Here is a 68,970-nt window from a genome sequence, read left to right as displayed (position 1 = left end):
TGTGACTTTTAATTCTTGACATAAAGGTGGTAACATGCTTTATGGGTTAAATTCAAAGGCCCAGGGGTCTTTGGCTACATGCCAGGGTCTCTGAACCCCCTGCCAGGGATTTAAAGCCCCCTGGCTGGGGCTGGAATCATTTAGGATGGTCAGGGGGAGGTCCGGGGTTCTGACAGTGCCCAAAGGAATGAGAAAGAGAAGTGAAGTTTTATAAAGAATCATTATTTATTTGCTGAACATCGGCAAACACGAGGATTTACAGAACACATTTCATTACAACAATCCTCATAACAACAACAACAACAACAATCTACTGCACATATTTCCATGGGATCCTATGGAGTAACAATCTTCAAAACATATTTACAAAGAACTACTAACCTAAGAACATATTTACAAAAATATCCTAACTTTTCAAACATATATACACTGCCGTAATATCTACAGCCATCATCTGCATCAGTCCTGGAAAGAAGAAAGAAGCAAAGCTGGAGTCAGCTGCCAGCACTGGGCCCTGCTGGGCCCCAGGAGCTGGGACAGGGCTGGCAGGGCTGGTGTGGCCCCAGGCAAGTGCAGGGCAGGCCAGGGCTGGTGCTTGTGGCAGCACAATCCAGGCCCCCTGCGGGCAGCGTGTCCCTGAGCGGGGCCATCCAGCCCAGCCCCAGCCTGGCGCCAGGGCAGCCACTGTGTCTGTGGGCAGGGCATGGGGAGCATCTGCCTGTCTTACTTGTGGGGCTCCATCTTCATCCGAGGACCATGGGCTCCTCCTCATCCTTCTCATCCACTTCCATCGCCTCGATGTCATCCTCCTCATCAACTTCCATCTCCTCAACCTGGTCTTCCACGTCCACCTCCATCATCTCTTCCTCATTCAGCACCATGTCCACTTCCATCGCCACCACAGTGTCTCTGTTAGTCTGCAAGAGACAGCACAATGTCACAGTGGGGTTGCTGTCCCACACCATCCATTCCCACATGGCTGCAGCCTGCTCAAACAGGCTGCCTCCTCCCTGGAATGGCACAGTACCTCCACTGGCGCAGCAGTGCTCATCCTGCTGGGGTTGGTGCTCCAGAGCAGGCAGCAGGAAAAGCCCAGGCAGCAGCAGCAACAGCTGAGTGCTGACGGGCAGAGCGCAGAGCGAGCGCCAACTGAGCGCTGGCAGCAGGCAGAGTGTCTGCTGTGGTGGTTTCCAGGTGCTGGACGTTCCACCTGGAACGCTGTGGGAGCTGTGATGTCACAGAAGTTTCAGGGCCGCTCCACACTGGGAGATGGGCATGGTGGAATGATGAAATCCTTGAATGGTTTGGCCTGGAAGGGACCCTAAGGATCATCTGGTTCCAAGCTGAGCAGCCTCGCAGCACAGCAGGTTGCTGCGGCCCCTGTCCAAGCTGGCCTTGGATGTTCCCTGGCATGGGGTATGCACAGGCTCTCTGCGCTGGTCCCTGTGTCAGGGACAAGCACCCTGACAGGAAAGAACTTCTTGCCATCATGGAATGGATTCCAGCTCTTGCAGTTTCATCCCATTCCCCCTTGTTCTGTCACTTCAGTTGCTGACAAAGAGTCCTCTCCCACTTCCCTGTGGGTCAGGCTGTTCCTGCAGTGTCACACATGTGGCTGAAGCTGCAGGCAGGAGAGAGAGAAGCCAAGCTGGCAGAGAGAGGAAATGGGGAAAGTGACATGAGAGATGAGAGGAGAAGGAAAAAGTAGAGACATGCAAGGCATTGGGTTGGGTGATTTGTGGCATTCATGCCTTTTATTAGAGGCCAGGTTCTCTGGTGCACTCAATGACTGTGTGATTGCGGCGTGTCCACAGTGAGCCCGTGTGAGCGAGCTGCACTCCCAGAGGCCGGAGCACACTTGCTTCAAGTGCTGATGAATGAGGCCAGAGATGGGTCTTTGTGTGGAACTCCAAACGCTGTGCATTGCCATGAAGAGGGTCCAGGGCCAGAGAGAAAATGAGGCTGGGGTCTGAGGGTTTCATTCGGGGGGGAGAAGGGGTGAAGCCAGGACCAGCAGGGGAGAAGAGAGAGGAGAACATTCTCTGGAGAGTAGATATAAGGAAAAAATGGCAGTTGAAGTGGGTGATAGCAACAAAACCTGCAGATTGCAAGAGGCTGCAAGTGGCCATGGGTGAGAGCCTTGCATTCAGAGGGGTTTCTCTGTTTCACCTTGGTCCCCTTTGCCCTAAGGTATCACAGTTGCAATGAGAGGCCCCTGGGCCTCCACAAGTGCCCCCTTTTTGTTTTCAAGAATGAAGGCTTCTGCCATGGACTTTTGCAAGCGTTGAGCAAAACTGGATAGAATAACCAAGACAATGAATACAAGAAACAAAGCCCACAAAACAGTCTTGACTAAATCACAGAATCACAGAATCATGAGTTTGGAAGAGACCCCTAAGATCATCAAGTCCAACCTATGCCCTAACATCTCAACTAGACTATAGCACCAAGTGGCATGTCCAGTCTTTTTTTAAACACATCCAGTGATGGTGATTCCACCACCTCCCTGGGAAGACAGTTCCAGTGCTTTATTATTCTTTCAGTGAAAATTTTTTTCCTAATATCTAACCTATACCTTCCCTGACGTAGCTTGAGACTGTGTCCCCTTGTTCTGTCAGTTGCTGCCCGGTGGAAGAGACCGACCCCCACCTGTCTACAACCTCCCTTCAGGAAGTTGTAGAGAGCAATAAGGTCACCTCTAAGCCTCCTCTTCTCCAGGCTAAACAACCCCAGCTCCCTCAAATGTTCCTCGTAGGGCTTGTTTTCCAAGCCCCTCACCAGCCTCGTTGCTCTCCTCTGGACACGCTCAAGTATCTCAATATCCTTCCTAAATTGAGGGGCCCAGAACTGGACACAGTACTCAAGATGTGGCCTCACCAGTGCCGAGTACAGGGGGAGAATGACCTCCCTGCTCCTGCTGCTCACACAAGTCCTAATGCAGGCCAGGATGCCGTTGGCCTTCTTGGCCACCAAGGCACATTGCTGGCTCATATCCAATCGGCTGTCAACCAGCACCCCCAGGTCCCTTTCTGCCTGAACACTATCGAGCCACACTGTCCCCAGCCTGTAACGCTGTAGGGGATTTTTGTGGCCAAAATGCAGAACACGGCACTTAGACTTATTAGACTTCATATTGTTGGACGTAAAGATGAAAGCCAGCCTTTCATGCCCCAGTCTTTCAACAGTCCAGTGAGCCAGTCGTTGTTGCCTTTTGTCTGGATCTTATTGATTTGATCTGTGAGCAGCTGGCCGCTCTGGTATACTGAGTCCTTATGTGAGAAGAGGTTGACATGCGTGGCCATGGGCAAGAAATTGTGGCTTGGCTGTGGAACCACCCATGCGAAGGCATGCGGCATAGTGAGGAGCATCCAGCTTCCTGCTGCAGTGGCAACAAAGGACAGCATCCTTTGACTTCAGCTAATTTCGTAGTGGGAGGAGGCTTGGGTGGCCTGAAAGTATAGAGATAGGGAGATTGCAATGTGAACCTTAAATTCTGGTCCCACTAAACTTTCTCTTCTGTAAGGCAAGGGTTTGAAGTCTTCTTATTAGAAGAATCAAATATCAAGGCTAGAATACAGTTTTTCCAATTGTTAAGCGGTATATCGCAGTTAGTGGTGTCTGAGCTCTCTTGGTGTTGGTGTGTGTGGTCCACACTGCTTAGGAGATCTTCTTCTGTCCTTCTTCTTCTTTTCCAGGCTGCTGCTGTCTCTCTTAGGATCTTTTGTTCTGTTTTTCTGATGGTGGCTGTGGTGTTTGCCTGGCCATTGGCAGAAGGGTTTTATGTTTTTTGCTGGGATCCGTCTTGGGCCTGCTGCTGTAGAGACACAAGCATATCCTCCCTCCCAAGTAATGAATGGGGAAGGGTCCATAATTTGTTTGGATTCAGGGTCTTTGATCAGCACAGGTGGCTTTTCTTTTTATTGGGCTGCCAATTAAATATAAAATGCCTGATGACTGGGGGAGTTGTTCAAAAAGTTGAGCACATCAAGGGCCTTGGCCTCCAATGGGAGATACTATGTGGACTCCCTGTCTCTGTTGATCAAGGATCCTTTGGATGGAAGAGTGGGCCCTCTGGACTATGGACTGTCCTGTGGCAGAGTGTGGTATGGCTGTGACATGTTTTGTAGCCCACTGGTCAGAAAATGGTTGGAATCAGTGGGAGGTATTAGCAGGACCATGATCAGTTTTAATTTCCTGTGGAACAGGGAAGGTGGAAAAGGCTAAAAAGGAACGTTTTATAGCATCTTTTGATTTTTCACCAGCATGGGCAGGGGCAGAAAGCGCAGCGTTGTCGGTGTGGATTGAGACGGGGATGTATTTTAGTCTCCCAAAAGGGGCTTGGTGTGTGATGTGTGATTGCCCGATCTGGAGAGTCTTTAGTCCTCTTGGATTGAGTACAGCTCTGACAGAAGCAAAGGCATGTTGCTGACAATTTGGGCAGGTGTTTGCCATGGATCTTGCCTGATCTTGGGTAATTTTAAAGATGCTGAGCGGTGCAGGAATGTTTTGATGGTAGAAGTGGTGGCGGATCCTAGCCTGGTCAGAAACATTCCGTGGGGAGGTTTGGAGAAGCATTGCTGAGGCATCTGCTCTAGCATTGCCTACTATAAATGCAGGAAGGGTGGTATAAGACCTTGTGTGCATGATATAGCGTGGGTGTTGTCTGTGGGACAAAAGAGAAATGAAAGGGGAAAGCAAATGCTCTAGTTGGGGTTAGAAATGTCTTTGAAAATGGAATTTTCGGCCCGCTGCACTAGGTCATAGACATCTGCCGAATCAGTGATCAAATGAAGAGGTTCTTTGAAAGTGGAGAAGGTCCTAAGGACTGCAGTCAATTCAGCAATTTGGGCAGGGTGAGGATGCCCTGGCTTGGCTTTTGTCTCTTGAGCAATGCGGGCCCAGGGCAGTGCAGAGCAGGGTGGGAAGCAGAGCCCGGAGCCTTTGGAGGCTGCAAGCCTTAAACATCAGCCCCTGCAGCAGCCCAGATGCAGGTGCCACAGTTGCCAAGGCTGTCAAGGCCTTGAGAGCGGGCAGGTGGATTTTGCATCCCTGTGGGCTGATGGCGGCTCTGGAGCCAGGAGTGGCTGTGGCTGCAGCAGGAAGGGTGGCTGAAAGTTTCCTGCCTTGCTTTGGTGGCATGGCTGCAGGGGCCAGTGCAGTGAGAGCCCCCTCTGTGCTGGTGAGAGCTCAGCTCTTGGGGACGCGGCTGTGCCCCAGCCCAGGAGCAGCAGCAGTGGCCAGCGGCAGCAGTGGTGTCAGTGGGACCCCCTGTGCACAGGGAGCCCCAGCCGCGGGGTGGCCGTGGCAGCAGCCCCAGGGAGCTCCAGCCCCGGGATCCCGGAACAAGTGGAAATCCCAACTGTGCAAACGCTGCCTGTGCCTCTTGGGTTTTCTTTGGTTGAGGGGATTTCGAGGTACGTTAGAAGTCTCTTTTTCTCTAACTTAGCTGTCGAAGGAAGAGTTGAGAAGTATGTGCTTCACTCTCTTAAGGTTGATTTTTATATTTTGTCTAAAACATTTTTTTGCTGGCCTGCTGAGGTTTGTTCAGCAGGTCAGCTTAAGGTACTCTTTTTGCCTCTTGGGTTGGTGTTATCTTTTATATTAAAACCTGACTATACTATGTTTACAAGAATGTTTTAATACCTATTACTTAAGTTAGATAGTGACTTTCTACTTGAAACCAATATGTGAATGGTAATATCGTCTTTCATATGGATGCTAGCGAGAAGAAAGAGGAAGGACTGGGTACACCCAAATTTTTCTATCTATGTAGATAATACCAAACTCTTTCGTACAAGGTTCAAAACCTCTGTCTACAGTGCTCTAAATGTTTTCCGTTCACTTTGTGATTACTATTACTAGACTATCTAAATTGTTGTGACTTTTAATTCTTGACATAAAGGTGGTAACATGCTTTATGGGTTAAATTCAAAGGCCCAGGGGTCTTTGGCTACATGCCAGGGTCTCTGAACCCCCTGCCAGGGATTTAAAGCCCCCTGGCTGGGGCTGGAATCATTTAGGATGGTCAGGGGGAGGTCCGGGGTTCTGACAGTGCCCAAAGGAATGAGAAAGAGAAGTGAAGTTTTATAAAGAATCATTATTTATTTGCTGAACATTGGCAAACACGAGGATTTACAGAACACATTTCATTACAACAATCCTCATAACAACAACAACAACAACAACAATCTACTGCACATATTTCCATGGGATCCTATGGAGTAACAATCTTCAAAACATATTTACAAAGAACTACTAACCTAAGAACATATTTACAAAAATATCCTAACTTTTCAAACATATATACACTGCCGTAATATCTACAGCCATCATCTGCATCAGTCCTGGAAAGAAGAAAGAAACAAAGCTGGAGTCAGCTGCCAGCACTGGGCCCTGCTGGGCCCCAGGAGCTGGGACAGGGCTGGCAGGGCTGGTGTGGCCCCAGGCAAGTGCAGGGCAGGCCAGGGCTGGTGCTTGTGGCAGCACAATCCAGGCCCCCTGCGGGCAGCGTGTCCCTGAGCGGGGCCATCCAGCCCAGCCCCAGCCTGGCGCCAGGGCAGCCACTGTGTCTGTGGGCAGGGCATGGGGAGCATCTGCCTGTCTTACTTGTGGGGCTCCATCTTCATCCGAGGACCATGGGCTCCTCCTCATCCTTCTCATCCACTTCCATCGCCTCGATGTCATCCTCCTCATCAACTTCCATCTCCTCAACCTGGTCTTCCACGTCCACCTCCATCATCTCTTCCTCATTCAGCACCATGTCCACTTCCATCGCCACCACAGTGTCTCTGTTAGTCTGCAAGAGACAGCACAATGTCACAGTGGGGTTGCTGTCCCACACCATCCATTCCCACATGGCTGCAGCCTGCTCAAACAGGCTGCCTCCTCCCTGGAATGGCACAGTACCTCCACTGGCGCAGCAGTGCTCATCCTGCTGGGGTTGGTGCTCCAGAGCAGGCAGCAGGAAAAGCCCAGGCAGCAGCAGCAACAGCTGAGTGCTGACGGGCAGAGCGCAGAGCGAGCGCCAACTGAGCGCTGGCAGCAGGCAGAGTGTCTGCTGTGGTGGTTTCCAGGTGCTGGACGTTCCACCTGGAACGCTGTGGGAGCTGTGATGTCACAGAAGTTTCAGGGCCGCTCCACACTGGGAGATGGGCATGGTGGAATGATGAAATCCTTGAATGGTTTGGCCTGGAAGGGACCCTAAGGATCATCTGGTTCCAAGCTGAGCAGCCTCGCAGCACAGCAGGTTGCTGCGGCCCCTGTCCAAGCTGGCCTTGGATGTTCCCTGGCATGGGGTATGCACAGGCTCTCTGCGCTGGTCCCTGTGTCAGGGACAAGCACCCTGACAGGAAAGAACTTCTTGCCATCATGGAATGGATTCCAGCTCTTGCAGTTTCATCCCATTCCCCCTTGTTCTGTCACTTCAGTTGCTGACAAAGAGTCCTCTCCCACTTCCCGGTGGGTCAGGCTGTTCCTGCAGTGTCACACATGTGGCTGAAGCTGCAGGCAGGAGAGAGAGAAGCCAAGCTGGCAGAGAGAGGAAATGGGGAAAGTGACATGAGAGATGAGAGGAGAAGGAAAAAGTAGAGACATGCAAGGCATTGGGTTGGGTGATTTGTGGCATTCATGCCTTTTATTAGAGGCCAGGTTCTCTGGTGCACTCAATGACTGTGTGATTGCGGCGTGTCCACAGTGAGCCCGTGTGAGCGAGCTGCACTCCCAGAGGCCGGAGCACACTTGCTTCAAGTGCTGACGAATGAGGCCAGAGATGGGTCTTTGTGTGGAACTCCAAACGCTGTGCATTGCCATGAAGAGGGTCCAGGGCCAGAGAGAAAATGAGGCTGGGGTCTGAGGGTTTCATTCGGGGGGGAGAAGGGGTGAAGCCAGGACCAGCAGGGGAGAAGAGAGAGGAGAACATTCTCTGGAGAGTAGATATAAGGAAAAAATGGCAGTTGAAGTGGGTGATAGCAACAAAACCTGCAGATTGCAAGAGGCTGCAAGTGGCCATGGGTGAGAGCCTTGCATTCAGAGGGGTTTCTCTGTTTCACCTTGGTCCCCTTTGCCCTAAGGTATCACAGTTGCAATGAGAGGCCCCTGGGCCTCCACAAGTGCCCCCTTTTTGTTTTCAAGAATGAAGGCTTCTGCCATGGACTTTTGCAAGCGTTGAGCAAAACTGGATAGAATAACCAAGACAATGAATACAAGAAACAAAGCCCACAAAACAGTCTTGACTAAATCACAGAATCACAGAATCATGAGTTTGGAAGAGACCCCTAAGATCATCAAGTCCAACCTATGCCCTAACATCTCAACTAGACTATAGCACCAAGTGGCATGTCCAGTCTTTTTTTAAACACATCCAGTGATGGTGATTCCACCACCTCCCTGGGAAGACAGTTCCAGTGCTTTATTATTCTTTCAGTGAAAATTTTTTTCCTAATATCTAACCTATACCTTCCCTGACGTAGCTTGAGACTGTGTCCCCTTGTTCTGTCAGTTGCTGCCCGGTGGAAGAGACCGACCCCCACCTGTCTACAACCTCCCTTCAGGAAGTTGTAGAGAGCAATAAGGTCACCTCTAAGCCTCCTCTTCTCCAGGCTAAACAACCCCAGCTCCCTCAAATGTTCCTCGTAGGGCTTGTTTTCCAAGCCCCTCACCAGCCTCGTTGCTCTCCTCTGGACACGCTCAAGTATCTCAATATCCTTCCTAAATTGAGGGGCCCAGAACTGGACACAGTACTCAAGATGTGGCCTCACCAGTGCCGAGTACAGGGGGAGAATGACCTCCCTGCTCCTGCTGCTCACACAAGTCCTAATGCAGGCCAGGATGCCGTTGGCCTTCTTGGCCACCAAGGCACATTGCTGGCTCATATCCAATCGGCTGTCAACCAGCACCCCCAGGTCCCTTTCTGCCTGAACACTATCCAGCCACACCGTCCCCAGCCTGTAACGCTGTAGGGGATTTTTGTGGCCAAAATGCAGAACACGGCACTTAGACTTATTAGACTTCATATTGTTGGACGTAAAGATGAAAGCCAGCCTTTCATGCCCCAGTCTTTCAACAGTCCAGTGAGCCAGTCGTTGTTGCCTTTTGTCTGGATCTTATTGATTTGATCTGTGAGCAGCTGGCCGCTCTGGTATACTGAGTCCCTATGTGAGAAGAGGTTGACATGCGTGGCCATGGGCAAGAAATTGTGGCTTGGCTGTGGAACCACCCATGCGAAGGCATGCGGCATAGTTAGGAGCATCCAGGTTCCTGCTGCAGTGGCAACAAAGGACAGCATCCTTTGACTTTAGCTAATTTAGTAGTAGGTGGAGGCTTGGGTGGCCTGAAAGTAAAGAGATAGGGAGATTGCAATGTGAAACTTAAATTCTGGTCCCACTAAACTTTCTCTTCTGTAAGGCAAGGGTTTGAAGTCAGCTTATTAGAAGAATCAAATATCAAGGCTAGAATACAGGTTTTCCAATTGTTAAGCGGGATATCGCAGTTAGTGGTGTCTGAGCTCTCTTGGTGTTGGTGTGTGTGGTCCACACTGCTTAGGAGATCTTCTTCTGTCCTTCTTCTTCTTTTGCAGGCTGCTGCTGTCTCTCTTAGGCTCTTTTGTTCTGTTTTTCTGATGGTGGCTGTGGTGTTTGCCTGGCCATTGGCAGAAGAGTTTTATGTTTTTTGCTGGGATGCGTCTTGGGCCTGCTGCTGTAGAGACACAAGCATATCCTCCCTCCCAAGTAATGAATGGGAAAGGGCCCATAATTTGTTTGGATTCAGGGTCTTTGATCAACACAGGTGGCTTTTCTTTTTATTGGGCTGCCAATTAAATATAAAATGCCTGATGACTGGGGGAGTTGTTCAAAAAGTTGAGCACATCAAGGGCCTTGGCCAGGCTCTCAATGGGAGATACTATGTGGACTCCCTGTCTCTGTTGATCAAGGATCCTTTGGATGGAAGAGTGGGCCCTCTGGACTATGGACTGTCCTGTGGCAGAGTGTGGTATGGCTGTGACATGTTTTGTAGCCCACTGGTCAGAAAATGGTTGGAATCAGTGGGAGGTATTAGCAGGACCATGATCAGTTTTAATTTCCTGTGGAACAGGGAAGGTGGAAAAGGCTAAAAAGGAACGTTTTATAGCATCTTTTGATTTTTCACCAGCATGGGCAGGGGCAGAAAGCGCAGCGTTGTCGGTGTGGATTGAGACGGGGATGTATTTTAGTCTCCCAAAAGGGGCTTGGTGTGTGATGTGTGATTGCCCGATCTGGAGAGTCTTTAGTCCTCTTGGATTGAGTACAGCTCTGACAGAAGCAAAGGCATGTTGCTGACAATTTGGGCAGGTGTTTGCCATGGATCTTGCCTGATCTTGGGTAATTTTAAAGATGCTGAGCGGTGCAGGAATGTTTTGATGGTGGAAGTGGTGGCGGATGCTAGCCTGGTCAGAAAGATTCCGTAGGGAGGTTTGGAGAAGCATTGCTGAGGCATCTGCTCTAGCATTGCCTACTATAAATGCAGGAAGGGTGGTATGAGACCTTGTGTGCATGATATAGTGTGGGTGTTGTCTGTGGGACAAAAGAGAAATGAAAGGGGAAAGCAAATGCTCTAGTTGGGGTTAGAAATGTCTTTGAAAATGGAATTTTCGGCCCACTGCACTAGGTCATAGACATCTGCCGAATCAGTGATCAAATGAAGAGGTTCTTTGAAAGTGGAGAAGGTCCTAAGGACTGCAGTCAATTCAGCAATTTGGGCAGGGTGAGGATGCCCTGTCTTGGCTTTTGTCTCTTGAGCAATGCGGAGCCAGGGCAGTGCAGAGCAGGGTGGGAAGCAGAGCCCGGAGCCTTTGGAGGCTGCAAGGCTTAAACATCAGCCCCTGCAGCAGCCCAGATGCAGGTGCCACAGTTGCCAAGGCTGTCAAGGCCTTGAGAGCGGGCAGGTGGATTTTGCATCCCTGTGGGCTGATGGCGGCTCTGGAGCCAGGAGTGGCTGTGGCTGCAGCAGGAAGGGTGGCTGAAAGTTTCCTGCCTTGCTTTGGTGGCATGGCTGCAGGGGCCAGTGCAGTGAGAGCCCCGTCTGTGCTGGTGAGAGCTCAGCTCTTGGGGACGCGGCTGTGCCCCAGCCCAGGAGCAGCAGCAGTGGCCAGCGGCAGCAGTGGTGTCAGTGGGACCCCCTGTGCACAGGGAGCCCCAGCCGCGGGGTGGCCGTGGCAGCAGCCCCAGGGAGCTCCAGCCCCGGGATCCCGGAGCAAGTGGAAATCCCAACTGTGCAAACGCTGCCTGTGCCTCTTGGGTTTTCTTTGGTTGAGGGGATTTCGAGGTATGTTAGAAGTCTCTTTTTCTAACTTAGCTGTCGAAGGAAGAGTTGAGAAGTAAGTGCTTCACGCTCTTAAGGTTGATTTTTATGTTTTCTCTAAAACATTTTTTGTCTGGCCTGCTGAGGTTTGTTCAGCAGGTCAGCTTAAGGCACTCTTTTTGCCTCTCGGGTTGGTGTTATCTTTTATATTAAAAAGTGCCTATACTATGTTTACAAGAATGTTTTAATACCTATTACTTAAGTTAGATAGTGACTTTCTACTTGAAACCAATTTGTAGATGCCAACATCATCTTTCATATGGATGCTAGGGAGAAGAAAGAGGAAGGACAGGGTACGCCCAAATTTTTCTATCTATGTAGATAATACCAAACTCTTTCGTACAAGGTTCAAAACCTCTGTGTACAGTGCTCTAAATGTTTTCCGTTCACTTTGTGATTACTATTACTAGACTATCTAAATTGTTGTGACTTTTAATTCTTGACATAAAGGTGGTAACATGCTTTATGGGTTAAATTCAAAGGCACAGGGGTCTTTGGCTACATGCCAGGGTCTCCGAACCCCCTGCCAGGGATTTAAAGCCCCCTGGCTGGGGCTGGGATCATTTAGGATGGTCAGGGGGAGGTCCGGGGTTCTGACAGTGCCCAAAGGAATGAGAAGGAGAAGTGAAGTTTTATAAAGAATCATTATTTATTTGCTGAACATTGGCAAACACGAGGATTTACAGAACACATTTCATTACAACAATCCTTATAACAACAACAACAAGAATCTACTGCACATATTTCCATGGGATCCTATGGACTAACAATCTTCAAAACATATTTACAAAGAACTACTAACCTAAGAACATATTTACAATAAAAATTCTAACTTTTCAAACATATCTACACCGCCGTAATATCTACAGCCATCATCTGCAGCATCAGTCCTGGAAGGAAGAAAGAAGCAAAGCTGGAGTCAGCTGCCAGCACTGGGCCCAGCTGGGCCCCAGGAGCTGGGACAGGGCTGGCAGGGCTGGTGTGGCCCCAGGCAAGTGCAGGGCAGGCCAGGGCTGGTGCTTGTGGCAGCACAATCCAGGCCCCCTGCGGGCAGCGTGTCCCTGAGCGGGGCCATCCAGCCCAGCCCCAGCCTGGCGTCAGGGCAGCCACTGTGTCTGTGGGCAGGGCATGGGGAGCATCTGCCTGTCTTACTTGTGGGACTCCATCTTCATCCAAGGACCATGGGCTCCTCCTCATCCTTCTCATCCACTTCCATCTCCTCGATGTCATCCTCCTCATCAACTTCCATCTCCTCAACCTGGTCTTCCACATCCACCTGCATCCTTTCTTCCTCAGCCTGCACCATGTCCACTTGCATCTCCTCCACAGTGTCTCTGTTAGTCTGCAAGAGACAGCACAATGTCACAGTGGGGTTCCTGTCCCACACCATCCATTCCTACATGGCTGCATCCTGCTCAAGCAGGCTGCCCCCTCCCTGGAATGGCACAGTACCTCCAGTGGTGCAGCAGTGCTCATCCTGCTGGGATTGGTGCTCCAGAGCAGGCAGCAGGAAAAGGCCAGGCAGCAGCAGCAACAGCTGAGTGCTGACGGGCAGAGCGCAGAGCGAGCGCCAACTGAGCACTGGCAGCAGGCAGAGTGTCTGCTGTGGTGGTTTCCAGGTGCTGGACGTTCCACCTGGAACACTGTGGGAGCTGTGATGTCACAGAAGTTTCAGGGCCGCTCCACACTGGGAGGTGGGCATGGTGGAATGATGAAATCCTTGAATGATTTGGCTTGGAAGGGACCCTAAAGATCGTCTGGTTCCAAGCTGAGCAGCCTCCCAGCACAGCAGGTTGCTGCGGCCCCTGTCCAAGCTGGCCTTGGATGTTGGTGGGCATGGGGTATGCACAGCCTCTCTGCACTGGTCCCTGTGTCAGGGACAAGCACCCTGACAGGAAAGAACTTCTTGCCATCATGGAATGGATTCCAGCTCTTGCAGTTTCATCCCATTCCCCCTTGTTCTGTCACTTCAGTTGCTGACAAAGAGTCCTCTCCCACTTCCCGGTGGGTCAGGCTGTTCCTGCAGTGTCACACATGTGGCTGAAGCTGCAGCCAGGAGAGAGAGAAGCCAAGCTGGCAGAGAGAGGAAATGGGGAAAGTGACATGAGAGATGAGAGAAGAAGGAAAAAGTAGAGACATGCAAGGCATTGGGTTGGGTGATTTGTGGCATTCATGCCTTTTATTAGAGGCCAGGTTCTCTGGTGCACTCAATGACTGTGTGATTGCGGCGTGTCCACAGTGAGCCCGAGTGAGCGTGCTGCACTCCCAGAGGCCGGAGCACACTTGCTTCAAGTGCTGATGAATGAGGCCAGAGATGGGTCTTTGTGTGGAACTCCAAACGCTGTGCATTGCCATGAAGAGGGTCCAGGGCCAGAGAGAAAATGAGGCTGGGTTTTATATTGGAGGGCGAAGGGGCGAAGGAGGGGAGAAGAGAGAGGAGAACATTCTCTGGGGAGTAGATATAAGGAAAAAATGGCATTTGAACTGGGTGATAGCAACAAAACCTGCAGATTGCAAGAGGCTGCAAGTGGCCATGGGTGAGAGCCTTGCATTCAGAGGGGTTTCTCTGTTTCACCTTGGTCCCCTTTGCCCTAAGGTATTACAGTTCAATGGCGGGCCCCTGGGTCTCCACAACTGCCCCCTTTTTGTTTTCAGGAATGAAGGCTTCTGCCATGGACTTCTGCATGCGTTGAGCAAAACTGGATAGAATAACCAAGACAATGAATACCAGAAACAAAGCCCACAAAACAGTCTTAACTAAAGGTGAAAGCCAGCCTTTCCTGCCCCAGTCTTTCAACAGTCCAGTGAGCCAGTCGTTGTAGTCTTTCGTCTGGATCTTGTTGATTTGATCTGTGAGCAGCTGGCCGCTCTGGTATACTGAGTCCTTATGTGAGAAGAGGTTGACATGTGTGGCCATGGGCAAGAAATTGTGGCTTGGCTGTGGAACCAGCCAGCTGAAGGCATGTGGCATAGTGAGGAGCATCCAGCTTCCTGCTGCAGTGGCAACAAAAGACAGCATCCTTTGACTTTAGCTAATTTAGTAGTGGGTGGAGGCTTGAGTGGCCTGAAAGTAAAGAGATAGGGAGATTGCAATGTGAAACTTAAATTCTGGTCCCACTAAACTTTCTCTTCTGTAAGGCAAGGGTTTGAAGTCAGCTTATTAGAAGAATCAAATATCAAGGCTGGAATAGAGTTTTTCCAATTGTTAAGCGATATATCCCGGATAGTGGTGTCTGAGCTCTCTTGGTGTTGGTCTGTGTGGTCCACACTGTTTAGGAGATCTTCTTCTGTCCTTCTTCTTCTTCTTTTCCAGGCTGCTGCTGTCTCTCTTAGGCTTTCATTCTGTTCTTCTGAAGGTGGCCCTGGTGTTTGCCTGGCCATTGGCAGAAGGGTTTGATGTTTTTTGCTGGGATCCATCTTGGGCGTGCTGCTGTAGAGACACAAGCATATCCTCTCCCCCAAATAATGAATGGGAAAGGGCCCATAATTTGTTTGGATTCAGGGTCTTTGATCAAGACAGGTGGCTTTTCTTTTCACTGGCCTGCAGTCACATGAAATGCCTGATGCCTGATGACTGGGGGAGTTGGCTCCATAAATGAGGTGTTGAAAAAGTTGAGCACATCAAGGGCCTTGGCCAGGCTCTCAATGGGAGATGATATGTGGACTCCCTGTCTCTGTTGATCAAGGATCGTTTGGATGGAAGAGTGGGCCCTCTGGACGATGGACTGTCCTGTGGCAGAGTGTGGTATGGCTGTGACATGTTTTGTAGCCCACTGGTCAGAAAAGGGTTGGAATCAGTGGGAGGTATAAGCAGGACCATGATCACTTTTAATTTCCTGTGGAACAGGGAAGGTGGAAAAGGCTAAAAAGGAACATTTTATAGCATCTTTTGATTTCTCACCAGCATGGGCAAAGGCGAAAGCCGCAGCGTTGTCGGTGTGGATTGAGACGGGGATGTATTTTAGTCTCCCAAAAGGGGCTTGGTGTGTGATGTGTGATTGCCCGATCTGGAGAGTCTTTAGTCCTCTTGGATTGAGTGCAGCTCTGACAGAAGCAAAGGCACGTTGCTGACAATTTGGGCAGGTGTTTGCCATGGATCTTGCCTGATCTTGGGTAATTTTAAAGATGCTGAGCGGTGCAGGAATGTTTTGATGGTGGAAGTGGTGGCGGATCCTAGCCTGTTCAAAAACATTCTGTGGGGAGGTTTGGACAACCCTTGCTGGGGCATCTGCTCTAACATTGCCTACTATGAACCCAGGAAGGGTGGTATGAGGCCTTGTGTGCATGATATAGCGTGGGTGTTGTCTGTGGGACAAAAGAGAAATGAATGCTGAAAGCAAATGCTCTAGTTGGGGTTAGAAATGTCTTTGAAAATGGAATTTTCAGCCCGCTGCACTAGGCCATAGACATCTGCCGAATCAGTGATCAAAGGAATAGGTTCTCTGAAAGTGGAGAAGGTCCTAAGGACTGCAGTCAATTCAGCAATTTGGGCAGGGTGAGGATCCCGTGGCTTGGCTTTTGTCTCTTGAGCAATGCGGAGGCAGGGCAGTGCAGAGCAGGGTGGGAAGCAGAGCCCGGAGCCTTTGGAGGCTGCAAGGCTTAAACATCAGCCCCTGCAGCAGCCCAGATGCAGGTGCCACAGTTGCCAAGGCTGTCAAGGCCTTGAGAGCGGGCAGGTGGATTTTGCATCCCTGTGGGCTGATGGCGGCTCTGGAGTCAGGAGTGGCTGTGGCTGCAGCAGGAAGGGTGGCTGAAAGTTTGCTGCCTTGCTTTGGTGGCATGGCTGCAGGGGCCAGTGCAGTGAGAGCCCCCTCTGTGCTGGTGAGAGCTCAGCTCTTGGGGACGTGGCTGTGCCCCAGCCCAGGAGCAGCAGCAGTGGCCAGCGGCAGCAGTGGTGTCAGTGGGACCCCCTGTGCACAGGGAGCCCCAGCCGCGGGGTGGCCGTGGCAGCAGCCCCAGGGAGCTCCAGCCCCGGGATCCCGGAGCAAGTGGAAATCCCAACTGTGCAAACGCTGCCTGTGCCTCTTGGGTTTTCTTTGGTTGAGGGGATTTCGAGGTATGTTAGAAGTCTCTTTTTCTAACTTAGCTGTCGAAGGAAGAGTTGAGAAGTAAGTGCTTCACGCTCTTAAGGTTGATTTTTATGTTTTCTCTAAAACATTTTTTGTCTGGCCTGCTGAGGTTTGTTCAGCAGGTCAGCTTAAGGCACTCTTTTTGCCTCTCGGGTTGGTGTTATCTTTTATATTAAAAAGTGCCTATACTATGTTTACAAGAATGTTTTAATACCTATTACTTAAGTTAGATAGTGACTTTCTACTTGAAACCAATTTGTAGATGCCAACATCATCTTTCATATGGATGCTAGGGAGAAGAAAGAGGAAGGACAGGGTACGCCCAAATTTTTCTATCTATGTAGATAATACCAAACTCTTTCGTACAAGGTTCAAAACCTCTGTGTACAGTGCTCTAAATGTTTTCCGTTCACTTTGTGATTACTATTACTAGACTATCTAAATTGTTGTGACTTTTAATTCTTGACATAAAGGTGGTAACATGCTTTATGGGTTAAATTCAAAGGCACAGGGGTCTTTGGCTACATGCCAGGGTCTCCGAACCCCCTGCCAGGGATTTAAAGCCCCCTGGCTGGGGCTGGGATCATTTAGGATGGTCAGGGGGAGGTCCGGGGTTCTGACAGTGCCCAAAGGAATGAGAAGGAGAAGTGAAGTTTTATAAAGAATCATTATTTATTTGCTGAACATTGGCAAACACGAGGATTTACAGAACACATTTCATTACAACAATCCTTATAACAACAACAACAAGAATCTACTGCACATATTTCCATGGGATCCTATGGACTAACAATCTTCAAAACATATTTACAAAGAACTACTAACCTAAGAACATATTTACAATAAAAATTCTAACTTTTCAAACATATCTACACCGCCGTAATATCTACAGCCATCATCTACAGCATCAGTCCTGGAAGGAAGAAAGAAGCAAAGCTGGAGTCAGCTGCCAGCACTGGGCCCAGCTGGGCCCCAGGAGCTGGGACAGGGCTGGCAGGGCTGGTGTGGCCCCAGGCAAGTGCAGGGCAGGCCAGGGCTGGTGCTTGTGGCAGCACAATCCAGGCCCCCTGCGGGCAGCGTGTCCCTGAGCGGGGCCATCCAGCCCAGCCCCAGCCTGGCGTCAGGGCAGCCACTGTGTCTGTGGGCAGGGCATGGGGAGCATCTGCCTGTCTTACTTGTGGGACTCCATCTTCATCCAAGGACCATGGGCTCCTCCTCATCCTTCTCATCCACTTCCATCTCCTCGATGTCATCCTCCTCATCAACTTCCATCTCCTCAACCTGGTCTTCCACATCCACCTGCATCCTTTCTTCCTCAGCCTGCACCATGTCCACTTGCATCTCCTCCACAGTGTCTCTGTTAGTCTGCAAGAGACAGCACAATGTCACAGTGGGGTTCCTGTCCCACACCATCCATTCCTACATGGCTGCATCCTGCTCAAGCAGGCTGCCCCCTCCCTGGAATGGCACAGTACCTCCAGTGGTGCAGCAGTGCTCATCCTGCTGGGATTGGTGCTCCAGAGCAGGCAGCAGGAAAAGGCCAGGCAGCAGCAGCAACAGCTGAGTGCTGACGGGCAGAGCGCAGAGCGAGCGCCAACTGAGCACTGGCAGCAGGCAGAGTGTCTGCTGTGGTGGTTTCCAGGTGCTGGACGTTCCACCTGGAACACTGTGGGAGCTGTGATGTCACAGAAGTTTCAGGGCCGCTCCACACTGGGAGGTGGGCATGGTGGAATGATGAAATCCTTGAATGATTTGGCTTGGAAGGGACCCTAAAGATCGTCTGGTTCCAAGCTGAGCAGCCTCCCAGCACAGCAGGTTGCTGCGGCCCCTGTCCAAGCTGGCCTTGGATGTTGGTGGGCATGGGGTATGCACAGCCTCTCTGCACTGGTCCCTGTGTCAGGGACAAGCACCCTGACAGGAAAGAACTTCTTGCCATCATGGAATGGATTCCAGCTCTTGCAGTTTCATCCCATTCCCCCTTGTTCTGTCACTTCAGTTGCTGACAAAGAGTCCTCTCCCACTTCCCGGTGGGTCAGGCTGTTCCTGCAGTGTCACACATGTGGCTGAAGCTGCAGCCAGGAGAGAGAGAAGCCAAGCTGGCAGAGAGAGGAAATGGGGAAAGTGACATGAGAGATGAGAGAAGAAGGAAAAAGTAGAGACATGCAAGGCATTGGGTTGGGTGATTTGTGGCATTCATGCCTTTTATTAGAGGCCAGGTTCTCTGGTGCACTCAATGACTGTGTGATTGCGGCGTGTCCACAGTGAGCCCGAGTGAGCGTGCTGCACTCCCAGAGGCCGGAGCACACTTGCTTCAAGTGCTGATGAATGAGGCCAGAGATGGGTCTTTGTGTGGAACTCCAAACGCTGTGCATTGCCATGAAGAGGGTCCAGGGCCAGAGAGAAAATGAGGCTGGGTTTTATATTGGAGGGCGAAGGGGCGAAGGAGGGGAGAAGAGAGAGGAGAACATTCTCTGGGGAGTAGATATAAGGAAAAAATGGCATTTGAACTGGGTGATAGCAACAAAACCTGCAGATTGCAAGAGGCTGCAAGTGGCCATGGGTGAGAGCCTTGCATTCAGAGGGGTTTCTCTGTTTCACCTTGGTCCCCTTTGCCCTAAGGTATTACAGTTCAATGGCGGGCCCCTGGGTCTCCACAACTGCCCCCTTTTTGTTTTCAGGAATGAAGGCTTCTGCCATGGACTTCTGCATGCGTTGAGCAAAACTGGATAGAATAACCAAGACAATGAATACCAGAAACAAAGCCCACAAAACAGTCTTAACTAAAGGTGAAAGCCAGCCTTTCCTGCCCCAGTCTTTCAACAGTCCAGTGAGCCAGTCGTTGTAGTCTTTCGTCTGGATCTTGTTGATTTGATCTGTGAGCAGCTGGCCGCTCTGGTATACTGAGTCCTTATGTGAGAAGAGGTTGACATGTGTGGCCATGGGCAAGAAATTGTGGCTTGGCTGTGGAACCAGCCAGCTGAAGGCATGTGGCATAGTGAGGAGCATCCAGCTTCCTGCTGCAGTGGCAACAAAAGACAGCATCCTTTGACTTTAGCTAATTTAGTAGTGGGTGGAGGCTTGGGTGGCCTGAAAGTAAAGAGATAGGGAGATTGCAATGTGAAACTTAAATTCTGGTCCCACTAAACTTTCTCTTCTGTAAGGCAAGGGTTTGAAGTCAGCTTATTAGAAGAATCAAATATCAAGGCTGGAATAGAGTTTTTCCAATTGTTAAGCGATATATCCCGGATAGTGGTGTCTGAGCTCTCTTGGTGTTGGTCTGTGTGGTCCACACTGCTTAGGAGATCTTCTTCTGTCCTTCTTCTTCTTCTTTTCCAGGCTGCTGCTGTCTCTCTTAGGCTTTCATTCTGTTCTTCTGAAGGTGGCCCTGGTGTTTGCCTGGCCATTGGCAGAAGAGTTTTATGTTTTTTGCTGGGATCCATCTTGGGCGTGCTGCTGTAGAGACACAAGCATATCCTCTCCCCCAAGTAATGAATGGGAAAGGGCCCATAATTTCTTTGGATTCAGGGTCTTTGATCAGCACAGGTGGCTTTTCTTTTCACTGGCCTGCAGTCACATGAAATGCCTGATGCCTGATGACTGGGGGAGTTGGCTCCATAAATGAGGTGTTGAAAAAGTTGAGCACATCAAGGGCCTTGGCCAGGCTCTCAATGGGAGATGATATGTGGACTCCCTGTCTCTGTTGATCAAGGATCGTTTGGATGGAAGAGTGGGCCCTCTGGACGATGGACTGTCCTGTGGCAGAGTGTGGTATGGCTGTGACATGTTTTGTAGCCCACTGGTCAGAAAAGGGTTGGAATCAGTGGGAGGTATAAGCAGGACCATGATCACTTTTAATTTCCTGTGGAACAGGGAAGGTGGAAAAGGCTAAAAAGGAACATTTTATAGCATCTTTTGATTTCTCACCAGCATGGGCAAAGGCGAAAGCCGCAGCGTTGTCGGTGTGGATTGAGACGGGGATGTATTTTAGTCTCCCAAAAGGGGCTTGGTGTGTGATGTGTGATTGCCCGATCTGGAGAGTCTTTAGTCCTCTTGGATTGAGTGCAGCTCTGACAGAAGCAAAGGCACGTTGCTGACAATTTGGGCAGGTGTTTGCCATGGATCTTGCCTGATCTTGGGTAATTTTAAAGATGCTGAGCGATGCAGGAATGTTTTGATGGTGGAAGTGGTGGCGGATCCTAGCCTGTTCAAAAACATTCTGTGGGGAGGTTTGGACAACCCTTGCTGGGGCATCTGCTCTAACATTGCCTACTATGAACCCAGGAAGGGTGGTATGAGGCCTTGTGTGCATGATATAGCGTGGGTGTTGTCTGTGGGACAAAAGAGAAATGAATGCTGAAAGCAAATGCTCTAGTTGGGGTTAGAAATGTCTTTGAAAATGGAATTTTCAGCCCGCTGCACTAGGCCATAGACATCTGCCGAATCAGTGATCAAAGGAATAGGTTCTCTGAAAGTGGAGAAGGTCCTAAGGACTGCAGTCAATTCAGCAATTTGGGCAGGGTGAGGATCCCGTGGCTTGGCTTTTGTCTCTTGAGCAATGCGGAGCCAGGGCAGTGCAGAGCAGGGTGGGAAGCAGAGCCCGGAGCCTTTGGAGGCTGCAAGGCTTAAACATCAGCCCCTGCAGCAGCCCAGATGCAGGTGCCACAGTTGCCAAGGCTGTCAAGGCCTTGAGAGCGGGCAGGTGGATTTTGCATCCCTGTGGGCTGATGGCGGCTCTGGAGTCAGGAGTGGCTGTGGCTGCAGTAGGAAGGGTGGCTGAAAGTTTGCTGCCTTGCTTTGGTGGCATGGCTGCAGGGGCCAGTGCAGTGAGAGCCCCCTCTGTGCTGGTGAGAGCTCAGCTCTTGGGGACGTGGCTGTGCCCCAGCCCAGGAGCAGCAGCAGTGGCCAGCGGCAGCAGTGGTGTCAGTGGGACCCCCTGTGCACAGGGAGCCCCAGCCGCGGGGTGGCCGTGGCAGCAGCCCCAGGGAGCTCCAGCCCCGGGATCCCGGAGCAAGTGGAAATCCCAACTGTGCAAACGCTGCCTGTGCCTCTTGGGTTTTCTTTGGTTGAGGGGATTTCGAGGTATGTTAGAAGTCTCTTTTTCTAACTTAGCTGTCGAAGGAAGAGTTGAGAAGTAAGTGCTTCACGCTCTTAAGGTTGATTTTTATGTTTTCTCTAAAACATTTTTTGTCTGGCCTGCTGAGGTTTGTTCAGCAGGTCAGCTTAAGGCACTCTTTTTGCCTCTCGGGTTGGTGTTATCTTTTATATTAAAAAGTGCCTATACTATGTTTACAAGAATGTTTTAATACCTATTACTTAAGTTAGATAGTGACTTTCTACTTGAAACCAATTTGTAGATGCCAACATCATCTTTCATATGGATGCTAGGGAGAAGAAAGAGGAAGGACAGGGTACGCCCAAATTTTTCTATCTATGTAGATAATACCAAACTCTTTCGTACAAGGTTCAAAACCTCTGTGTACAGTGCTCTAAATGTTTTCCGTTCACTTTGTGATTACTATTACTAGACTATCTAAATTGTTGTGACTTTTAATTCTTGACATAAAGGTGGTAACATGCTTTATGGGTTAAATTCAAAGGCACAGGGGTCTTTGGCTACATGCCAGGGTCTCCGAACCCCCTGCCAGGGATTTAAAGCCCCCTGGCTGGGGCTGGGATCATTTAGGATGGTCAGGGGGAGGTCCGGGGTTCTGACAGTGCCCAAAGGAATGAGAAGGAGAAGTGAAGTTTTATAAAGAATCATTATTTATTTGCTGAACATTGGCAAACACGAGGATTTACAGAACACATTTCATTACAACAATCCTTATAACAACAACAACAAGAATCTACTGCACATATTTCCATGGGATCCTATGGAGTAACAATCTTCAAAACATATTTACAAAGAACTACTAACCTAAGAACATATTTACAATAAAAATTCTAACTTTTCAAACATATCTACACCGCCGTAATATCTACAGCCATCATCTACAGCATCAGTCCTGGAAGGAAGAAAGAAGCAAAGCTGGAGTCAGCTGCCAGCACTGGGCCCAGCTGGGCCCCAGGAGCTGGGACAGGGCTGGCAGGGCTGGTGTGGCCCCAGGCAAGTGCAGGGCAGGCCAGGGCTGGTGCTTGTGGCAGCACAATCCAGGCCCCCTGCGGGCGGCGTGTCCCTGAGCGGGGCCATCCAGCCCAGCCCCAGCCTGGCGTCAGGGCAGCCACTGTGTCTGTGGGCAGGGCATGGGGAGCATCTGCCTGTCTTACTTGTGGGACTCCATCTTCATCCAAGGACCATGGGCTCCTCCTCATCCTTCTCATCCACTTCCATCTCCTCGATGTCATCCTCCTCATCAACTTCCATCTCCTCAACCTGGTCTTCCACATCCACCTGCATCCTTTCTTCCTCAGCCTGCACCATGTCCACTTGCATCTCCTCCACAGTGTCTCTGTTAGTCTGCAAGAGACAGCACAATGTCACAGTGGGGTTCCTGTCCCACACCATCCATTCCTACATGGCTGCATCCTGCTCAAGCAGGCTGCCCCCTCCCTGGAATGGCACAGTACCTCCAGTGGTGCAGCAGTGCTCATCCTGCTGGGATTGGTGCTCCAGAGCAGGCAGCAGGAAAAGGCCAGGCAGCAGCAGCAACAGCTGAGTGCTGACGGGCAGAGCGCAGAGCGAGCGCCAACTGAGCGCTGGCAGCAGGCAGAGTGTCTGCTGTGGTGGTTTCCAGGTGCTGGACGTTCCACCTGGAACGCTGTGGGAGCTGTGATGTCACAGAAGTTTCAGGGCCGCTCCACACTGGGAGGTGGGCATGGTGGAATGATGAAATCCTTGAATGATTTGGCTTGGAAGGGACCCTAAAGATCGTCTGGTTCCAAGCTGAGCAGCCTCCCAGCACAGCAGGTTGCTGCGGCCCCTGTCCAAGCTGGCCTTGGATGTTGGTGGGCATGGGGTATGCACAGCCTCTCTGCACTGGTCCCTGTGTCAGGGACAAGCACCCTGACAGGAAAGAACTTCTTGCCATCATGGAATGGATTCCAGCTCTTGCAGTTTCATCCCATTCCCCCTTGTTCTGTCACTTCAGTTGCTGACAAAGAGTCCTCTCCCACTTCCCGGTGGGTCAGGCTGTTCCTGCAGTGTCACACATGTGGCTGAAGCTGCAGCCAGGAGAGAGAGAAGCCAAGCTGGCAGAGAGAGGAAATGGGGAAAGTGACATGAGAGATGAGAGAAGAAGGAAAAAGTAGAGACATGCAAGGCATTGGGTTGGGTGATTTGTGGCATTCATGCCTTTTATTAGAGGCCAGGTTCTCTGGTGCACTCAATGACTGTGTGATTGCGGCGTGTCCACAGTGAGCCCGAGTGAGCGTGCTGCACTCCCAGAGGCCGGAGCACACTTGCTTCAAGTGCTGATGAATGAGGCCAGAGATGGGTCTTTGTGTGGAACTCCAAACGCTGTGCATTGCCATGAAGAGGGTCCAGGGCCAGAGAGAAAATGAGGCTGGGGAATGAGGGTTTTATATTGGAGGGCGAAGGGGCGAAGGAGGGGAGAAGAGAGAGGAGAACATTCTCTGGGGAGTAGATATAAGGAAAAAATGGCATTTGAACTGGGTGATAGCAACAAAACCTGCAGATTGCAAGAGGCTGCAAGTGGCCATGGGTGAGAGCCTTGCATTCAGAGGGGTTTCTCTGTTTCACCTTGGTCCCCTTTGCCCTAAGGTATTACAGTTCAATGGCGGGCCCCTGGGTCTCCACAACTGCCCCCTTTTTGTTTTCAGGAATGAAGGCTTCTGCCATGGACTTCTGCATGCGTTGAGCAAAACTGGATAGAATAACCAAGACAATGAATACCAGAAACAAAGCCCACAAAACAGTCTTAACTAAAGGTGAAAGCCAGCCTTTCCTGCCCCAGTCTTTCAACAGTCCAGTGAGCCAGTCGTTGTAGTCTTTCGTCTGGATCTTGTTGATTTGATCTGTGAGCAGCTGGCCGCTCTGGTATACTGAGTCCTTATGTGAGAAGAGGTTGACATGTGTGGCCATGGGCAAGAAATTGTGGCTTGGCTGTGGAACCAGCCAGCTGAAGGCATGTGGCATAGTGAGGAGCATCCAGCTTCCTGCTGCAGTGGCAACAAAAGACAGCATCCTTTGACTTTAGCTAATTTAGTAGTGGGTGGAGGCTTGGGTGGCCTGAAAGTAAAGAGATAGGGAGATTGCAATGTGAAACTTAAATTCTGGTCCCACTAAACTTTCTCTTCTGTAAGGCAAGGGTTTGAAGTCAGCTTATTAGAAGAATCAAATATCAAGGCTGGAATAGAGTTTTTCCAATTGTTAAGCGATATATCCCGGATAGTGGTGTCTGAGCTCTCTTGGTGTTGGTCTGTGTGGTCCACACTGCTTAGGAGATCTTCTTCTGTCCTTCTTCTTCTTCTTTTCCAGGCTGCTGCTGTCTCTCTTAGGCTTTCATTCTGTTCTTCTGAAGGTGGCCCTGGTGTTTGCCTGGCCATTGGCAGAAGAGTTTTATGTTTTTTGCTGGGATCCATCTTGGGCGTGCTGCTGTAGAGACACAAGCATATCCTCTCCCCCAAGTAATGAATGGGAAAGGGCCCATAATTTCTTTGGATTCAGGGTCTTTGATCAGCACAGGTGGCTTTTCTTTTCACTGGCCTGCAGTCACATGAAATGCCTGATGCCTGATGACTGGGGGAGTTGGCTCCATAAATGAGGTGTTGAAAAAGTTGAGCACATCAAGGGCCTTGGCCAGGCTCTCAATGGGAGATGATATGTGGACTCCCTGTCTCTGTTGATCAAGGATCGTTTGGATGGAAGAGTGGGCCCTCTGGACGATGGACTGTCCTGTGGCAGAGTGTGGTATGGCTGTGACATGTTTTGTAGCCCACTGGTCAGAAAAGGGTTGGAATCAGTGGGAGGTATAAGCAGGACCATGATCACTTTTAATTTCCTGTGGAACAGGGAAGGTGGAAAAGGCTAAAAAGGAACATTTTATAGCATCTTTTGATTTCTCACCAGCATGGGCAAAGGCGAAAGCCGCAGCGTTGTCGGTGTGGATTGAGACGGGGATGTATTTTAGTCTCCCAAAAGGGGCTTGGTGTGTGATGTGTGATTGCCCGATCTGGAGAGTCTTTAGTCCTCTTGGATTGAGTGCAGCTCTGACAGAAGCAAAGGCACATTGCTGACAATTTGGGCAGGTGTTTGCCATGGATCTTGCCTGATCTTGGGTAATTTTAAAGATGCTGAGCGGTGCAGGAATGTTTTGATGGTGGAAGTGGTGGCGGATCCTAGCCTGTTCAAAAACATTCTGTGGGGAGGTTTGGACAACCCTTGCTGGGGCATCTGCTCTAACATTGCCTACTATGAACCCAGGAAGGGTGGTATGAGGCCTTGTGTGCATGATATAGCGTGGGTGTTGTCTGTGGGACAAAAGAGAAATGAATGCTGAAAGCAAATGCTCTAGTTGGGGTTAGAAATGTCTTTGAAAATGGAATTTTCAGCCCGCTGCACTAGGCCATAGACATCTGCCGAATCAGTGATCAAAGGAATAGGTTCTCTGAAAGTGGAGAAGGTCCTAAGGACTGCAGTCAATTCAGCAATTTGGGCAGGGTGAGGATCCCGTGGCTTGGCTTTTGTCTCTTGAGCAATGCGGAGCCAGGGCAGTGCAGAGCAGGGTGGGAAGCAGAGCCCGGAGCCTTTGGAGGCTGCAAGGCTTAAACATCAGCCCCTGCAGCAGCCCAGATGCAGGTGCCACAGTTGCCAAGGCTGTCAAGGCCTTGAGAGCGGGCAGGTGGATTTTGCATCCCTGTGGGCTGATGGCGGCTCTGGAGCCAGGAGTGGCTGTGGCTGCAGCAGGAAGGGTGGCTGAAAGTTTGCTGCCTTGCTTTGGTGGCATGGCTGCAGGGGCCAGTGCAGTGAGAGCCCCCTCTGTGCTGGTGAGAGCTCAGCTCTTGGGGACGTGGCTGTGCCCCAGCCCAGGAGCAGCAGCAGTGGCCAGCGGCAGCAGTGGTGTCAGTGGGACCCCCTGTGCACAGGGAGCCCCAGCCGCGGGGTGGCCGTGGCAGCAGCCCCAGGGAGCTCCAGCCCCGGGATCCCGGAGCAAGTGGAAATCCCAACTGTGCAAACGCTGCCTGTGCCTCTTGGGTTTTCTTTGGTTGAGGGGATTTCGAGGTATGTTAGAAGTCTCTTTTTCTAACTTAGCTGTCGAAGGAAGAGTTGAGAAGTAAGTGCTTCACGCTCTTAAGGTTGATTTTTATGTTTTCTCTAAAACATTTTTTGTCTGGCCTGCTGAGGTTTGTTCAGCAGGTCAGCTTAAGGCACTCTTTTTGCCTCTCGGGTTGGTGTTATCTTTTATATTAAAAAGTGCCTATACTATGTTTACAAGAATGTTTTAATACCTATTACTTAAGTTAGATAGTGACTTTCTACTTGAAACCAATTTGTAGATGCCAACATCATCTTTCATATGGATGCTAGGGAGAAGAAAGAGGAAGGACAGGGTACGCCCAAATTTTTCTATCTATGTAGATAATACCAAACTCTTTCGTACAAGGTTCAAAACCTCTGTGTACAGTGCTCTAAATGTTTTCCGTTCACTTTGTGATTACTATTACTAGACTATCTAAATTGTTGTGACTTTTAATTCTTGACATAAAGGTGGTAACATGCTTTATGGGTTAAATTCAAAGGCACAGGGGTCTTTGGCTACATGCCAGGGTCTCCGAACCCCCTGCCAGGGATTTAAAGCCCCCTGGCTGGGGCTGGGATCATTTAGGATGGTCAGGGGGAGGTCCGGGGTTCTGACAGTGCCCAAAGGAATGAGAAGGAGAAGTGAAGTTTTATAAAGAATCATTATTTATTTGCTGAACATTGGCAAACACGAGGATTTACAGAACACATTTCATTACAACAATCCTTATAACAACAACAACAAGAATCTACTGCACATATTTCCATGGGATCCTATGGAGTAACAATCTTCAAAACATATTTACAAAGAACTACTAACCTAAGAACATATTTACAATAAAAATTCTAACTTTTCAAACATATCTACACCGCCGTAATATCTACAGCCATCATCTACAGCATCAGTCCTGGAAGGAAGAAAGAAGCAAAGCTGGAGTCAGCTGCCAGCACTGGGCCCAGCTGGGCCCCAGGAGCTGGGACAGGGCTGGCAGGGCTGGTGTGGCCCCAGGCAAGTGCAGGGCAGGCCAGGGCTGGTGCTTGTGGCAGCACAATCCAGGCCCCCTGCGGGCGGCGTGTCCCTGAGTGGGGCCATCCAGCCCAGCCCCAGCCTGGCGTCAGGGCAGCCACTGTGTCTGTGGGCAGGGCATGGGGAGCATCTGCCTGTCAGGGACTTGTGGGACTCCATCTTCATCCAAGGACCATGGGCTCCTCCTCATCCTTCTCATCCACTTCCATCTCCTCGATGTCATCCTCCTCATCAACTTCCATCTCCTCAACCTGGTCTTCCACATCCACCTGCATCCTTTCTTCCTCAGCCTGCACCATGTCCACTTGCATCTCCTCCACAGTGTCTCTGTTAGTCTGCAAGAGACAGCACAATGTCACAGTGGGGTTCCTGTCCCACACCATCCATTCCTACATGGCTGCATCCTGCTCAAGCAGGCTGCCCCCTCCCTGGAATGGCACAGTACCTCCAGTGGTGCAGCAGTGCTCATCCTGCTGGGATTGGTGCTCCAGAGCAGGCAGCAGGAAAAGGCCAGGCAGCAGCAGCAACAGCTGAGTGCTGACGGGCAGAGCGCAGAGCGAGCGCCAACTGAGCGCTGGCAGCAGGCAGAGTGTCTGCTGTGGTGGTTTCCAGGTGCTGGACGTTCCACCTGGAACGCTGTGGGAGCTGTGATGTCACAGAAGTTTCAGGGCCGCTCCACACTGGGAGGTGGGCATGGTGGAATGATGAAATCCTTGAATGATTTGGCTTGGAAGGGACCCTAAAGATCGTCTGGTTCCAAGCTGAGCAGCCTCCCAGCACAGCAGGTTGCTGCGGCCCCTGTCCAAGCTGGCCTTGGATGTTGGTGGGCATGGGGTATGCACAGCCTCTCTGCACTGGTCCCTGTGTCAGGGACAAGCACCCTGACAGGAAAGAACTTCTTGCCATCATGGAATGGATTCCAGCTCTTGCAGTTTCATCCCATTCCCCCTTGTTCTGTCACTTCAGTTGCTGACAAAGAGTCCTCTCCCACTTCCCGGTGGGTCAGGCTGTTCCTGCAGTGTCACACATGTGGCTGAAGCTGCAGCCAGGAGAGAGAGAAGCCAAGCTGGCAGAGAGAGGAAATGGGGAAAGTGACATGAGAGATGAGAGAAGAAGGAAAAAGTAGAGACATGCAAGGCATTGGGTTGGGTGATTTGTGGCATTCATGCCTTTTATTAGAGGCCAGGTTCTCTGGTGCACTCAATGACTGTGTGATTGCGGCGTGTCCACAGTGAGCCCGAGTGAGCGTGCTGCACTCCCAGAGGCCGGAGCACACTTGCTTCAAGTGCTGATGAATGAGGCCAGAGATGGGTCTTTGTGTGGAACTCCAAACGCTGTGCATTGCCATGAAGAGGGTCCAGGGCCAGAGAGAAAATGAGGCTGGGGAATGAGGGTTTTATATTGTAGGGCGAAGGGGCGAAGGAGGGGAGAAGAGAGAGGAGAACATTCTCTGGGGAGTAGATATAAGGAAAAAATGGCATTTGAACTGGGTGATAGCAACAAAACCTGCAGATTGCAAGAGGCTGCAAGTGGCCATGGGTGAGAGCCTTGCATTCAGAGGGGTTTCTCTGTTTCACCTTGGTCCCCTTTGCCCTAAGGTATTACAGTTCAATGGCGGGCCCCTGGGTCTCCACAACTGCCCCCTTTTTGTTTTCAGGAATGAAGGCTTCTGCCATGGACTTCTGCATGCGTTGAGCAAAACTGGATAGAATAACCAAGACAATGAATACCAGAAACAAAGCCCACAAAACAGTCTTAACTAAAGGTGAAAGCCAGCCTTTCCTGCCCCAGTCTTTCAACAGTCCAGTGAGCCAGTCGTTGTAGTCTTTCGTCTGGATCTTGTTGATTTGATCTGTGAGCAGCTGGCCGCTCTGGTATACTGAGTCCTTATGTGAGAAGAGGTTGACATGTGTGGCCATGGGCAAGAAATTGTGGCTTGGCTGTGGAACCAGCCAGCTGAAGGCATGTGGCATAGTGAGGAGCATCCAGCTTCCTGCTGCAGTGGCAACAAAAGACAGCATCCTTTGACTTTAGCTAATTTAGTAGTGGGTGGAGGCTTGGGTGGCCTGAAAGTAAAGAGATAGGGAGATTGCAATGTGAAACTTAAATTCTGGTCCCACTAAACTTTCTCTTCTGTAAGGCAAGGGTTTGAAGTCAGCTTATTAGAAGAATCAAATATCAAGGCTGGAATAGAGTTTTTCCAATTGTTAAGCGATATATCCCGGATAGTGGTGTCTGAGCTCTCTTGGTGTTGGTCTGTGTGGTCCACACTGCTTAGGAGATCTTCTTCTGTCCTTCTTCTTCTTCTTTTCCAGGCTGCTGCTGTCTCTCTTAGGCTTTCATTCTGTTCTTCTGAAGGTGGCCCTGGTGTTTGCCTGGCCATTGGCAGAAGAGTTTTATGTTTTTTGCTGGGATCCATCTTGGGCGTGCTGCTGTAGAGACACAAGCATATCCTCTCCCCCAAGTAATGAATGGGAAAGGGCCCATAATTTCTTTGGATTCAGGGTCTTTGATCAGCACAGGTGGCTTTTCTTTTCACTGGCCTGCAGTCACATGAAATGCCTGATGCCTGATGACTGGGGGAGTTGTCTCCATAAATGAGGTGTTGAAAAAGTTGAGCACATCAAGGGCCTTGGCCAGGCTCTCAATGGGAGATGATATGTGGACTCCCTGTCTCTGTTGATCAAGGATCCTTTGGATGGAAGAGTGGGCCCTCTGGACGATGGACTGTCCTGTGGCAGAGTGTGGTATGGCTGTGACATGTTTTGTAGCCCACTGATCAGAAAAGGGTTGGAATCAGTGGGAGGTATAAGCAGGACCATGATCACTTTTAATTTCCTGTGGAACAGGGAAGGTGGAAAAGGCTAAAAAGGAACATTTTATAGCATCTTTTGATTTCTCACCAGCATGGGCAAAGGCGAAAGCCGCAGCGTTGTCGGTGTGGATTGAGACGGGGATGTATTTTAGTCTCCCAAAAGGGGCTTGGTGTGTGATGTGTGATTGCCCGATCTGGAGAGTCTTTAGTCCTCTTGGATTGAGTGCAGCTCTGACAGAAGCAAAGGCACATTGCTGACAATTTGGGCAGGTGTTTGCCATGGATCTTGCCTGATCTTGGGTAATTTTAAAGATGCTGAGCGGTGCAGGAATGTTTTGATGGTGGAAGTGGTGGCGGATCCTAGCCTGTTCAAAAACATTCTGTGGGGAGGTTTGGACAACCCTTGCTGGGGCATCTGCTCTAACATTGCCTACTATGAACCCAGGAAGGGTGGTATGAGGCCTTGTGTGCATGATATAGCGTGGGTGTTGTCTGTGGGACAAAAGAGAAATGAATGCTGAAAGCAAATGCTCTAGTTGGGGTTAGAAATGTCTTTGAAAATGGAATTTTCAGCCCGCTGCACTAGGCCATAGACATCTGCCGAATCAGTGATCAAAGGAATAGGTTCTCTGAAAGTGGAGAAGGTCCTAAGGACTGCAGTCAATTCAGCAATTTGGGCAGGGTGAGGATCCCGTGGCTTGGCTTTTGTCTCTTGAGCAATGCGGAGCCAGGGCAGTGCAGAGCAGGGTGGGAAGCAGAGCCCGGAGCCTTTGGAGGCTGCAAGGCTTAAACATCAGCCCCTGCAGCAGCCCAGATGCAGGTGCCACAGTTGCCAAGGCTGTCAAGGCCTTGAGAGCGGGCAGGTGGATTTTGCATCCCTGTGGGCTGATGGCGGCTCTGGAGTCAGGAGTGGCTGTGGCTGCAGCAGGAAGGGTGGCTGAAAGTTTCCTGCCTTGCTTTGGTGGCATGGCTGCAGGGGCCAGTGCAGTGAGAGCCCCCTCTGTGCTGGTGAGAGCTCAGCTCTTGGGGACGCGGCTGTGCCCCAGCCCAGGAGCAGCAGCAGTGGCCAGCGGCAGCAGTGGTGTCAGTGGGACCCCCTGTGCACAGGGAGCCCCAGCCGCGGGGTGGCCGTGGCAGCAGCCCCAGGGAGCTCCAGCCCCGGGATCCCGGAACAAGTGGAAATCCCAACTCTGCAAATGCTGCCTGTACCCAAAGGAATGACAAAGAGAAGTGAGGTTTTAAAAAGAAGCAGTATTTATTTGCCAAGGATCGGCAAACACGAGTATTTACAGAACATCTTTCATTACAACAATCCTTATAACAACAACAATAACAATCTACAGAACATATTTACATGGGATCCTATGGACTAACAATCTTTGAAACATAATTACAGAGAACTTCTAACCGCAGAACATATTTACAGAATTCTTCTACTGTTTCAAACATATTTACAGAGGCGTCACATCGGTGACCATCATCGGCATCAGTCCTGGAAGAAAGGAAGCAGCAAGCTGGACTCTGCTGCTGGCACTAAACCCAGCTGTGCTAACAGCAGGGCCTCAGGGGCTGGGACAGGGCTGGCAGGGCTGGTGTGGCCCCAGGCAAGTGCAGGGCAGGCCAGGGCTGGTGCTTGTGGCAGCACAATCCAGGCCCCCTGCGGGCAGCGTGTCCCTGAGCGGGGCCATCCAGCCCAGCCCCAGCCTGGCGTCAGGGCAGCCACTGTGTCTGTGGGCAGAGCATGGGGAGCATCCACGCTGAGCCTGCCCTGGCCCAGCCTGTGGCCGTTCCCTCTGCTCCTGTGCCTTTTCCTGGGAGCACAGCCCGAAACCCAGCTGTCCCTCCTGTCAGGGAGTTGTGCAGAGGCAGAAGGGCCCCCTGAGCCTCCTTTTCTCCAGGCTGAGCCCCTTTGCAGCTGCCTCAGCCCCTCCTGGGGCTCCAGCCAGGATAGAATCCTGGTGCTGTACAAAGATTAGTGTACAGACCTGCCATAGGTGCCTTTGTCAGCACATTTTAAACTTTCCTGGCTACAGAAAGGCTCTGCAGCAAACACACGAGTCAAGTCAGCAGGGACAGTGCCAATGTCCTTTGGCAATGCGTGCGGCCCGGCCCGGCCCCGCGCTCGGTGCCGCGGTTGCCTGGGCCCTCAGCGTCTGTGCCGGCGCCGCGGCCTCAGCGCCAGAGCTCGGCCCTGGCTGCTCGTTCGCAGCCTCGGCGCCTTTAGGCCGCTGCACTCGGCCATTGCTACGGCAATTGTTGGCACAGCATTGGTTTCTGTCAGCCACTGCTGTCAATTGGCAGAGAATTGGTCTCTGTGAGCGACTCCTGAACTCGCAAAGCATTGGTCTTTTTGCGAGGGACTCCGGAACTCTCAGAACATTGGTTTGTGCCAGGGACTCCGGAACTCGCAAAGCATTGGTCTTTGCGAGGGAGTCCTGAATTTCCTTTGAAGGTAAAGATTGACTCAAATTGTACTTTCTGGTTTTGTCCCATCTGTGCTCTGAAAGAGAATGCCACAGGGAGATACAGGATGGTGGCATGTACAGCTGAGGGGATGAACAATAGATGGTCTACTGATGGTGCTTTTTGCTCACTGAACAAATGCAACATTTCCTAAGTACACTAGTTTATAGAGTTTTTCCTGTAGTATTTATTTAAACTACTTATAGGTGAGTGAATTCTGTTCAAATTTCAGTGGGTTGTTATGATCTGGTTATTAAAATGTTTAAGGAGGTGCCCCTGAATTAAGGTGCAAAATGAGACCATCTGCCAAAGTGGATAGTCTGGATTTTATGTAACAGTAAATGTGAGGAAGAGAGAGGGAGAAAGAAATAGAAAAAGGAGGGGGGGACGGAGGTTGATGGGAAGGGGGCATGAAAGAGAGTGACAGAGACAGATTTAGTAGAAAAGATCACCATTCCATGGATCCCATCCCATCCCATTCAATCCTCTTCTGGTCTTCTCTGTGGTGAGGTTTCGCAAAATGTAAGACTCCAATGGATGAATGCGGATTTGGGCAAGGTGGGACAGCCCAGGTACCTCCCTGGGGAAGGGCAAGTTGGGCTCTGTCTTTTGCTACTTTCAAATAATATACATTGTTAGCACCAGTATATCCTTTGAGTCTGCCACGAATTGGGCAGTGGATTTTCGGATCTGTTGTGTTACTTTGCATGCCATGCAGTCATCTGGTGCAAGGCCTCAGAAATGGCTCTGGGGGCACTTTGGGGGTCTTTGATGGGCTATGACACCCCCTGAGCTGCCCCTGATGGGAATGTCCCCTGGATGTGGCCTTCTGGGGGTGGGGGTTGTAGAGCTGAGCCAGTTTGTGTGAGGGAGGATGGGTGTCCACTGCCCCTTACCAGAGGTTGTGCCACAGACCCAAAATTTCCTCCTGCCCCTCTGTTGATGGGAGGTGTGTGTGCAAACCTGGCCTCAGCAGAGGAGTCTGTGGCTGTGACTTGCCCAGCCTGAAGGCAGACAGAGCTGATTTTCAGGACAGCTGCTGGCTGTGGCTATGGTGTGGATCTATTTTTCTCCCTTGGCCTTGTTCACTTCTCCCGAGACCTGAGCTAATGGGGCAATAGTGTCACCTTTATCTTGCCTCAAGTTCCCATGTGGGCCTTAACTCCCAGTCCCAAGTTCCAGTCAGGAGGCATTTTCAGGGAAGGGTGGGCTTGGGTGCTCTCAGCTTCTTTGTACAGTTTTGTCACAATTGGAAAAAAGTCCTTTGTAGCAATATTTAAGCCATGAGCCATAACATTGCAGTCTCTCCCAAGTCCAGTGAGGAGCAGCTGAGAGAGCAGGGGTTGTTTAGCCTAAAGAAGAGGAGGTCCACTCAAGCTGGTTTTAAGTAATATTTAAGCTACAGCTTTGTCTGTTCTAAGTATTATTAATGTTCAGCTTTTTAGCTCCAGATTTCAGCAAGATCCATTTTTGAATTGCACAAGGGAGCCATCTAGTCCAAATAAAGTCCAACTAGAGGCCTAACAATACTAGCTACTTATGCCAAGCAAGCACTTAGCTACTTTCAAATGATATAAAAGGCAGCAGTGTATGCCTTGAGTCTGCCACGAATTGGGTTCTGGATTTTCAGAGTTCCATTGTTGCTCCTTCCAGTTTTGCTGAGGCCTTGTTGCTCCTCTGTGACACCCTCCCTTCAGAATGGCTTCTGGATTCCCGAAAAAGACACCGACACCTCGTCTTTTGCTGAGGGAAAGACTGCAGCCTAGCACTGTGAGTAGCCAGTGGGGCTGTGCTCAGGCTGGCAAGTGCCCTGTTGTCCAGCAGCGCTGGGAAGCTGCAGAGCCCCTGCCCAGCTCTTTGTGCCGTGCTGCTGTTGGTGGGGGCTGTCCTGGTGCAGTAGGGAACACTGTGTGATGTTTCAGGGACAGCCCAGCGCCTTGCCTGGCTGTGCCACGGGAGCCAAGTGAAACCAATGTGCAGCTGAAGCCCTCAGCATGTGCTTCTGTGCCTGCCCTTTGCCACTGGAATTCCTTCTGTCAGGCTGGGCACTGCCCTGTGCTGCTGTGACCAACCTGCCCTTGGGCACCTGGGCATGTGGGGGGAGAGCTCAAACTCTGCCCAAAGCCTTGAGAGCCACGGCTGCTCCCAGCCAGAAGAGCTCCCAAAGCAGCTGTTCTCTCTCAGCTCCTGGGTGGGCACAGCTCCAGCCCTGCAGGCAGCACTGCAGTCAGGGCCACAAAGGTCCCTTGATGTCTGGAGCTCACTTGGCTGAAGATGCCCCAGTGCTGAGGCTCTGGCAAGGAGATCCCTGTGTTTTCTTCTCTGGAGGGCTCTGTCAGCCCAGACAGAGAAAACAAATGCTCATTAACAGAGAGAGGAAAAACTTGGACACATTCCTGTGCACCTCCCTCTTGGTACAGCTTTTCTTTCTTGCTTCTCTTGGACTCAGCCAGCAGTGCTGTCTCCTGGCTGTGAGTTATGAGTGTTGTGCAGGGATGGACTTGGGGCAGTTCTGAGAGCTCCTTCCCACTCTCTGAAAAGGGCATTGCCTCAATGCAGAGAAACGTAAGAGGAAACAAATGGCCAAAGAGCAGAAATCCCCAAACATGTCACATCAAATCACAAAGAGTCTAATGGGACACAGCCATGTGGTTGGAGTGTGTGTATTGCACCCTGTATTATTAATTGATTGGTACTAAGTATTTCAGCAAGTAACTTCCAGGGCTTCCAGAACTGCCCAAGTGGCTGTGATCGCAAATTAATTCACCAGAACCACTTGCTCAAGATAAACCCCTCTGAACAAGCACATTTCTGAGCTTCTTTCTTGCTTAAACTGCAACCCCTTGGACGAGGACACGAGGCTTGACTCCATTTTCATCAGAAGGCTGATTTATTATGTTGTATATTATACTAAAATACTACATTACAACTATACTAAAAGAACAGAGAGAAGAAGATCAGAAGGCTACAAAGACAAGAATAGAATAGGAATGAATAACAAAAATCCTGTGACTCTCACAGCCCCGGCACAGGTGGCTGTGATGGGTCACTGATTGAAAACAATCTACATGAACCAATGGAAGATGCACCCGCGGCATTCCACAGCAGCAGATAGCCATTGTTTACATTTCTTTCCTGAGGCCCTCAGCTCCTCAGGACAGGAAAAATCCTAGCAGATGCTTTTTCACTAAAAATCCTGGCAACACTTCTTGCTGTTTTTTGTTTTTGTTATTGTTTTTGGTTTGGTTTTTTGTTTGGTTTTTTTTTGTTTGTTTCCTTTCAGCTGCTTCCCTCTAAGTTCCAGCAGGAGAAGTTTCTCAGCACAAAGAAGGAGGCCAGCACTGGGGGGAGTATTCTGCCCAGAATTGGCCCATGGATAGACCTGAGCAAGAATGGTCCAAAGGTAGCCTTTTCCTGCTCTTTTCCTTTCTGTTTGATAGCAAGTTTGAAGAGGGTGTGTGCTTGTGACAGGCTTGCCTCCAGCAAAACACCTCAGTGTCCAGGTGCTGTTGTCATTGCAAGCTGCTGGCAGTGGTGGACTGGGAGTCCTGATGTGCACTGAGCCAACACAGATAACCTCTGCTGCAGCTGCTGGGCTGTGCTGGAGTGTGGCTGCCATTGCTAAAACAATGGGGGAAGGCTGGGGACACAAAGGCACAACATTGGCATGTGCCATTCTCCTGCTGAAGGAGCCACCTCTTGCTTTGGTGTGGTCACCATCAAACGCTCGGGGTCACAGGATTCCCTGCACAGTGGCAGCATTGGCCTTGGAAGGCCAAGCACCTGCAGGAATTCCTTCAGATTTAGCAGAACCAATTGCATTCCTGCTTTGGGTTGGAACAATGTGCTGGACCCTGACAGGGTGTTAGATTTTGCAGGCTGCCAGATGTGCAGGGGAGTAGCCCTGGGCAGAGGGGAGTGGATGTGCTTTCTGTGCTCAGTGCCTACTTAGAGGTGTGTTTCAAGCTGCTTTTGTGGCAGGACTGGCTCAGTAGAAAGCACAGTCCAAAGGGGCAGGTGAGCCAGGTGGGCTGTTGAGCAGGAAATGGGCAGCAAGAGACATGGAACACACTGGTTCAGGACTGGCCTGGAGAGGGGCCTTGGGAACACCCCAGGGAAGGGCACAAGTAAGGGACAGTGTGCTGCAGGCACTCCCTTCAGCAGGCTGTGTCTGCCCTGGAGTCACAGGAGAGCTGCTGGTGTCTCTGCAGTGACAGCAGTGTGGCTGCAGAAGGCAGACAAAGCAGGGCAGAGTCTTCTCCAAGCAGTGTCTCTGCTCCAGAAGCATTTGCTGCTGTTGTGTCATTCCAGACGTGCCTCTACAATGGCATTAAATAAGATAGCAAGAATGACAAGAAAGCACCCAGTTAAAGCTCATGGGAAAAGGAGATACCAACTCCACTTTTACCCAAGTTGCTGAGGAAATAACTGAACCTTATCCACATTCAGCATTCACCTAATTTGTCCTTTTCCTGACTTCTGTTGTACTTTGTTTTTGCCTTTACCTCTGTTAGAAAGGCAGTAACTTTTAAATGCACAGAAAGAGGAAAAAATCATCAAAGCAAAAGAAAACTGTTTATTAGTAACAATTCACTTGAGCCGTGTGTGTCTCCTTGCCCCTGGAGAGGAGCCAACACAGCCTCCAACAAAATGGCAATCTTTGTATCCCCTTTGTACCCGGCCGGGACAGTCCCTGTCCCCTTTCCCCTTGGAGAGGCACTCAGGAACTTCCCTTCTCTCTGACCACCAACTTTTGTGTCCCCTCCCCTCTCATCCTCCTTCCTTTTGGTCAGGTCTTCAACCCCGTCCCTCTGCCAGCTCACAGCAACACCCAACAAACCAACCTGAACAAATCCAACCCACAAACAACACACAGAACCAACAAATTCCATCCTTTCACTTCATAACCTTTTGGCTTCATCCAAATGTCACCTCATCTCTGACACCTCCTCTGGTACTGTTCTCGTCATCCTGAGGCCTAAGTTCTAGATCCAAACAGAAATTTTCAGTTGTGTGGGCCTCAGTTTCCCTGTCTCAGAGTAAAGGACATCCCAGAATTGTTTCTCCTAGAGTCTGATGTAAATTTGTGGGTTTTACTTACTGCATGAGTGCTCAGGCCGTGCCTCAGGGGGCACAGGGCTGTGCTTAAGGAAAGTGCTGCCTGGCATTGTGGAGAAGGAAAGCTGGAGAAATCAAAAGAGTAGCTTGGCTTGAACCTGCTGGAAGCTGACCAAGCAGTTCTTGATCAGCTCAGAGCAGAGGTGGGTGAGCCACTGTTTGCCCAGTGTGTCCTGGGCAGATGTGCTCCCCCAGAGTCTGCACTTCACTGGGGGTCAGTGTAAGATTGTCCTTCATGAGCCTTCCTCCCAGCAGCTGAAGCTGTCCCTGCTCTCTCTCGCCTCTCCAGCTGCCGTCAGCTGCCCCGAAACAGAGCTTGTTTCAGGTTTCCCCACCAGAGATGGTGTTTCAGAACTTCGTGGCTCGGGAGGTCTCTGAAATGGTGCTGTCTGTGACGAATAAGGACAAGGTAAGTGCTGGCACCTGGAGCTTGAATCCTGTGCTAGAAGAGGAGAGTGCTGTCATTGCCCAAGTGGGCAGCAAAGCAAGTTATCTGCTGTAGCACATGCAGGAGAAAATGTCTCAGCCCCTTGTTCTGCAAGATGATGGGAATCTTCGTGTGCTGGGAATTGTGCCCTGATTTTGTCCATGCATTGATGGTGTCTATCCCAAAGGAGTTTCCTTCTTTTGAAAGCTGTGGATTGATAGGAATGTTGAGGCCTGTACAGTTCTGACCTGCTCTCAAGCTTTGCCTTGAGTCTATAGCACCTCCTGTGTCTCCTTGGTTAATCTTGGCTCCTGGTAGGAATCTCTGCTGCTCTCAGCCTGTTGGGCTCCCTTTGTGCAGCTCACAGTCAAAGCTCAGGGGCTGAGTCTGCTCCACTTGATGCTGGAATCACTTCTCATTAAGGGCATTGGCACTGCAGGAAACGTGTTCTGGAACAGCCCTGGAATCAGAGTGATGTAGCAGAAGCAGTGGGAGCCCTTTAGGTGCCACTTGAGGCTCCTGCTAAGCTTCATCCCGCTCTGCTCAGCTTTTCCAAGAGCAACACGGTGCTCTGCTTTCCCTTTGGAGAGCCACAGCACATGCAAAGCCATGTGCTCCTGGAGGTTTCCACCTTCACTTGAAGAAATTGTGATGGTTTTGCAATTTCCCAAGAGAGTTGAGAGGGGAAAAGTTGAAAAATGTCAGCAGTTGTGTTCCAGTGTAACGAGGAAAACAGAGACCATTGGAATTTCAGTCAGGGCAACTTTTTCTTAGATGAGCCTTGTGCCAAGGGTAGGCTGGTGGGAACAGAAAGGAGGGAGTCCAAATCATCTGGTTTAGACTTGTTGAGATTATTTTGGTGCTCAGTGTGCTAGAAAATGCATGTTTGCTGTGTCTGTGAATGCCAGAGGGCAGACCCTGGCCCGTGGCTGCAGGCAGCAATGCCCAGCAGCCCAGCTTGCCTGCACAGGCAGCAAGAAGCCCTGGAGAGCCAAGATTGGCTTTTCATACTGGAAGCACAGTGTCAGTCAGTGCTGGTCATGTTTCTCCAGGCAGAAAATGCCTTTGAAGCCCACAGTCCATAGGCACAGCCTGTCTGTGTTTCTGTCACTTTTGACAAGATGATTGCTCTCATGGTTTTATGACTCTTCCTTGCTGCTTTACTGCCCATTTAAATTCTCTTTGCCATCTCCTTGTTTTAGGGATTGTCTTGTTGTTCCTTTGGCTTTTCAGGTTTGCTTTTATTCCCAGTAAGGCCACAGTGTTTGGTCTCCTCTCTTGCTGGTGTGCCTGCATGACTGTATCCCCAGAATGTGCCTACCCAAACGTGATCTGCTAGAAGGGAATTTCTTCCTTCCCCCAGGAGAATGTGCTGGTTTGCTTTCAGGGAGCACATTCCCCCTCTGGAACATGACTGCATGGCTGAGTGCAGGCAGGAGCCAGCAGGTTTTTTGGCCTTGTTGAATGTACAGATGACTTGGTTCAGGTGCTCTGTCTCCATCCTGCTGGTGCTGACCTGCTTGGCCCTTCCTTGCCACCAGGCCCTGCCCCGCTGGCCCTGGCCAAAATGCTGGAGCCAGAGAGAAGGGACTCCAGCTGACCCTTGTGAATGATGTGCCTGCACCTGCTCAGCTGGAAGGGCTTTGGAAAAGGGGTCAAGGAGGGATGTCAGCAGGGCAGGGACAGGTCTCCTGTCGTCCTGTTTGCACAAGTGTCAAAATCATCATTTGATGTCTTTGCTGCAGATTCCTCGGCTGGTGAAGGTGTGCATGGAGAGCTGCCCTTATTTCCAGCTGGCGTGCCCCAGGGGTGTGTACCACACGGTGCCAGCAGGCGCCTCTGCCCCGTGCGCATCCACTTCAGCCCCTAGGAGAACAAGGTGAGCCTGGAGGAGCCCGAGCATAGAATTCTCTGCAAAGCCATTGTTTTCCCTGCACTCTGGGTGCAGCCCATTCCATGCTGGGAGCTTGGCTCCAGGCCGTGGGCAGGCAGCCTGCAGCCAGTCCCAGCTTGGCACGGGCTGCCAGGCACTGCAGCCAGGCCTGACAGGCTCTGCTTCCCCTCCCTGCACATCCCTGAGCATTGCCAAGGGAAGATGCACAGGGAACAGGATGAAAATGACAGAGGGCTGTTGATAGATGTTGGGCCATCTCTAGGTACAGCGGAAGGGGGTTCATGATGATGAGGAACAAAGAGGTCAGAGAGCTTTCCTCCTTCCCGGCTGGCAAGAGCTTCCCTGCCTCCCCCTGGGCTGGAGCAAGGACGGTGCTTTTTCCCAGCCTCTGCTCTGCAGCCTTGCAGCTGTGCTGTGCCAGAGCGCAAGTGAGCATGGTGCAGCTGCAGGGCCAGGGCAGAGGATGTGCTGTGCCCGTGAGCCTGGCCTGGCACAGGCACAGGCACACTGTTGCCAGGTTTTTAGAAGGTTTTTGGCAGGTTTGTAGAAGGTTTTTGGCGGGTTTTTAGAAGGTTTTTGGTTGGTTTTTAGAAGGTTTTTGGCAGGTTTTCTGAATATTTTGCCAAGTTTTTAGTAGGTTTTTGCCAGGTTTTTTTTTTGCTGGGTGCCCTTGGTCAGCAGGAGGTTGCTGAGCTGCAGGGGACTTGGACACCTGCCTGCAGGAGCTGGTGTAGGGCAGGTCCAAGCTGCAGGCAGAGCTGTGAGCCCAGAGCCCATGGCAGTGACACTGCTGTGCCTTTGTCTTCATGCCTGTCCCTGTGCTTGCTCTGTCAGCTGGCACCCATTGCGTGCCAAAGGTGCTTTTGTGTGCAGGTTTGAACAGCAGTGCTGAGGCCCTGGCAAGTCTGATCTCAGTGCTGGGATCTGGGGGGTCAGTGTTGTGATCTGGGGGCTTGTTCATACAGAAGGGTTGAGGACATGGCATGGAAGGGAGGAAGCCTTGCAGGGAAACAAAGAGAGGCTCTTTCCAACAGCATGCTAGAAAGCAATGTTAGCACTGTTACCACTGTTCTCCTCCTGACTTGGTTGGAGAGGCAAAGTTGGAGGGGAGTTCTGAGCCAACTATGTTTCTACACCAAGCCAGAGGTGCAGGAGCTCTTTGGGTGCAGCTGTTTTCTCATCTTTTTTTTTTTGCTGCTTTGAGTCAGTTTAACTTTGTCCTATTCTCAAACAGTGGGAATATAGAAAGCTAAAGAGGAATGTCCTGTGTTCCCTAGCTCCATGTTCCTTAGAAGGGACTTAGGAATTACTGAACATCATTAAAATTTAGAGTAAAAATGATGGTGGCCTAGGGCAGTTCTCTGGATGACCAAGTGACAGAAGAGCTTAATGCCACTGAGACAGGTTTTGCAAAGTGCGCTAGTGCCTCTAAAATGTGACATATTAGTAGAGCTTAATGTTCATTTAGGGTGGGATAGGTAAATTGATGCCCTTGAAGAGTTATAGGAAATGGTTTTTCTTCTGCCATGGGGACGGCACTAAATGCCCTGTGCTGAGGCAGTTTCTTTTCCTGCAGGATTATTCCCACGAGCTCACCTGCATCACTACAAGGGGAAGGATAGTGGTGCCAATTCGGGCCATTGCTGCCCGAGCTGTCCTGGACTTCCCTGAGCAGCTGGACTTCTCCAGGTGTCCAGTCAAGAGCAGCAGCCAGAAGACTCTGCTGCTCCACAACTCTGGGAACCTGGAAGCTCGTTTCCAGCTGAGCACCCAGAGGTGAGGATCTGTCCTTGTGCAAAACACCTTTGAGTGATAACAGGGCTGGGAAAGAGCAACAAAAGGAGCCTGAGCATCCCTGCAGCCCTGGCTGGAAGGGAGCAGGATGGATGGCAGCTGCTCTTGCCTTCAGTGTTCTTAGCAGGATGCAGCCTTTGAGCTTTCTCTGTCCCAGCTTTCCTGGAGGCTGCTGGAACATGTTGGCAGCTGGCTTGCACCCTGCTGAGCACAAGCAGCTCCTGAAATGCTTTCTCAGCACTGTCAGCCAAACAGAGCCATTCTCTGGGAGGCCACAGGCACGTGGCCTTGCAGGGGTCCCTGCATCAGATGCCCAACATGAGCTGTGCTGCAGGCAGCCCGTGCAGTTCCTGTTCCTGAAGCTGATCTGATTTCCCTTGTCAGCGGAGGGCATCAGTCACCTCTTGTGTTCCATGATGAACCTTTGAAAGCCAGTTTAAAATTTCAAACAGAGATTTAAATCTCTGAATAAGGTTGTGCCCCCTTTTCCTTGAGATTTCTTTTTGAATACTCTGAAGTTCCTGTGTTTCTGCTGTTTTTTTCATTTTGGTTTAAGTGTTTGCCAAAAGATCATGAATTCTTCCTTGGGAACTTTCATGAAGGTCGAGCTCCTCTAATGCCTATCAATATACCACATGCCCATGGGTACTTGCACATGGTGTGTAGGAAATATGAGACATTTAGTGAATATTTGAAAAGCAATTGGGCTGATTTAGAAGATAAAAGTATAGAATAACTTTTGGAGGGGACCTCTGGCAATCATCTGAGCAGACACACTGCTCAAAGCAAGAGCAGTGTCTGGGGATTGCCAGGTGCCATTGGGAGATCTGGACCTGCCTTTAGATGCCGTGCAAGGAAACAAACATACAAAGGGCCCTAGTTAAACAGCAGAAGAAAACAACCTATTAAACCCCTCTCCATACCTTATCTTTTTTGCCTGTCAGTAGTGCGGTAGTGCCTGTCAGGGTGCAGTAGTGATTCATTGAAAGGGTAGATGTAACAGGATGAGAACTATCTTAAGGAACAGCTCACAATTCACAGATAAAAGGCCAAAAATTTAGCTTGCCAGCCCCATCTATTGGCACTGGTATTTTCATTTGGTTATTACAATGTCAGGGATGTCTCCTTCACGGCTCTTCTATCTGTGGGCTCAGGCAACAGCTTAGTGATGTTGGCTGAAATTCAGAGGAGTTAAGTTCAGCTGTAGAGCTTGTGTCCTTGGGTCTTGGGGAGCCAGGTCTGTGTGAGAGATGACTGCTACAGCAGGAACAGAGGAGTCTGGTGGGTACAGCCCGGGGTGAGATGTAGGAGATGCAGGGGCTGATTTGCACTTGGTTTTTCAGTCCTGAAAACTGAGTCCTGAACTGGGCTGGATCCTCTTCTCATGATAATTTGAAAAGAAGAAGATCCCTTCTTTCTCAGGCAACCCCTGAAGTCTCCCCCAGGAGTGTTATTGCCATCCTGACATCTGAGGGCAGGAGCATGTAACATGGGGCAGCAGTGGGAATGGAATGGAATGGAATGGAATGGAATGGAATGGAATGGAATGGAATGGAATGGAATGGAATGGAATGGAATGGAATGGAATGGAATGGGATGGAATGTAGTGCTGAAGTGTGGCCAGGGATTCCCTTAACTGGCAGCTTCTCTGTTCCAGTGAAATTTTTGGCAGAAGAATAAGAACAGAATGCTGTGCCTTGCCCAGAGCAGGCACTGATCCCCGAGCCCCAGCAGAGAGCTGCAGCAGCCCTGGCATCACCCCTGGAGCACATGCAGGAGCTCTGGGGCTGCTGGGGCCTTGTCTTTCCACCCCTCTCTCCAAAGCCTCACATCCAGCACATAAGCACTGCTGTCCTAAGGCTTCTCCCTCAGCCAGCAGGGATGTTCTCACCAGTGGTAATGGGAACTGGTCAGGCCCATCATTGCAGCAATAGGTCCTTCATGAGCTGAACCTGAAGCAAGTTCATCACTGCTGACGTGAACAAAGTTCAGCTTGGCAGATGTTCTCTTTATTTTTGTGTGTGATGCATTCATCACCAAAGTCCCCAGAAGACACTTGGAAGTGACAGATTGAGCAGCAGCAAAGCACCAAGGCCAGGAACTTTTGTTTCCTCAGTGGGGCTGTACAAAAGCACAAAGGCCAGCAGCTGCTGGGCAGAAGCACATTTCCCCTGAGCTCTCCCTGAGCATCAAAGCAGAGAGTCTTGTGTTTGTCAGGCAAGAGCTCTTCACCTGGTGACCAATCCTGATTGCTGCTGTTAAATCCAAAGTGCACCAACACATCTGCATAATTATTTCCAACACATTGCACAGAGTTTCTCTGCTGGGCCAAGCAAACAGTTACCAGTGTGGGCGACAACCCATAGTCCAGACTGCATTGCTGGTAAATACATAGAAACCTCCTGTTCTGCTTCCTTGATGTGCTCCTGTTCATGGTGCTTCATTGAGCTGGGATTGGATCCTTCAGACTGGAAATGGCATCCTCCTTTTGGGTTTCCATGTCACTGTATTGCTCTAATGTGCATTTGCACTCTTTCAGAGTTTTGACTGCTCCCTTTCTTAGCGTAGCTTTCATTGAAGTACTGCTAAAATGTGCCCTTTTTAGGCTGAATCAGGATCTTTTCAAGGTAAAACACACCAAAGAACCACACTGCAAATTCAACAGTTATTATTCCTTGGTCTGTAAAAAAGGACTAATACAACATCACTTTCCAACATTACACATATAGTATTAATTTTACTATTTGCAAAAAGCCAATAATATAATAGGCATTTTTCACAGTGCTGGTAACACGGAGCTGCAACCCAGCTCTGTCTCCCCTTCCCAGGGAAGTCCTGCTCCATAATCTTTATCTGCCTCCCCCAGCAGCTCAGTGGGAGGAAAAGCCACTTGAAGTGGCTGGTGGATTCTCTTCAGTTTTAGCAGAGGCTTTGAGCCAGGAGGTTCCCTTGAGGGATTCTGGCTTTGGAAACCTCTCCTGAGCCTGCAGGTGTGGAGTAAAACTACCTGCTGTGCCAGTGAACAGCAAGTTATCCTGTGATCCCTCTGAGACCCGCAGGGCTTGGGGTCAGCCCTTGCTGGGGAGCGGCTGCTTGTGAGAAATAGCCACTCACTTTTCCTCAGTTTAGAAAGGTTGATTAAACCTTATCAAAAATACAACAGAAGACTGGATGGAGAAGATGTTATGGAAGGATTTTCCCCAGGTGTGCTCGCCCACACAATGGAGGTTTTGCCTTTTAACCCTTTAGCCTCTCCCAAAATTCTGTCCATTGACCCCTTCTTCGCTGTCCTGTGGTGGAGTTCACTTCCTCCAATCTTGATTGGAGGTCAGATGTCACCATGGTGACAAGCCGACCCTCCCAAATATCCCAACCCCAGCTGTCCCTTGATAACAACTCAGGGGGTAAAAAACCTTTTCTTAACCTATAGACATGATATTTGTCTGTTAGTGGTGAGAGTCAGTCGTGGCATTGCTCATCTGTCACACTGCTGCTCCTCCCCAGGTGCTTTGCTCTCCTGCACTCGCACTTCTCTCTGCAAATCTGTGGCTTATTAAATGACCTGCTGGCTTTGTCTCTCCTCTGGCTGCAGGCAGAGTCTTTTTGGGCAGTCACAGAGAGAGCTGTGCCTGGAAAAATTAATGGAGGAGAAAGAAACAGGGAAGGAGAAGGGCTCTTGTGAAGATCGTGCTGCCCTCCTGAGAGCCCCAGGGGAGATGGCAAAGGTGCACCAGGACCCCATGTTCTCTGATGACGTTTCTTTCATTGAGCCAATGGTAAGTGATAGCTGAGAACCTCATTTTCCTCCTCTTCCTCCTCTCCCTCTTTCTCCTCCCACCCACTCCAACCCTGGCTGTGGTCACTTGGCAGATCCTCAGCTGGCCCCACATGCTGGGAGGGAGGGCATCAAGTTTCTGGTGCAGCTGCAGAGCTCACCTAAAAATGCTAAAATGCTCAAAGCATTTCTGGCCTGCAGGCTCAAGGCAGGGCTGGGAGCCTGACAAAGCCGAGCTCTGCTGCCAGGGCTGGAGCTCAGGGCACTCCGTGCGTGTCCTTGCAGTGTCACAGGGAGCAGTTCTTGTAGGGAGGGGCTGCCCCCACATGTGGGGCTCAGCAGAGGCTGTTGCAGCACTGCCAGCTCACACACTGACCTGAAGCTGGCAATGGCTGGCTGGGAAAAGGAGGCCAAACTCAGCCCAAGGTTAATCCCAGAAATGCCAATGGCCTCCTGTAACCAGCCTTGCACTATTTCTGAGTCTGCCTTCCAGTGCCATCTGTGAGCCTGGACACAAGGCTGGAAGGTTTCACTGGGCCTTTTGAGTTCTCCTGAACACAGGGAAAGAAAACCTTTTCCTTTTCTGTTTGTGCAAGCAAACTGCCACGTGCTGCCAGCAGCCAGAGCCCTGATTCTGAGCACTGGCATTGTGAGAGATGATGAATGCCTGGTGTCTGCACAGTGCAAAATCCCTTCTCCCCTTGGAGTAAAGCCCAGAATAATCCCAACCTCTGCTTTCTTTCAAAACAGGTTAAACTAATATTTTTATTTCTGGGGGAGGGGATCATGATCTCTCCTTGTGAAGAACCACCAGTGCACATTGGCAGTTACTTCCCACTGCAGCTGACAGCAGCATGATGTGAGCAAGAGCTTGTGTCAGAGCAGTAGGAAATTGTGGAGAGTGGGACCTGACCAGCATTGAGAGCTTCCAGCACTGTGTTGAGCTGCCTTTGCAGGGTTTCCTTGGGCTCCTTGTGTTGTTCACTCATCACTGATGCTCTAAACAAAGGCTGACAGGACTATGACTGAAAACAAGAAATGTGAAGTTTGAAGAGAAATGTTTTGCTGTTTCTGTTGTAGGAGGGAGAAATCGAGCCGGATGGTTTGGCCAAAATCAAGATGACTTTCAAACCCCTGGAAGCAGTGGAGTATCAAAGTGTGGCTTGTTGCAGCATCTCAGGTGCAGCTCCTTTGCCCTGCTTCTCTCCCCCTCAGTGCAGCCATGGTGCAAGCCTGAGCCCACTGGGCTGCCCTGGCAGTGCTGGGAAGAGTCCCTGGCCAGCAGGGCAGTGCTGGCACATCCCCAGTGGCCCTGCAGCTCCCAGGGAGTGTCCCGTGCAAGGCCAGGGCTCAGAGTGCTGTGTCTGGGTTCCTGATCCCAGCACAGCCCAGGCAGTGCAGGGAGAGGTTTTCATGCCATGCCTTTGCTGGCATTTCCTCAAAGGCCAGAGAGCTGCAGAGCAGAGCAGCTTTAGTGAACAAGCACTAAGCCCCTGCAGGCCCCTGGCCTCCAGGATGGCTCCACTGGACATGGATCCATCATCAGGTGGCAGGAGCTGGGTTAGAAATGTGCTCCCTGAGCCTGGATCAGCTCCCACTGGCCAGACAGCACCAGAGCAGAGGGGGCTGAGCCCCACTGAGCCCAGGCTGTTGGTAGAAGGAGCAGCCTTGGCCAGCAGCTGCTTCTCTCCCTGTGTGGGAGCTGTCACCTTGCAGCTCTCAGTCTGTGGAAACAGAGCCCAGTGCTGAGGGTCAGAAGGTGAGGACTTGGGCAACAAAGTCCTGTGCTGCTGGGCCAGGTAGTTTGGTAATTGCCCAGCTCTGGATGAGCTTTGTGCCTTCACTGAATGGATTTCCAAGCTCCTCTAGGTGCATGGGAAGGAAAGCACAGAATCCTAGGATGTTAAGGACTGAGTGGACCTTAAAGATCATCTAGTGCCAAGGCCCCTGCCATGGGCAGGGACACCTCCCCCTAGAGCAGGTAGCTGCAAGCCCCATCCAGCCTGGCTTTGAACACTTGCAGGGCTGGGACTTGCACAACTTCCCTGGGGAACCTGCTCCAGTGTCTCACCACCCTCACAGGAAAAAATATCATCCCAAATATCTAACCTAAATTTCCTTTCCTTCAATTTCTACCCATTACTGCTTGGTCTGCCCCTCCAGGACCCCTGAGATGTTTGAAACTCAGCAAACTGGTGGCTCCAATTGGAAACCAGCCCGAGGAATGGGTTAGGAATTAGAAGTCAGCCCCAAGGGATATCTGTTGAGGGAAGAGAAGGGTCCATATCTTGTCCTGCAGCATCAGGAGCTGGTGGCATCCAGCTCAGAGTCAGGGACTAGCACTGAGGCAGCCTGGAAAAGACAGTGTGACAGAGGGAATGCTTGTACTGAAATGGACATCTCTCCCCAGGCCGTGAGAATAGGCTGCCCCTGCAGCTCAGAGGGGAAGGCCAAGGACCCTTGGTTGAGCTCAGCTGTGACACTCTGGACCTTGGGGACATTTTTGTCAACACCCCCCATGTCTGTGAGGTGAGCAGCAGGGCTGGGGATGGATGCTGATGGCTCCTGAGGCAGCAGCAAGCCTGGTGGAGCTGTGGAATTCCTGCCAAGCTGGGCAGTTGTGAGCAGGGAATATTTGATGTGCTAGTCCAGTCTGGGGGGTCAGAAAGATGTGTCTGTTGTTCATGAAGGCCCAGCCCCTGCTTTTGGGCAGCCTTCCTTAGGGATCAGCTGGGAGGCTTCCTGCAAAACAAGCCCTTGGCAGGTGCAACCAGCACTGGGTGCAAAAGCTGCATGTTCAGAGGCTTTTGTGGCAGTGCCAGACACAAGGCACCTTTGGACTGGGCTCTGCAGAAGCAGCTGGAACCAACTGGCTGCCTTTGAGCTTCAGTCCACTGCCAACAGCTTCCAGTCAAGGGTCTCCTGCTCATTCCTGGAAGTCCCAGGAAAGCCTTGGGAGTTCTGTCCCTTGCTGACCAGTCCCACACTTCAGCCTTGGTGCATCTCTGGCTCTGGAAAGAGAAAAGTGTTCCTGGGAAAAAAGCAAAGGATTTTTCTACCTATTTGCGTCCACCCCCCAGTAGTGTCAAGCTTGTAAAAAACTCATGAAAGAGCAACTGAAAAGAGGCAGGAAATGAGGCACTGCATCAGGGCAAACACTTTCAAAAGCTTGACTGTAGAAGAGAAAGACACCACGAGTTTTCTATACCAAAAGATGGTGCTGTGTGTACATTTTGCTGCTGATGCCTCATTATAAATGTCTTGTTTCCATGGTGTGGGAAAAGGTGAATGAGGTGATGGTGCTGTTGGAGCTGTGCAGGCTGGGGCAGCAGCAGCTCAGTGCTGATTCACTAGGCAGCTGCAATCACCCCACGTTGCTCTCAGGGCCAGGTCTCCATGAGCTGGGTGATGCTGCCCAGAGGTGCACTGCTCTGTGTCCATGGGATAACCCCAGGGTGACTGCAGGTCTGTGCAGCTGCCACTGCTTTGCATGAAAACCCAAAGGCAGAACTTGTCCTCTTGTATCTTCTGACTTCTGCCATTCAGCAGCACAAAGCATCTTCTGCCTTTTGTGGCTGTTCATTGCATCCTTAGACAATAACTCCCAAGAAGGGAAGATTCCACACGAATTTCCACTTTGCTTTCTTGCTGCTGCAGGTGAACCTGATCAACCAAGGAGCTCTTGATGCTCCCTTCAGCTACATCCCTTCGGCCACAAAGGTGGGCTTGGGCTTCAAGTTGGCACCCCAGGAGGGCATCATTGCAGCAGGTGGGAGCCAGACTCTCCAGATCTCCTTCAGTGCCACCGTGTTGGGGAGGTTTGAGGAAGAATTCCGGTTCAGTCTGGCTGGATCTCCTACGCCTGCCATCCTGACCATCAAGTAAGGACCCTGGGAGCTTGGTGGGCACATCTGCAGCTGTCTCTGGGACATGCCCCACCTGCCTCCTGTTGGGGTGGAGCAGAGAGAAAAGGTGTTTGCTGAGGTCTTCATCTCTGCTCTGATGCTGGCACTGCTTTAGTGGGAGGATGCCTCCTGCCCTGTGTGGTACCTGGAGCTGGAATGACTCCTCCCTGCAGGGATCTCCCTCTGCCCTGGGCCATGGCAGGCAGTGGGATGGATCAGCTTTGGGCAGCAGCTGCTCTGGGATGTCCCAGCTGAACAGCCAGCAAGGCCCCCAGGGCTTTGGAGATGGGCCAGCCTGGGGCATTCTGCAGCAGCAGCAGTGCTTTTAAAAACTTCTGTTAATAATCCATGCCAGATGGGCAGCAGCAGCCTCACCTCCCCTCTCATGGCCATGCTGTGGGGGACAAGCTGTGCTCCCTGCTGCTGTGCCCAGAGGGCTCTGGTGCCTCCTGTGCACAGCCAGGAAAGGGCTGATGTGGGAATCAGGGAACTGTGCAGCAGGAACTGTGCCAAGGACTTGGGCATCATCCCCTGGGCTGGTGCCATGGCAAGAGATCATCCTGGCCCAGCACAAGGGACAAGGGGTGATGATAGGGGAGGCAGAGCTCAGTGCTCAGCACCACAGCAGCGCGAGGCCCTGTCCCTGCCAGCCTGAGCCATGTGCTGCTAGGATAATGCAGTGGGAGCAGGAGAGCTGATGCTGGCTGCTCTGCAGCTTTGGAGCTGGGCTGCTGCTCTTGGGAGGCACTGGGGCAAGGCAGTGAAGAAATGAAAGCAATCTGCACTGGATTATGACAAAAAGATAAGGGAGATGGATGAACAAGAAGAAGGAAGTTATTACTTAGCAAGAGCAAAGTGGTGAGTAGGTCTGCCCCCAGTGGAGAAAGAATGATGATGGCTTTGTTCTTGGAGGAAAAGTGCTGCTTTTTTATTTTGGAGATCAAGAGGGAACCTTCCACCATCCAATAATTGATTCTCCTCTGTCCCTCCCCTAACTGGTGATGGGATGTTTGTGCATCAGCAGCTTTCTCCTTGAGCAAGGGCAGGTGTCTCTTGTTGAGATGTGTGGAGCAGAGCCAGGGGCAGTGCTGTGAATCCAACAGAAGGCACAGGTCACTGGGCCTGGATTTTTAACCACAAGGCAGAGTGGGCATGAATTGGCATCAGCCATGAAATCAACTGGGGAGTGTTGTGCAGCTTCAAGTGCTGCTTTCAGTGGGTGTTGGTGACTTTTGCAGTGTGTCTGCTGATTTCAAGGACAGGTGAGGTGCTGTGCTAGATTCAGGACCCCCTTGTTTGGTTGTTGAAGCTGTTGCTCTTGGCTGTGCCAGCTGGTGCACTGCTGGCAAGCTGGTCCTTTCCTCTAGGATTCATCTGTGCCCTGTGTAGAAGTGTTGCTGCTCTTTTCAGAGGATGTTTGGGGCTGCCCTGGGTTCATGGCTCAGAACTGTGTCTGTAATGATGGTGTGGGTCAAACTCTGCTGAGAAAGCTCCTCCATGGGAACAGCAGTTCCAGCTAAGAAGTAGCAAAGCAGGAACCTGTGGCTGGCAGGGCTGGTTACAGAAGTTTGTGGGGACACCTTGATGTCCATGCCATTGTAGATGGGGAAACTGAGGCCCGGAGTCATGTCTGGCTGTGTGTTCAGGGTCCTTCATGGGACCAGCAGCATCCCGGGGGCTTTTCCTGCCTGCCCTGTGCCCAGAGCCCATCAGTGGCTGCTGGCTGCTGGCCACTTGGCTTTAGCTGCCTCCTGTGCCCAGGGGCACTGTGCTGAGCACATGGTGTGTGCTGGTTTGAAAGGCACGGTGCCCTGACACCAGGTTTGTGCCCCCGAGCCACGACAGCCGGAGCTTTGCAATTCCTTGAACCAAGGCATTTCCTGCTCTGTCCTCGCCATGCAGGGGCAGCGTCACTGGACCCAGTTTGCACTTCGACCTCCCTGAGCTCGACTTTGGGGACATCTCCTTTGGTGAGTGCTGCCTGGGCTGGGACACAGCGGGAGGGATCTGTGCCTTCCAAGGGAAAAGCATCCCTCCCTCCTGCTCTGCCCCAGCAGCCTCTTCAGGGTGGGAACTGCAGGGCTGCTGGTGCTGCAGGGAGCATTTGGCCATTGTCAGATCAAACAGAAGCAAGGCATAGAAAGTCAGGATTTTCTGGTGTCTGTCCTGCTTGAAAAGACAGATGTCTGCCAAGGAAGGTGGGAATCTTCCTGGAATGGAAAGATGAGCCCCTCCCTCCAAATGATGATACCTTTGAAATTACAGAGCTCAAACGATGGGGAAAGGAATAACAGTTCTTTCCTAGACTATATCAGGAGAGCCCAGAGAACAAGAGCAGATGTTTGCCAGCTCCCAAGTCCCATTTTTTCCCTTTGGTGCAGTGAGGATCCCAGCAGGAGGAGCTGTGGGCTCTGGCAGGGCAGTGATCCCCTGCCAGCCGGCAGCGGCAGGGAAGGAGGGAAGGAGGGAAATGCTCCTTTTGCAGAGGGACAGAGGGCAGGGGGATGTGGGCAGTGCCTGAGAGCAGCAGGCAGCAGCGGGGAAGGCAGGCAGGGTGGGTGCCAGGCTGAGTTGCAACCAGGGCAGTGCCGGGGCCAAGCACACAACCTCCCGCAGCAGCACGTGGCCGAGCTCCCATCCCCGAGCGGGAGGAAGGGAAGCTCCGCTCCCTGCCCAGCCTCAGCTCCCACTGCACAGCGCCCACGGCATCACGCCACAGCTGCCAAAAACCCCCAAGGGAAAAGCCCACCCCCAGGGCCAAAACCCCCAAAACCCCTATCCCCCTTCCCAGACCAAGGGGAGCATTCACTACCAAGCCTGAACCCAGAACAAGGAAGGTCATGGACTTTTTAAGGAAACTACTTGCCTTTCCTGAGCTGCTTCTGTCCCCCCCTGCATCACCATGGAGGCACTTGTCAAGTTGCCTTCTTGAAGAAACGAAACAAGAAAGGCAACCAATGGAACTATGGTTCTGAACCAGGAGATTGATCCTGCTGGATCTGCTTTCATTCCTAAGGTCTCTTCAGCTGAAGGCAGCTGTTGTATCTTTGCTTCTTTGGAACTGTTGACTGTTGTCTGCATGCCGTGAGCTCAGTCTCATTGGAGGTTTTGCCATCTGCGTTTGTCCTTGTTGTGCCTCTCTTGCCTCCCTGCTGGAGTCACTGCTGGAGCTGGCAGTGCTCACTGGGATGGGCACAGAGAAGCTCTGGGCTGCACCTGCAGTTGTTTTTTCTCCCCATCTGTGTTCCAGTGCCTCTTGGTGAGCAGGCCTGGGGAGAAATCTCCTCCCCACAGAGCTGCCAGCCCAGCCAGATGTCCACTGCAGAGCAGCTTGTGGCTGCTCTCCGGGCTCTGCAGGACATCCCCACCATGAGTGGCTGCATCTCTGGCTTTCCAGCATGGAAAGCAAATCCCAGAGCTCCAGTGGGGTAAAGCCTTGCAGGCAGCAATCCCAGTGAGCAGCATGGGTGTGATGTTCCCGTTTGTTGGGTGAGGTGGGACCTGGTTCCTCATTGCCAATCTCCAAGCAAGGCTTGGCGTGCCCCCTGTTGAGTGGGCTCTGAGCTGTCTCGTGCTCAGTCTGTTTGGCCCAAACCAAGAGATGCCTTAAAGATCCTGCAGAGAGAAGCTGCATTGGGCTGCTTTGCCTCACGTTCTAGTTCCTGATTCCATCCTCACTTTCTTTTGCTGTAGCTTCTTCTCAATGCTGACTCACTGTTTATCTATCTTGAAAAGGGTGGGAGTGTTGGCAGGCTGAACAGGGAATTTGACAGCTTGAATTCTCAGAGGAAATGCTCGGTCTGGGTGCACACTCATCACTGGGAGATCACTGGTGCTGGTTTGGGGCAGGTGAGGCAGCTCCTCCCCATCGCCAAGAGAGAAGCTTGCAGTGTTCAGCAGGGCTAGGAGTGGGCATTTTCAAGGCTGCAGTCTGCAATCGGTGTCAGAGGGAACTGAGTGACGATTCATTCCTCATGCAGCTTCTGGCTGAGCTGTAGTTCAGATAATCCAGAGCTAAACTCCAGTCCCACTTTCATCGTGCCAGGCCATTCCCAGCAGGAGTCATGCCACAGTGGGAGCCTCAATGGATGTTGGTGTCCTTTCCTAGGCTTTCCCTACACGCAGCGCTGCTGGCTCACTAACAGCTCCCCGGTGCCCGTGACGTTCCAGCTCCGCATGTCGTTCGATGGCACGCAGCCGGCCGTGGACAGCGTGGATCAGATCCGCTGCCACAGTGACCCAGCCTGGAGGAAGGGCATTCACTTGTATGTGGAGCCCCGGGAGTTTACAATCACTCCCAGCCGAGGGACCATCCTGCCCCAGGGACACCAGGACATCCAGGTACGGGCAGAGTCCAGCCAGAGACGCTTCAGCACCAGGGCTGCAGCTGCACTGCAGTGTGGGAGGGCTTTAGCTCTGCTGCAGCTTTGAGCATGGTGTGAGTGAGAGATCTGCACTGCTCTGAGGCCTCTGCCAGCTGCCTTACTCGGGGTGTTCCTCAAGGAGCACTGTTTTCTTTCCAAAATCATATGCTGAGGTCACATACCATATGGTCAAGGCCAGAAGTCACTCTTGGGTTCTTGAGAGCCATTTATTTGATTGCAAGTGGGCAGAGCAAAGATGAGGGCAGAAGGTGGTTGTTAGAGGGATGTCATTGTAGAAAGCAGTTAGCTTTTCTTCTTGGTGTGATTTCCCCTCTCCTGGGGAGCAGAAGGATTTGTGTTCACTGCAGGAATCTCCAGTGGAGACAAAAATCTCTGCAGCCATGAACTGCCCAGCACCTGCTGGGCCACACTTTGCCCTCAGCTTCCTGCTGTAAAGCTGAACTTGTTGTGTTCAAGTCAGATTTCTTCTGCATTTATGTCATTGTAGTCAGATGAGAAATTGGGGCCTTAATTTGAATACAGTGGTGCGTAGAGCTTTAGTCTAATGTTTTAATGTAGCTGAGCTATGCCCTGATAGCAAGGTGTGTTTAACACATCTGCTATTGCCAGAAGGCTTTTGTTGCTTTGAGACTGTGCTCTACACATGGAGCAGCAGCAGAATTAAGACAAAATCTTCCCTCAAGGACTGGAGGATATCACACGTGGATAATGAGCTTTTGTAAGGAAGAATTTCCTGTTCTTCTCTTCCACCAGGTGACCCTGTGTTCCAACTCGGTGATGGAGTTCTACAGGAAGATGCTGGTGGATCTGGAGGGTTTTGGCAAGGGAGTGGCATCATTGGTCATCACAGCCAGGTACCAGCCCTTCCCTGGCCTCCCCCAGCCCCTGCCTTGCCCAGGCTTTGCTGGCTGCAGCTGCCAAGGAGAAGTGCTGGTTCATGAGCTCATGTTGTGCCAGCTGGGCATGAGAAGAGCCGAGCTTGGACAGCAGCCTGTGGTGAAAAGCAGCCCTGCTCCCAGCCCAGCAGGGTCCTGGGCCCTTTTCTGAAGGCACCAGGAATGAGATCATTTCTTGGCCTGGCTTTTGGTGCTTGAGGTGGAACAAATTTCCCCAGGGCCTCCTCTCCTTCTTGCTGCAAGAGGTGGAGTTGTGCTGGGTGCGAGCACCGTGCATTGGTTTGGGACACAGCAAGCAGCCTGCTGAGAGCCAGGCTCTGGTTCTGTTCATGAGGGCACGTGGCAGGGGGGAAGTGGCTGCCAGCAAGAGTGCTGAGGGCAAGGTCTCAGGAGGGGAAAGCAGCCCTTGATGTGGCAGCTCAGCTCTAGATTTTCTCCTTCCCTCTGCTTCCCACTCTGAGCTTGAATGTTCTCAGGGTTGAGAGCAAAAGTGGTTGTTGCTGCAGCAGAATTCCATCCTGCTGTGCTGCTGTGGGTGTCAGTGGAATGCCAGGAGGGATGCAGTTCCCTGGGACTGTTCCCTCTCCCAGGCAGAGCCATCCAGGCAGTGCCTGGGCTGCCATTTTGTCAAGCAGGTGGGCTGGGGACAGTCAGTGCCTGGAGCTGTGGAGGGAAGGAGCCAGGGAGCTGTAGGGCCTGGGAGGGGCTGATCAGCCACTCTGGAGGGCAGCTGGTGTCTCGTGCCCTCCAAGGCTGGGGCAAGCAGCTGAGTTCCCAGGCAGGGCAACAGCACCATGGCAGAGAAGGGAGTCATTTTTCCTGGGCACTGGAGTTGTGTGTTCCTTGAGCCTTAGTGAGCTCTGTTCCTTGTTGGGAAGGCTCCCCTAGAGCTCATGGATCACTGGGACTGTTACAGGAGTCCTTGCAAGCCTTCCTGGGGAAAGGAGGGGCTGAGGCAGCTGTGGGACAAAGTGCTCTGCCTGGGGCACTTGGCAGCCTCTGGGTGCTGCCTCTCAGGGTTTGCCCCTCCTTGACAAGACCTGTTGGAGTGGGAAGATGTAGAAGGCAATTTATCACTGCAGGGCTGTTCAATGTCCATTTGACAGTGACCAGTGTGTTATGCTCCATCTCACAATCTTTGAGGGTAAATGTTCTCCATTCTCTCAGTATCTCTAATTCCCCTGGGCTCATCTCTTTGTCCAGATGTCTCGTTCCCAAGCTGCAAGTGTCCCCCCACGTGCTGCAGTATGGTGAGTGCCTCCTGAAGGTGCCATATGAGAAGAAGTTCCTGATTAGGAATCCCAGCCACCTGCCTGGCTGCTACGGGCTCATTGAACAGGTTTGGCATCCCATCCACCTCCCCCTGTCAAATATTATTGAGGAGCTTATTAGGGGAAAAAAGGATTTGGACATGACCTTGCTGGTTTCTATTCAGTCTTAAAGATTTGCTGAGAACAGGATCCTAGCTGAATGTAAACTTGAGGATGCAGTTTAACCTGCTGAGGGAACAGCTTATGTTCTAGTCTTCAGGGTGTTTTCTTGTGGGAGATCTTAGAGGGTTGTGAAAGCTGCTGCATCCACAGACACCAGTGCCTGTGCTGGCAGCCTCCTTGCAGGATCCCCTGGGAATGCTAAGCCTACAATTCTTGCATCTTGTTTGTGCCTTTTACCTTTGTCCTGGGCATTTTTAAACACGTGTGTCAGTTGCTGTTGCGGTGGATGTTAGGGAGTGTAAAGTTTCTTCAGAGGTGCCTCTGAAGCTGCATTTCATTGTGTCTCTTGCAGAAACGCAAGGAGGACGCTGCTGTGCTCTACTCCAGCCCCAGGCCCTGTGGGATTGTCCAGCCTCACAGCACTGCAGAGATCCCAGTGCTGGTGGAAGTGCAGGCGCTGGGCACGCATCGCACCAATGTTCTCATCGGCGTGTTCGGGGATGAGAGAAACCCACTGGTGAGTGCAGGGGAGATGTGTGCCTCTGTGCAGCTGCTCCTGGCAGGCTGCAAAGGGCACAGGGATTCTGCCGGGGAAAACAGGCACAGGCTGCTGTGGAGAAGGCCAGGAGGGATGGGTGGCACAAACAGCTCGTGCCTCACGGGTGGTAATCTCAGTGTCTGGCACAGAATGTCGTTGGTCTGAGCTGGAATCCAGGGTCACTTTAGTGCATTACTCTTGAAAATGCTGTTAACTTTGGAAACATCTGTTTGGAAATGGCATCTCTCTGAGCACAAAAGGGGATGTCAGAATACTTCTGGCAACCTTGAGCTTTCTGTCAACGAAAGGAAAGCTGGCATTTGAAGAGTGGTTGCAAGGATTGAAACTTACATTAAAACATAAGGAAATGACAATGCCAAATTCCCTGAATGGCACCAAACATCTGAACCTGGGCCATTGTGGCACTGCATGTAAATCAGTGAAGAGGAAGGACAGGCAAGGCAGGCTGTGCCAGGGAGCCTGAGGTTTGACAGAACAGTTGCTTTCAACTCTCAGACTGCTTACCATAAAGAGGAGGGCTTCTCCCCACCAGAGGAACCAGTTGTTTAACTGTCAGCCTGGTCTGAATTCGAGATTTCTTGCAAAGCTTTTACCTTTGGGCCAATAATTTGTAGTTTGAAAGGTTCTCCTACCTTGATCCTTTTAAATTTGGAGGTGAACATGTAATTTGCTTTTTCTTTTTTCTCCAAAAGCCCAGCATTTCAGCTGGAGAGTGGTAGCTGTCCCTAAAGAAATAACTAGAGCAGGGTTGAGCTGTTTAAGGATTTTTAGGTTTCCCTGTAGTGGTTTGCTTTGGGTTTTTTTAAAAATGTTTCTTGCCTGCTTCCTGGGACAGAGAAAACAGTTATGGAGCTCTGGACAGCTGGCAGAAACCTCCCCAAGCCCAAGGCTGATGGAGTCTGGCAGGATCCCAGCACTACAGCCCATGTATGTATGTCTGGATGCATGGAGAATGCCACCTGAGTCCCCTGGGAGTATTGGAAAATGTCAGCCAAGCCCCCAGCAGTGTCAGGGAAACATTCCTGATAAATACCTGGTGGAGCTGCAGAGTTTCTGCTGTTGGGCCCTGGGGGAGCTGTGCTGGCTGTCACTGCCTGGGTCTGCCCCTGGATGTCTCAAATCTGCCCTTTTTGCTTGCCTTCTCTGTCTTTTCCTCTCCCACTGTGCTTTTTGCATGCCCACAGGGTGTTCATCCCTGCCCTCAGCAGTTCCTCAGTGCAAGCAGTTGCAGCTGCTGCAGCAGCTCAGTGTCATCCCTGGGCTGCCTTTAGAGCAGACCTGCTCCAGCCTGGATTGGGAAGGGCTGGATCCAAGCATTTCTCAGTTCAAGGTGCCAGCAGCCAGCCAGGGGCTGCATCCTGACCAGGAGCTGCTGGTGCAGGTGTCCCTCCCTCCCACTACAGGTCCCACTACAGGTTCACAGTTATCTTCTTTTCCAGAGATGAGCTTCACCCACCTCAATTCACTCCCCATCCACCAAAGGAGATGAGAACATGTTTGAATTGCCCAGCGTCTCGATGGAGGCACTTCAAGGCTGGAAAGCAGGAGGCAGCCACAGCCCTGACTGAAGAGCAGGATTTGACCCAGTCTTCAGGAGTAGAGGTAGATTTTCTTGTACACCTACTGCTTGTGCTGCCTCCCCAGCCTGCCACCAGCAAGTCATGCTCCTGCTGAGCTCCCTTTTTGCTGCCCTGCTGTCCTGTGCCCTGACAGTGGCTGGGCAGCAGGGCCAGTGGCTGGACATGGGGGAGTGGGAGGGAGAAATAGGAGAGTTTTCCTTGGAGAAGCTCACTCAGATCCTACAGGCCTGTGTTGAGTGTGGCATTTTTTGCCTTGTTGCCTTCCCAATGCAAGATGAGGCTTTCATCTGCATCATGATGGGAAGAGCTGCAGCTTCCTTGGCAGAGCAAGCTGGGATGAGTCCTGATCTCCATGTGCCCTCTTCCCAGCCCAGCCAGACTCCCTGTTTGCAGCTCTCTGCTGTCACCCGAGAGCTGCTCTTGCACTGCTGGCCCTGAAGCTGTCTTACAAACTGGGACTTGGCAAAGTGGCTGTCTCTTCCTGCAGGCATAGGGCATGGCTTGTTTTTCAGGTGCCATCACAAGCTCCTGCAAACCCTCACCTCCCAGCAGGCCTGGAGGGATTCAGGTGCTGCGTGGACGCACCGCACACTGCCCTGGAAGCGGAGAAGGGAAGAGGGAATCTGTCTCCCTTGCACACTGTCAGTGTGGCAAGCAGGGCTGGAGCTGCCAGTGCCACTGGTGGCCCTGAGCATTGGCCACAGAGGGGCCTCCCATCCCTGCAGGCCCAGCACAAAGTGCTGCTGGAGCAGCTGGGTGTTGGAGAGGCCGTGCAGGACACGTTGTGGGGCTGCCCAAGGACGCTGTGCAGCACCTATGGAGGGCACTGCTCCCCCTGCAACTCCTCAGGTGGTCCAGAGGAAGGTTTTGCAGGAGCTTTTGCTGTAGCACCTTGAGGGAGCAGCATTTAAATCAGAGAGAGAGGGGAAGAGCCTCAGGAGTCAGATGAGCTGGGCTGGGAGTCCTTTGCTCAGCTCCAAGTACTCTCACTCTGAGTCTCCTCCTTTTCTAAAAGCAGTAAGTTTTGAAACTTTTTCAAGGCAAGTTGTGCATCAGAGAGAATTTCTAGTGCCAGGAGACATCCCAGTTCACTTTCATGTCATGTACTAATGAATGCATTGAGCCGTGAGGATGGGAGAAGATTTTCCCCATGGTCACTGCACTGGTCAGTGACATGGATGCAGGATGAGATCAGGGTGATTCTGGCAGTGTTTGGGGAATAGGCCCCTCTGGCTGCAGCTGCACTTTGCTCCAAGCTGCTCTTCTGCATCCATTTCCATGCTCAACACCTCCATCTCTCCTGTCTTCCATGCAGGCTTCCAGTATCCTGCCAGTGTCAGGTGTGCTGCAGCCAGGAGAGAGCCAGCAGGTCTCCTTGCCCTTCTCTGGCCACCTCAACAGCATCTCCAGTGCCACGGCGCTGTGCCACGTGGAGGGAGGCCCCAGCTCCGAGGTGCTGGTGCCCGGGGAGGCCTCACGTGCCAGCTGCTCCCCGAGCCCCCAGGAGATCAGCTGTGGCTCTGGGGCACCTCTCAGGGAGAGGTGAGTAAGCCTTCCATGGGTTCCTGCTCTCCATGGCTTACTGTCCCTGCAGGGCTTCCCTGCTCCAAGGACTCTGAGCTCAGAGGTGCTGCATAGCAAAGGCCAGAAGCAGCACAGGGATGGCCACTCTTGGCTCCCTGGCTCCCAAGAGAGGAAGCACCTTCTTCTGTTGGGACAGAGCATCTTCTTCTCTAGTTTAGTGGTGAGCCCTCCTGCCTCAGATGCTGCCTTCAGGGAGCCGGGCTCTGGCCCTGCCTTGGCACTGGTGTCTTTAGCTCCATGGTGTTGAGCTGCTTCTTCTTCATCATCTCCCTTCTTCACCAAAACAGTGGGATTGTGGTATGGGCAGGCGTGGGGCACAGACCAAACCTTGGTTTGGGTGCTGGTGCTGCCACAGATGAAGTCCTTGCAGTGCTGATCTGCCAGGGTTCTCCTGATGGTGGAGCAGCAGCCATAAAAGCTCCTGTCCTTGAGGCTCCCCTTCAGCTGCAGCAGTGGGCAAGCACAGGAGAAGCTCTGCTCCAGCAGGGCAGCCCAGCTCAGGACACATAGGCAAAGTGTGAGCTGGGAGTGGAGGCTGCTTAAAGCAAGCCTGTGCATCAGGACTTCCTTCAGGCCAGGCTGAAGTTGGTTTCATGGGGAGGAGAGGGACGAGGCTGCTTCAGATGGTTTCCATGGCAGACAGCAGCAGCTGGCTTGGTCACAGCTGGCTTCCAGCAGGAAATCTGGCTGACAAGAGCCTGTCTTGCAGGAGAGCAGTTCCTGCAGCCTTTGCTTTCTGACTGATGGGATTATTCTCATTTAGGATCAGGCTATGAGTTGTTAAAACCGAGGCTCACGAACAGTGACTCTCTAACTCATTAAAGTTAGAAAGTGGTATGTTTATTAACCCCGGCGGGCGGCACCAGAGTCGTCCCTACAAGGCGTGACCGCGCTGTACAAGGTTCTTTGCCCTCTCTTTATTTCCCAGGATCTTACACACAATACATGTGCACAACCCCAGCACCTCCCCTCCCCACTCTGTATTAAAATGAGGTCATTAGTCCTTCACACCTGTGCAATTCTTCTCTGGAATTGGGTCGGTGGTCTCCAATTGGGCCAGTGGTCTCAAGGGATGAAGTCAGGAATGTCTTCATCAGGTCTCTGTGACCCTCTGGCACCATCCAAGGTCCCCTGCTTAGTGACTGATTGACATCAAGCCCAGGTGCTAACCATTGTTCTGCTGGTTTCAAGATGTTCTTCTAACAGTTCACTTACTCCACTTCCTTCTATCAAGAAGCTCATCATGGTAAGCAATACAACAATCAGCTCTGGCTGAAGCATCTCATCATCATTAACCTATGGTCTACCTGTCTAACTGACATCCTGATCAATGTGAATTGCTTCTAAGCCTCAGGTGAAATCCAAACTCATTGAAATCCTGCTTCAGCTCTGCCCAGGGAGAAGGGAGCTGAATGAGCTGAGTAAGAATTGCAGGAGAGATCAGCAGACGTTGGCACTCTGTGCTCTGCTTGAAACTGGGAAGTCCAGAGACAAAGGGCGTTTTCAGGCACAGCGCAGAGAGCTGGTGGATCAGCCTTTGGCAGTGGGCTGGAGGTGTCTGGCTGTGCCTGGAGAGGGAGCTTGCACAGTCAAGCCCTTCTGATGGCAAGGCTCAGGCTTGGCTGGTCCTGGAGGTGCCCTTCCACCACTGCCCTCCCTTGGGATGTTCCCAACCTCTGTGGGTTGAGGAGAATTCACGGAAATGGTCTAGCGCTGCTGCCTGGCCTCAGGGTCAAGGAATGAAGTGCAGGGCCAGCCAGGACGAGTGAGCCCAAGGTTCTGGTGGTGACTCTCAGCCATGTTTTCTGTTTTGTCTGCAGAAGGGAGCTGAAGCGGCCGGCTCCAAAGCTTGAGGAGGAGACAAAAGCCTTGGAGGAGGAAGAGAGGCAGAAGGAGAAAGAGAAGCAGAAGAAAGAAAAGAAGGGTGTCTCTGTGGGGAAGGAACCTCCAAAAGCAGAGAAGGGGAAAACCAAACCCCCAGAGAAGAAGGAAAGCAAGGCCCCAGAGAAGAAGGATACCAAAATCCCAGAGCGGATGGAAACCAAAGCCCCAGACAAGATAGAAACCAAACTCCCAGAAAAGAAAAACAAACATCCAGAAAAGAAGGAAACTAAATTCCCAGAGAGGAAGGAAAGCAAGGCCCCAGAGAAGAAGGACACCAAAGCATTATTAGAGAAGAAGGAAAATAAATTCCTAGAGAAGAAGGAAACCAAAGCTCCAGAGAAGATTGAAAACAAACTCCCAGAAAAGAAATACAAACCTCCAGAAAAGAGGGAATCCAAATTCCCAGAGAAGAAGGAAACCAAAGCTCCAGAGAAGATTGAAAACAAACTCCCAGAAAAGAAATACAAACCTCCAGAAAAGAGGGAATCCAAATTCCCAGAGAAGAAGGAAACCAAAGCTCCAGAGAAGATTGAAAACAAACTACCAGAAAAGAAATACAAACCTCCAGAAAAGAGGGAAATCAAAATCCCAGAGAGGAAGGAAAGCAAAGCACCAGAGAGGAAGGAAGTGAAAATCCTAAAGAAGGAAAGCAAATCTCCAGAGAAGAGAAGCAAACCTCCAGAAAAGAAGGAAACCAAATGCCCAGAGAGGAAGGAAATCAAAATCCCAGAGAAGGAAAGCAAGGCACCAAAAAAGAAGGAACCCAAAGCCCCAAAGAAGGGGGAAGCCAAAGTGCCAGAGAAGAGAGAGACCAAAGCCCCAAAGAAGAAGGAACCCAAAGCCCCAAAGAAGGGGGAAGCCAAAGCCTGAAAGAAGGGAGGAACCAAAATCCCAGAGAACCCAGCTGAGCTGGAGAAGAACTCTTTTTTTTATTCACACAACTTATTTTATACAGTTTGACAAACCTAATGTGCCACTTTAGTTAGTAGATTTCTTATTATTAGTTATGCCAGTTATTCTGTTGGATAATAAAATATATTCTACTTGTGCATCAAATCTCTCTGTTGTATTGTTTGTATTGTTACCTATTCTCTTCACTGATTCTCATGGGACAAATCCCTTGTTCTTGCAGGTGCATTTGTTTTTCACCCTCAGAACAGATTGTTCACCAAGTCTCATTCTCAAAATAACTTCACATGGGAACTTGTGACTGCTTAGCTGCCCTTAGAAGAGATGACAGGCCAGTTGTTAATATAGCAGAACAAGGCCTGGTTTCATCAGGCCTTTCTTTTATCATTATTCTACCTGTCTCTGACATCTCCCCCTTTTTGTTCATTTAAAAAAGGCTCCTATGTTCTGATGTTGAAACAGCTCACTCTTGGGAGGGTATGATCTCATGAAGGTTATCACTGGTTATCTGTTAGATGTGAGATAAGATACATGAAAGAGCAATTACAATCAACAAAACTTACCCAATTCTGTCAAGTCATTGACACAGGGTTTTGCAGCATGAGCAAACAAAAGAATAATGTCCAATATCTCTTAGGGAACTGGAAAGAAATGGCCATTGTTTCCAATTAGCTGAGAAGTAGGAGAAGGTCCATTAGCTGGAAATGTTGATCTTGGACATCACTGAATGTCCTCCTGGAGCTGGAACAGGGAAGGACTGAAGAAGGTTGGGAGGAGCACTGTCCCATGATGATGCCATGAGGCTTTTGTTGGCCAATTGCCTCTGTCAGTTTCCAGGCACAGCTGTGTCTTGGCAGTCCTACTCCTGTTCCTGTTCTGGCCACAAAGGCTGCAAGGGGATGAGGTTATTTCTCTTTCCACTGGGCCTCATTTCTTCAGAGCTGATCAGTATCTGATGGAATGAACAGGTGACTGCTTTGAGCTGTTGCTGATAAAACACAGGCATCTCTTCTCCTGAAGTTAATGAATCAATTAGGCTTCCCTGTGGGACACTCCATTGGGATTTAGATGGGATGATCTTTTTTCCAAGTTTCTAATGTAAATATTGCATGATTCAAAATGATTAGTCATCCAAATTTCTCATGTACATATTGCATTATTTGAATGTTCTTAAGGCATTCATTCCTCTTTTTTTTTTTTTAATGAGATGTATGTCTTTTGTTATGAGTATGAGGAAACATCGTAGCAAAATAATACATGTAGTGGACAAGAAACTTACAGCAATTAGGAATAATTTGGATACAACGCTCAGGAATATTTCTAATAGCAGACAAAACTAATAACATAGGTGGAATGAAATAAATAGAAATCTCTGAAATAATGTACCATCATCCCAGAGTCTGCAAACAGCTGACAAACCTCGATTCAGTGGGGACTTGGATAATTATTTCCAGATCATAATTCCCAAGCTCCCTTTAAAAATAGTTCTACTGTCATGTATAGAGGGTCAAATTGCAACGTCAAAGCAACTCAAATCTAGTTTTGATGCAGAAAACATCTGGGTCTGTTGGCAAATTCCCGTCTAGGCAGAGCTAAGGCCTGGCCACCACCCAAGCTCTAAGTGGGAGAGAATTCCCTAAATGTAATTTTAAACAAGGCTCCTAAGAATAGCACTTAGGAGTAAAGGTCTAGGGGTGAAAGACTAATGAACCATCCAATAGCTGTCTCCTCCAGAATTTCCTCAGCATGGAGATGCTTTAAACACAGCAAACTGTTGGAGTGGTTCTGTAATAATAATTGGGACTGCATCTGATTGCTTAGAGTAGATGTCACAATACCATCAGTTTAGAGAAGACTTCTGACAAAGCTGAGATATCATTTCCTGGAACTCTGAAAAATACTTGAAAATCATGAGGCAGCACTGGGTCAAACCATGGAGCCCCAGTGCAGAGCCCAGCCAGAGGGGTAGTCTGGTCTAAGAGATACATGAGCAGCTGGAGAACAAAAGAAGGATCCTGAAATGACACCTGTCTTGTAGATAATTACACCAAAAGATGGTAAAACATATGAAAAGCTGGCTATAAAAACAGGAATACAAACATGAATGTATTTATGACACAAAAAATGCAACAAAGGAAACACTGAACAGCTCACTCATAAAATTTATGATATCTCAGATTAAATAACACTCAAACCTGATATAAATTCCTTTCAACATCAATAGAACTTAACAAGATGCACTCAATAAAACCCAGCCCTAAAAGGATTTCAAATTAATAAACATAATTTCATTATCACCTTAGTAGAACAAAAAGCACTCTCAAGAGAACTCAATCACTATTAATACTGAACATAACTGGATCCATAAAAAGCTGGAATAGATCATTGTTCAAACTAAGTAAAACTGAAACTTAACATTTATAAAATCTACCAAAATTTACTTAATAAAACTTAGCCTTATTCAAGAAGGTAACTGAGCATTACAATATTTGGGCCTTAATTTAACAGAATTCAAATGAACATTCTTAAAAGTTATAGATATGACATGATTTAACTCAGTCTAAGGTTATTAACACAAAAAGACAACTTAAAGGTGAAGAAGTTGTAAGTGAAATAACAGCATGATGGTCTGCTGGAGAAAGTAGCTTCAATGGTCTCCAGACAGTCATGGATCACTGGCTCTCCCATACTCCCACTGAGGAAGGAAGCTGAATTCACAATGTGAGTTACCACAATTTCAACATCATCTTGTTCTACTAGTATAGCTTGGTACATCAGAAACCTCTGTGGGGAGAGCCAATGTCCCCCTTTTGCCTCAAGGACTGCAGACACCGTGTGGGATACCAGCACAGTCATTTTCTGGCCCAGGGTGAATTTGTGTGCTTCCTGGATGTTCACTGCCACTGCTGCAACAGCTCTGAGACACCCTGGCCATCCTTTAGCTGCCGTGTCCAGCTGTTTGGAGAGATAGGCCACTGCTCTCTGATACGGGCCTAAGTTCTGTGCTAATATTCCCAGAGCAATCCCTTGTTTTTCGTGGGAAAACAGGAAAAATGGTTCACTCACGTCTGGAAGTCCTAGAGCTGGAGATGACATGAGGGCCTTCTTTAGTTGGTCGGAGGCTTGGGTTGCTTCTTTTGTCCACTGAAGATCTCTGCTCCCTTCCCTGATCAGGGCATATAGAGGTTTAACAAGTAACCCATAGTTAGAAATCCATAGGCTGCACCACCCTGTCATGCCTGAAAAGGTTCTCAGTTCCTTCACTGTCTGAGGTCTCGGGGTCTGGCATATTGCTTCTTTGCCACCCTGCCCCAAGGTCCTTTGACCAGCACTCACCTCATAACCCAGGTAAATGACTGTTTGCCTCACCATCTGGCCTTTCTTCTGGGATACTCCATAGCCCTGCAGGCCCAAACAGTTTAGGAGGCTTACCGTCCAGTGCACGCGTGTCTCCTGGGTCTGGGTGGCTGTTAGGAGGTCATCCACGTGCTGGAGCAACTGCCCTTCTCCTGGTGGAGGTTCCCAACACTTTAAATCCTTGGCAAGTTGCTCCCCAGATACAGTGGGGGAGTTCTTGTACCCCTGTGGTAATACACACCATGTGAGCTGCTTCCTCCATCCAGTTTGGGGTTCTCCCATTTGAATGCAAAAATTTTCTTTCTGGCTTCATGGAGAGGGAGGCAAAAGAAGGCATCCTTCAAATCTAAAATGGTAAACCAGGTTAGTTCAGGTGAAAAATGAGTTAAAAAGGTATAAGGGTTAGCAACTACTGGATACAATTCTTCAGTTACTTTGTGAACAGCCTTAGGTCTTGTACTAACCTCTATGACCCATCAGGCTTCTTTACTGGCAAAATGGGGGTATTGAAATCAGACTGACACTCTCTTAACAGTCCTATTTGCAAAAAGTTTTCTATGTTTTTGCTAGTCCCTTCTCTGTCTTCCTTCTTTAGGAGGTATCTTTTAACCCTTACTGGTCGTTCCCCTTCCTTGAGCTTAATTTGTATGGGCAATGCATTCTTTGCTCTCCCTGGTATATTAGAAGCCCATACCCCAGGGAATACTTGATCCATTATCTTCTTGAAGTTTTTCTCTTCTTCACTTACAGTTTCAATTTCTTTGGTTATTAACATTAGGCTCAACAGCTCCACATGTTGTTGGTCCTTTACCTCCAAACTAATTTCTCCATTTTTCAATATTGTTTTTGCATCCAGCTGCTCTAGCAGATCCCTGCCCAAAAGTGCAGATGGAGCATTCGGCATATATAAAATCGATGAATCTCCCATTGCTTTCCCAATTAATACTTTAATGGTTTGCAGAAATATGCTCTTTCAGATTGACCAGTAGCCCCCTTTACCATAACATAATCATTTGTTAGAGGTATTAGGGCTTTATTCAACACTAACAATGTTGCCCCTGTCTCCACTACAAATTCCACTTCCTTTTCCTTGTTCCCCAGTTTAACTACAACCAGAGGGTCCCCTAGGGTAGGGCCCTCCTGTCCTCCTCAGTCCTCCTTCACATGAGCAACCACCCTTTCCCTCCACCCCCAACTGCTTTTTCTCTGTTCATCACCTCTTCTTCATTCTGGGCACTGGTTTTTCCAGTGTCCAAATTTCTTGCAAATTGCACATTGATCTTTTCCCAGTCGGGGTGGTCCTTGTCTTGGCAGGTCTTGCTCACGTTTCTCCTTTTCTCCCTCCCTTACTACTGCTACTAATTTCTTCATCTCTGGTTTATATCCTCCCTCCCGATTACTAAACACTCTCCATGCTTCATCCAATAGAGTCTCCAAGTCTCAGCTATTTGGGCTCTGGATCTTCTGAAGTTTCCACCTGATATCTCCTGTGGATTGTCTGAAAAATAAATTTATTAGTTGTTGTATTCCTTCATCCCATCCAGAGTCCAGGGTGGTATATCCCTGCACCGCGTCCCGCAGGTGATCCAAAAATTCAGAAGGTGTTTGAGAGGGACCTTCTTCAACAGCATATAAGGCTGACCAATTTATGGTTGTAGGAATTGCTCGTTCTAGTCCTTTCACTAAAAAGTCTTGGTATCTCTTAAGCTGTGCCCATTCATCGGGTTCATTGGGATCCCACATCGGATCCTGAAGGGGAAATACATCTCCGATATCCTATTGTGCTGGTGCACAAGCATCTTCAGCTAAATCCTTGGCTACCTTCAAAGCCAACTGCTTCTCTGTTTCTGTTAAGGCATCAAGTAGTAACTTCATGTCTGCCCAATCAGGTAAATGCTGCTTAGCCATAAACTTTACCCTTTTAGCAACCCCTGTTGGGTCACTCTGATAACCCTTAGCAGTCTTTTCCCAAGCCTCAAAATCCATTGAGAAAAAGGGGACCTTAATCACCCTTGGTTCCCCGTTAGAGGTTATAGCCTGCCTTAAGGGTGCTTGTATGACTCCTTTAGTTTGCTTTCTAGTTGTTTGTGGGGGTGGGTTAAGTCTGGTTTACCTTCTGGCCCTTGATGCTATTGGACCTTGCAGGGAAGGCTCAGGACTTGGTTCAGATTCATCCCATTCCCTATCACTACTAGGCAACGGTGGGTAAAGCCTCCATGGTTCCCTTAATTCAGGAGTTGGTGGGGAAACCCCTCCCTCAATTACTGTTTTTCCCAGGGCAGATGAACCAGAAGTTAGGGGAGGCTAAAGTTGGTGAGGGTTCCAATTTTACTCGTTCCTCTACCCTGCCTCCTTCCTGCTTTCTAGGGGGTGCTAAAAGTGCCTCTACTGTCCCTTGTTCTAAGATCTCTGTTGCATGGAGCACGTGCTACAACACCGTTTCAGCTTTTCCCTGTTAGCTTTATTATCCTTCTCAAGAGCCAATACCAGTGGATCAAATGGAGGCCTAATCCCACAATCCCTTTGCCACCCAGGGTGATTTCAAAGGCTGAAAAACATATCAG

The 68,970-nt window shown here is 50.5% G+C and overlaps 2 protein-coding genes across 7 annotated transcripts; both read left to right on the top strand.

The window, feature by feature from the left end:
- The first annotated feature begins 32,697 nt into the window (after window positions 1-32,697).
- Window positions 32,698-52,152, top strand: LOC135308436 (hydrocephalus-inducing protein-like). Of its 6 annotated transcripts, XM_064433334.1 has the most exons (9): window positions 32,698-32,895; window positions 34,560-34,676; window positions 36,190-36,309; window positions 38,314-38,433; window positions 40,197-40,330; window positions 41,922-42,121; window positions 45,732-45,915; window positions 49,572-49,795; window positions 51,722-52,152. In XM_064433334.1, the coding sequence occupies exons 7-9, from the start codon at window positions 45,781-45,783 to the stop codon at window positions 51,957-51,959; spliced, it is 597 nt and encodes a 198-aa protein (XP_064289404.1). In that variant the 5' UTR covers window positions 32,698-32,895; window positions 34,560-34,676; window positions 36,190-36,309; window positions 38,314-38,433; window positions 40,197-40,330; window positions 41,922-42,121; window positions 45,732-45,780; the 3' UTR covers window positions 51,960-52,152. The 6 variants fall into 6 exon arrangements, with proteins under 6 accessions (XP_064289404.1, XP_064289406.1, XP_064289409.1 ...); XM_064433336.1 differs by lacking the exon at window positions 38,314-38,433; XM_064433339.1 differs by lacking the exon at window positions 51,722-52,152 and having other exon boundaries at window positions 49,572-49,810.
- Window positions 52,153-55,658: 3,506 nt separating this feature from the next.
- LOC135309333 (neurofilament heavy polypeptide-like) lies at window positions 55,659-63,196 on the top strand. The gene is made up of 7 exons (XM_064435484.1): window positions 55,659-55,735; window positions 56,304-56,439; window positions 56,886-57,050; window positions 57,928-58,019; window positions 58,532-58,694; window positions 59,988-60,214; window positions 62,077-63,196. The coding sequence occupies exons 1-7, from the start codon at window positions 55,659-55,661 to the stop codon at window positions 63,008-63,010; spliced, it is 1,794 nt and encodes a 597-aa protein (XP_064291554.1). The 3' UTR covers window positions 63,011-63,196.
- The last annotated feature ends 5,774 nt before the right edge of the window (window positions 63,197-68,970 follow it).

The sequence above is a fragment of the Passer domesticus genome, chromosome 10 (assembly GCF_036417665.1).
Source record: "Passer domesticus isolate bPasDom1 chromosome 10, bPasDom1.hap1, whole genome shotgun sequence".
Classification (NCBI taxonomy): Eukaryota; Metazoa; Chordata; class Aves; order Passeriformes; family Passeridae; genus Passer; species Passer domesticus.
The sequence above is the reverse complement of the archived record's forward strand: the minus strand, read 5'-3'. Positions and strand labels throughout refer to the sequence as shown.

What these genes read in the sequence shown, in the direction of transcription:
- LOC135308436 (XM_064433336.1), top strand. Translation starts at nt 45,781, where the DNA reads ATGGAGGAGAAAGAAACAGGGAAGGAGAAGGGCTCTTGTGAAGATCGT. An exon ending in TTTCTTTCATTGAGCCAATG is followed by an intron (nt 45,916 to 49,571) that starts GTAAGTGATAGC and finishes TTGCTGCTGCAG; the next exon opens with GTGAACCTGATCAACCAAGG. An exon ending in CCTGCCATCCTGACCATCAA is followed by an intron (nt 49,796 to 51,721) that starts GTAAGGACCCTG and finishes CTCGCCATGCAG; the next exon opens with GGGCAGCGTCACTGGACCCA.
- LOC135309333 (XM_064435484.1), top strand. Translation starts at nt 55,659, where the DNA reads ATGCAGTTCCCTGGGACTGTTCCCTCTCCCAGGCAGAGCCATCCAGGC. An exon ending in GCTGCCATTTTGTCAAGCAG is followed by an intron (nt 55,736 to 56,303) that starts GTGGGCTGGGGA and finishes CTCTTTGTCCAG; the next exon opens with ATGTCTCGTTCCCAAGCTGC. An exon ending in GGGATGAGAGAAACCCACTG is followed by an intron (nt 57,051 to 57,927) that starts GTGAGTGCAGGG and finishes TTCCTGGGACAG; the next exon opens with AGAAAACAGTTATGGAGCTC.